This window comes from Ornithorhynchus anatinus, chromosome 2 (assembly GCF_004115215.2).
Source record: "Ornithorhynchus anatinus isolate Pmale09 chromosome 2, mOrnAna1.pri.v4, whole genome shotgun sequence".
In the NCBI taxonomy this organism is placed as follows: Eukaryota; Metazoa; Chordata; class Mammalia; order Monotremata; family Ornithorhynchidae; genus Ornithorhynchus; species Ornithorhynchus anatinus.
In genome coordinates, this window is record NC_041729.1 from 150,428,241 (window position 1) to 150,500,329 (window position 72,089).

General features: G+C 42.5%; 1 long non-coding RNA gene across 1 annotated transcript; it reads left to right on the forward strand.

Annotated features, from left to right (window-relative positions):
• Positions 1-4,231: 4,231 nt before the first annotated feature.
• On the forward strand, positions 4,232-57,481 carry LOC120639064. Its single transcript, XR_005661239.1, has 3 exons — positions 4,232-4,310; positions 33,674-33,816; positions 57,442-57,481. It is a non-coding gene; the product is annotated as an uncharacterized LOC120639064 (long non-coding RNA).
• The last annotated feature ends 14,608 nt before the right edge of the window (positions 57,482-72,089 follow it).

Consider the following 72,089-nt stretch of genomic DNA (forward strand, 5'->3'; position numbering starts at 1 on the left):
AACCTGATTATCTTGTATCTACCCCAGCACTCCTCCTCTCAGGGTAACACCTGGAGAGTTCTCAGTACTTTACCAGTCTCGAGGGAGGGAGGGAGAGTTGGGCAATGGCACACCCTTTCCATTCCTAGCTAGGGCAGTGGCTAGCGAGTGGAAGGCAATCTGCTACAAGTCAAAACTCACATGTGCTGGGCAGCAGCTGGGCAGGGGATAGTATCAAGGGGGAAGACTCAAGTTTACTGCATGGAAGGAGGCAGTGGTAAACCACTTCCATATTTTTACCCAGAAAACTCCAAGGATCCACTACCTGAAGGATTGCAGATGGAGGTGGGGCATTCTAGGAGAAACGTGTCCATGGCATTGCTATGGGTCAAAGATGACTTGACGGCATAAGACAAGACCCAAGCACTCAGTACAGTGCTTGGCACCCAGTGAGTGCTTAACAAACACCATTAAAAAAAACCCCAGATACCAGGACTCCAGATACCCCAAACTGTGCTCTTTAATCCATTGATCAGTGGTATTTATTGAGCACCTACTGTGTGCAGAGCACTGTATTTAGCTCTTTCGACTGGACGCAGAGCAGGGCTTTACTTTTCAATCGGTTTTAAAAATCAACCCTCTAAGCCAAGTCATGGAGCTGATCATTAACATTCCACAAAAATATTAGCAGCTGTTCTAACTTCAAGGTGAGAAAACTGAAAATCCTACTGCAGAAAATGCTCACTGTTAGACTCCCGCCTCACTGAGGTGCCTGAGGGGGAGCAATGTAATTATGGTGGTGGTCTCACTGATGGCCCGGATAGGCAAGCCATTTTCCCTGCAAAGTTATCTTTACAATGTCAGCTCCCTATGTGATCTGTATCTCCCCAATTCCTTTCCAGAGAGCCGCCAGCAGCATTAACTAAGCAGTAGAGGACAATGAGGGAGAGAGCTCTCCGCTTTGGGGAAAAACTTGTGACACTGTCTATGGAGTTATTTTTTTTTCAGGTTTTTGTGAAATTGATAAAATCTCTCAACTCTCCTGGTTTGTATTACTCTTCCATGGCCCTCAGGCATTGTCAGGTCACCAAACACCTTCCTGTTAGACAGCTTGGATGTGAGATTGAAGAGCCGGCAGCATCCAAAAATCTGTTCCTAAAGATTCTTCTGTCTCGCCACGGTGGGAATGTGCTGCTGTTTCCATGGCGATCACTTCTGGCGACAATGCTGGGCCACGGGCCAGCGGCGGATTTGGAAGCATGGGGCAGCAAAGCTTTCGTTAGAGGTAATGAAGAGCTCTTTGTGCCACTATTTTCTTCCAGTTACTTGCCATTGTCAGTCCCACGTACTCCAAGGAAGTTAAGATGTTGCAGGTGTTATTCAGAACATCCACTTTTCTATCACCTGAGACAGAACGGTTTCTCACGCGCACTCACTCACACACACACACTGTAACAAAATGGGATTTAGTGGCAAAACTCCTATTTAGCCCACCACAGCTACACAAAAGAATCTGTCAAGGACTCAGTCACCTCATTTGTAAAATGGGGATTAAGACTGTGAGCTCCACGTGGGACAACCTGCTTACCTTGTATCTACCCCAGCGCTTAGAACAGTGCTTGGCACATAGCACTTAATAAAGACCACCATTATTATTATAAATTAATCTTTGGGCTGAGTCTTGGCAGTATTGAAATACCCCTTTCAATTAACCAATGGCATTTACTGAGTGCTTATTATGTGCAGAGCACTGTATTAAGCACTTGGGAGAGCACAATACAACAGAATTAGCAGACATGTTCTCTACCCTTAATAAGCGTACAGTCTGGGGACTTATAGTCAAAGACTTTTCAATTAATATTATCATAGTTCATATGTCCATAATCAGTGCTTAGTACGGTGTCTGGCACATAGTAAGCTCTTAACAAATACTTCTATTGTTATTAATTCCTGGAGGTGTTAAAGAGAAGATAAGCTTTTTTAGAGGAAGGAATGCCAACCCAAAGAAAAATACGACAGGCTTTACACTGACAAAATGAAGTGTATGCTTTCTGAAAACCGTTTCCGATTGAAGTTCAATTCCAAATTGTTACGCATATAGTATGTCATAGCTGTTTCACCTACTTATTGGTGCCATGATTGTGGCATGCTGTGGAAGTGCTGCTCATGTCTCTAGTTTAAAGTACCGAGTTTGAGAAGCAAAAGTTGAGTTTGTTTCTTTGTTTATTGCTATTGTTCTTGTCTGTCCGTCTCCCCCGATTAGACTGTAAACACGTCAAAGGGCAGGAATTGTCTCTATCTGTTACTGATTTGTACATTCCAAGCGCTTAGTACAGTGCTCTGCATATAGTAAGCGCTCAATAAATACTACTGAATGAAAGAATGAATGAATGAATGGTTATTTGCTAGGTGCTTGCTATGTGCCAGGCACTGTACTAAGCAATGGGATAGATACAAGATAATGGGGTTGGACCCAGCCCCTTTGCCACATAGGGGTCACAGACTTAATACCCATTTTTCAAATGAAGTAACTGAGGCACAGAGAAGTCAAGTGACTTGCTCTAGGTCACACAGCAGAAAAGTGCTGGAGCTGGGATTAGAATCAGATCTTCTGACTCTCAGGGCCGTGTTATTTCTGTTAGGCCACAGAGCTTCATGGTCATTAATGGAAGACAAGAAAACCAAGCAGAAAGAAAGGGGGGCAAAAGGGGGAGAGGGATAATTTATCTTCAGTGATTTGGTGTAATCAACAAATGGCATTTATTGAGCATTGACTGTGTGCAGACTATTGTACTAACTGCTTAGGTAGAGATTATTCATTCATTCAGTCGTATTTATTGAGCTCTTACTGTGTCCAAAGCACTGTACTAAGCACTTGGGAGAGTACAATAAAACAACAAACAGACACGTTCTTGCCCACAACAAGCTCAGAGTCTACAGGGGAGACAGGAATTAATATAAATAGATAAATAAATAGATACATAAATAAATTATAGATAATACAGATATATTTTATGAAATTCAATAATAGCAGCAGTATGATTTATTGAGTGGTCTCTTGGTGTAAGGCATTATACTAGGTGCTTAATACATAAAGAATAACAAGGTGACATTCTTTTCCCACAAGGAGCTTATACTGCAATGAGAGAGTGTTGCCTAATGGATAGAGCATGGGCCTGGTAGTCAGAAAGACTTGAGTTCTAATCCCAGCTCTGCTGCTTGTCTGCAGTGTGACCTTGGGCAAATCACCTAACTTCTCAGTGACAGCTACCTCATCTGTAAAATGGGGAATAGGAACATGAGCCCCATCTGAGACAAGGATTGTGTCCAATCTGTTTATCTTGTATCTACCCCAGCACTTAGTACAGTGCCTGGAACTTGGTAAGCATTTGACATATACCATTTAAAAAAAAAAAACATAAACTATTTTCTGTTAAGGAGATCATTTATTCCCAACTCCAGAGTACAGGAGTTCCCCCATGCATGCCTAGACACTTTAGAAATCCACTTGTTGGGAAACATTCTTGCAATAATAGCTCACCTGAGAGCCATTAGGGAAGCAGCATGGCCTAGTCGATAGATCACGGGCCTGGGAGTCTGAAGGACCAGGGTTCTAATCCCAGCTCTGCCTCTTGTCTGCCGGGTGACCTTGGGCAAGTTATTTCATTTCTCTGTGCCTCAATTCCATCATCTATAAAATGGGGATTATGACTGTGAGCCCTTGGTGGGACATGGACTGTGTCCAACCTGATTAGTTTGTATCTACCCAAGGACTTGTAGTAAGTGCTTAACAAATATCTGAAAAAACAAAAAACAAAACAAAAAAAAACATAAGAAAGAAGTCTCACTCCCTCGAGGCATAACTAGAGATATTAAAGTGTTAGCAAATATTTTGGAAGAACTGAGAATGAATCTCAGGAAGCATTGAGAGTCCCAGTAGACATCTTAAAAAGGGATCAATACTCACACACCCACACACAGGAAATTTATTCAGAGAAGAAGAGAGATGAACAGAAAAAAAGGGAAAGCTCCAGTTCCCCTATCCCCTTGTCTAAACTTCTCTCCAAATTGTGCAAGGTGATGGAACACATTACATACCCACATGCAGGCCCTTGCCCAGAATCCAAGAAACTGCTTATAGCCAACACTTCCAAGGCACCAAGTGAAGAGAACAATAAGTGGCCCCACCATGCATTTGTATTTAATTCTTTATTTTAACCAATCTAGTTGTAAATATCTCCCTTGTTACAGTGGAAGATACTTGTGGGCAGAAAGCATGCCATTTCTGTATTCTGTACTTCCCAAGGGTCGAATGCAAGGCACCACACCAGGTAAGCTCAGAATAAATGCTGCTAATATAATAATAATAATAATGATAATAATTGTGATATTCATTAAGTGCTTACTTTGCACAAGGCACTGTTTTAAATCATGGGGACAGATACAAGATAATTGGGTTGGGCACTGTTCCTGTCCTACATAGGCCTCACTGTCTTAATCCTCATTTAACAGATGAGGGAACTGAGGCCCAGAGAAGTGAATTGACTTGCACAAGATCACACAGCAGACAAGTGGTGGAGCTAGGATTAGAACCCAGGTCCTTCTGACTCCCAGGCCCGTGCTTTATCCAGATGACACCCAAATCTACAACTCCTCCCCTGTTCTCCCTCCCTCCCTCCAGGCTCATATCTCCTCCTGCCTTCAGGACATCTCCACCTGGATGTCTGCCCACCATCTAAAACTCAACATATCTAAGACAGAGCTTTTTATCTTCCCTCCCAAACCCTGTCCTCTCCCTGACTTTCCCGTCATTGTGGACGGCACTACCATCTTTCCCGTCTCACAAGCCCGCAGCCTTGGTGTCATCCTTGACTCTGCTCTCTTATTTACCCCACACATCCAATCTATCACCAAAACATGACAGTCTCACTTTCACAAAATCGCCAAGATTCGCCCTTTCCTCTCCATTCAAACTGCTACCTTGTTAGTACAACCACTCATCCTAACCCGACTGGATGACTGCATCAGCCTCCTTTCTGATCTCCCAACCTCCTGTCTCTCCCCATTTCCGTCTATACTTCTCTCTGCTGCCCGAATTATCTTTCTACAGAAACACTCAGGGGACGTCAACCCACTCCTCAAAAATCTCCAGTGGTTATCTATCAAAGTTCATATCAAAAAAAACTCCTCACTGTTGGCTTCAAAGCTGTCCATCACCTTGTCCCCTCCTACCTCACCTCCTTTCTCTCCTTCTCCAACCCAGCCCTCACACTCCCGTCCTCTGCCGCCGCTAACCTCATTTCACTGTGCCTCATTCTCACGTGTCCCTCCGTCAATCCCTGGCCCATGTCCTACCTCTGGCCTGGAGTGCCCTTCATCCTCACATCTGCCAAACCACCTCTTTTCCCCCTTCATAGCCTTACTGAGAGCTCACCTCCTCCAGAAGGCCTTCCCAGACTGAGCCCCCATTTTCCTCTGCTCCTTCCCCCCTTCCCATGGCCCTCCCTCTGCTCTACCCACCTCCCCGCCCCCAGCACTTGTGTATATTTGTACATATTTATTAAAACAGCGTGGCTCAGTGGAAAGAGCACTGGCTTGGGAGTCAGAGGTCAAGGGTTCTAATCCCGGCTCCACCACTTGTCTGCTGTGTGACTTTAGGCAAATCACTTAACTTCTCTAGGCCTCAGTTACCTCATCTGTAAAATGGGGATGAAGACTGTGAGCCCCATCAGGGACAGCCTGATAACCTTGTATCTCCCCAGTGCTTAGAATAATCTTTTGCACGTAGTAAAGCGCTTAACAAATACCAACATTATTATCAATAATCTGTATATATCTATAATTCTATTTATCTATTTTTATACTATCAATGCCTGTCTACTTGTTTTCTTTTGTTATTTGTCTTCCCCTTCTATTCAGTCATTCTTATTTATTGAGCGATTGCTGTGTGCAAAGCACTGTATTATGTGCTTGGAAAGTAAAATTTGGTAACAGGTAGAGACAATCCCTACCCAACAGTGGGCTCACAGTCTAGAAGGGGGAACATGGGTAGAACATGGGTATGGAAGTCAGATGACTTGAATTCTAATCCTGGCTCTGCCACTGGTCTGCTGTGTGACCTTGGACAAGTCACCTAACTGCTCTGGGCCTCAGCCACCCCATCTGTAAAATGGGGATTAAGTCCTCCTCCCTCTGTCTTCAACTGTGAGTCCCACGTTGGGCAAGGACTGTGCCCAAAATGATTATCTTGTGTCTACCCCAGCACACAGTACAGTGCCTGGAACACAATAAGTACTTAATGAGTACCATAAAACAAAAAAGCCCAAGAAACTCAGACAGGAGTGAGGTTTGAGAAACCTGCATTTCAACTTGCAAGCCAGATACATGACAAGCACAACAAGTGGTGTGTTCCAAAGCAGAAGGATCTAAGGCATTCCAGACTGCCATGAAACCAAAAACGTCTATGCTTAACTAAAAAATGTTATATAATTCCTGTCCATGCCATTGTGACTCCAGGCATTCTACTTCTTCTTCTACTTCTACTGCTACTCACTTCCTTGAAAAATCCAGCTCCCAGCGTTCCTAGATAGGCAGAAACAGGGAAATGTCTTTAGGTCAATACAGTCTTGGAAGGAGATTATTTAGGAGGCAAGAAATTTCCTTCTGGGAAATGTCATCTCCATAAAGAATATTTCCTATTCAAGATTCCTCTTCCCCTTATTATTTTAACTATGCCTTCAAGTGAGGTTTAAGGGTTTTTTTGTATGTTTTTGTTGGGTTTTTTTAATATGGCATTGTTAAATGCTTTCTGTGTAATTATTATTTTTATGAGTAATAATAATAATAATAATAATGATGGCATTTGTTGAGCACTTATTATGTTCCAGGCATTGGGGTGGATACAAGCAAATCGGGATGGAAACAGTCCCCATCCCATGTTGGGTTCACAGTCTCAATCCTCATTTGACAGATGAGGTAACTGAGCCACAAAGAAGTGAATGACCTGCCCAAGGTCACACATCAGACAAGTGGCAAAGAGAGGATTAAAACCTAGGTCTGGGATTTGAGGGCTTTGTTTCCAAGACAACACATCACAACACCATTCTCTTGTACATTAACATGTCAGGGTATGGAAGAATATAAACATTCCTGTCTTCGGCAGGAGAGGAGCAGCAGTGTGATAGTTTTTTTGGTTTGTTTGTTTTTCGTGGCATTTGTTAAGTGCTTACTATGTGCCAGGCACTGTACTAAGTGCTGGGGTAGAGACAAGCTAAGCAGGTTGGATACAGTCCATGTCCCAACAAATCAGCAAACATGTGGAGGATATGGGATTAGAACCCAGGTCCTCTGAGGCCCAGGTCTGTGCTCTTTCAACTAGGCTTGCTGCTTCTCCCTCTAGGCCATGCTGCTTCTCCTACACATTATAGTTTTTCTTCTACACATTAACCATATTTGGGGGATGTTCCAGCTCACTGTTCTAATCTGATGTTCTCCTACTTCCAACTCCACTCTGTTCTTATTTTCACGTCTGAGCCAAAGGTGAATATGGGATCTTCTCTTTTGGAAAAAAAACCCTGTCCAGATTGTACGTTCCACTAAAAGGTAAAATCTCTGGAGACATTGCAATGTAATGGGATTAAAATGAATTGCTCAGCACTAAACACCCAGTGGTGTCCAGCATGCCCAGAATTACAGCCATGGTGATGCGGATCGAAGAATTTCATTTCAGCTGGCCACTTTTATTTGCTTTGGGGGTGGAAGGTGAATTTATTAGGATACCAAATATATTTGCTATAGAAAGATAATTACATCATTTTGTTCCAATGATCCTGTGGAGCCATGAAGGAAACAGGGGCAAGCAGAAGAGAAAGGAGATGGCACTGATAAAGATAGGCAAAATGAATGCTGAATTTTGTGGATCACAGTTTATTGTGAGCCTGTGGATTACTAAAAATGATTTGCAGGAAATTTCCTTCATTAAAATATAAACATGTGTTGAAATATTCAGTATCTCAGGTTATATCTATAAATTATATGATATCTTTCATATAATTTAATATGTCTAAACCAGAACGTCTCGTATTCCCACCCATACTGCCATCCCTCTGTCTTTTCCTATCACTGTAGACAGCACTACCACCCTCCCTGCCTCACAAGCCCATAACCTTGGTACTACTTTCAGCTCATCTCTCTCATTTGACCCACATATTCAACCTATCATCAAATCCTGTCAGATCAACCTTCATGATATCACTAAAATCTGCCCCCTTCTGCTCTCTCCAAACTGCTACTATGTTGATCCAAGGACATCCCATCCCGCCTTGATTGCTGCATCAGTCTCCTCGCTGACCACCCTACCTCCTGTCTCCCCACTCTAGTGCATACTTCACTCCACTGCCTGGCTCATTTTTCTACAAAAATATTCAATCCCTATATACCCAATCCTCAGAACCTCCAGTGGTTGCCCATCCACCTCTGCATCAAACAGAAACTCCTTACCATAAGCTTTGAAGTACTCAATCACCTTCTCGCTGCTACCTTACCTCCTTGATATTCTATCACAACTCAGACCATACACTTCCTCCTCTAATCCAACCTAATCACTGCAACTTGATCTCATTTATCTCACCAACAACCTCTCACCCTCATCCTGCCTTTGGCCTGGAATGCCCTCCTTTTTCATATCTGACAGAGGATCACTCTCACCTCCATCAGAGCCTTATTAAAAGCACATCTCCTCCAAGAGGTCTTCCCCAAATAAGCCCTCATTTGCTTACTCCCATTCCCTCCTGCATCACCCCTGAACTTGGATTTTCATCCTTTACTCCCCCGCCCTCGGCCCCACAACACTTAACGTACATATCTAAAATATATTTATATATATTAATGTCTGTCTCCCCCTCTAGACTGTAAGCTCACTGTGTGCGGGGAATGTGTCTACCAACTGTCATACTATACTCTCCCAAGTTCTCATTACCATGTTCTACATTCAGTTAGCACTCAATAAATACAATTTATTGATTGTCATTTTCACTTAAAGTCCATCATGAAACATTTAGATATCTGCAATTCATTTTATTTTAGAGTCTGTCCACCCTGCTAGATTGTAAACTCCTCGAGGGCAGAGTTAATGTCATCTATACTGCTTCCAGGTTGGGGGTGGGGATGCTTAGTAAGGTATTTGGCGTATGAAGGTGCTCAATAAATACTATTGATCAATTAATGGATTAAGCCAAAGGAATAGTCCAGTAGATTAGAATTCTGGGACTGTCATGAACTCTTGTGCCTGAAAATCTTCTGAATCTCAAACCCCACTTTTTAAATGTATTTGTTAAGCGCTTTCTCTGCGCTAGGCACTGTACTAAGCACTGGGATAGATCCATGCTTATCAGGTTGGACACAGTCCATGTCCCTGTGGGGCTCACAGTCTTAATTCTCTTAAGAGGTAAGGTAATTGAAACACAGAGAAGTTAAGTGACTTGCCCAGGGTCACACAGCAGACAAGAGGATGGAGTCAGGATTAGAACTCATGTCCTTCTGACTCCCAGGCCCGTCGTCTAGGCAAATCTGTAACTCCAGGGCAATATGGGGAGTCTCCAAACTCATTGATGTTCCTCATTTTCCTTCTATTTGCAGAGCATGAAATCCAAATGATGATGATGCTGGTATTTGTTAAGCGCTTTTTATGTGTCGAGCACTGTTCTAAGCGCTGGGGTAGATACAAGTTCATCATGTTATCCCACTTGGGGCTCACAATCTTAATCCTCATATTACAGGTGAGGTATCTAAGGCACAGAGAAGTTAAGTGACTTGCCCAGAGTCACACAGCTGATAAGCGGCGGAGCCGGGATTAGAACCTATGACCTCTGATCCCCAGCCCATGCTCTTTCCACTAAGCCACGTAAACTGCAGCTGCTGAGGCCCACTAAAAGTTAGACCACAGACTAAAAGTTAGATTATATGAGGCCCAGAAAGCACGGCTAGAGAAATCGTCCTTGCGGAACTGGGGCCTACACGTGGGCATTGGAAAATCTGAGCCTCACTCCCCAGCGAATCTTAGAATGAACCTCAGCAAGAGCAACAACTGTCAGAAGTGTTGAATGAGGTGTTGAAATAATATTCACACTATAATGGGTAATTGCAGTAAATGCCTTGAGGTGTACAAATATTTACTGAACTGCAGTAAATAGTGTAGTATATTGGCTTAAATGAAATTGGAGAGGTCACTTGGGTTGGGTTTTTTCTAGCTTTCGTCCCCAGTGTCTTTGGGGTTCTGTTAAAGTTCATGTAACTAACAGCATGTTGGAGTGGATAGACATTTAGGTCAATTTAAGGTCAAAACTCTGCTCAAGAAGAAGGCATATGACAGCCATAAATCTAAGATAATTTTATACAGCGTGTTGGGTAGCTAAAATCACAGAGAATTTGAAAACAACCTAAATCATCTCAGCTCTTTCTACCTAGTTCAGGTTTTTTTAATTTCTTTCAGAACTGGTCTTAATGCTAGTAGTAGTAGCATTATTAATCACAGGAATAATAATTGTAGAATGTGTCAAGTGCTTACTGCGTGCCAAGCATTGTACTAAGGGCTGGGCTAGAGAGAGGATTATCAGGTGGGCCACAATCCCACCCACCCCGCACGCTCCGCTCCTCTGCCGCCCACCTCCTCACCATCCCCCACTCTCGCCTATCCCGCCGTCGACCACTGGGCCACATCCTCCCGTGGTCCTCGAATGCCCTCCCTCCTCCCTCTGCCAAACTAATTCTCTTCCCCTCATCAAAACCCTACTAAGAGCTCACCTCCTCCAAGAGGCCTTCCCAGCCTGAGCTCCCCCTTTTCCCTCGTCTCCCTCTGCTCCCCATCTACCTCCCCTCCACCTCCCCTCAGCTAAGCCCTCTTTTCCCCCCTTTCCCTCTGCTCCTCCCCCTCTCCTTTCCCCTCCCCGCAGCACTGTACTCGTCTGCTCAACTGTACATATTTTCATCACCCTATTTATTTTGTTAATGAGATATACATCACTTTGATTCTATTATTTTCTTAATGAGATGTACATCACCTTGATTCTATTTATTTGCTATTGTTTTAATGGGGTGTTCATCCCCTTGATTCTATTTATTGCTATTGTTTTTGTCTGTCTTCCCCGATTGGACTGTAAGCCCGTCAAAGCGCAGGGACTGTCTCTACCTGTTACCGATTTGTACATTCCAAGCGCTTAGTACAGTGCTCGGCACATAGTAAGCACTCAATAAATACGAATGAATGAATGAATGAATGAATGAATGAATGAATGAATGAATGAATGAACGAACGAACATAGGGCTCACGGTCTTAGTCCCCATTTGATAGATGAGCGTGGTTTAGTGGAAAGGGCACGGGTTTGGAAGTCAAAGGTCGTGTCTTCTAATCCGGGCTCCGCCACTTGTCAGCTGAGTGACTTTGGACAAGTCACTTCACTTCTTCTCTGTGCCTCAGTGACCTCATCTCTCAAATGGGTATTAAAATTGTGAGCCCCACGTGGGACAACCTGATTATCTTGTACCTATCCCAGTGTTTAGAACAGTGCTTGGCACATAGTAAGCACTTAACAAATACCATTATTAGTATTAGTATTATTATTAGAGGCACAGAAAAGTTAAGCAGCTTCCCCAAGTTCTCACCGAACAGAAGCGGTGGGGCGGGGATTAGAGCCCAGTTTTTCCTATTTTAGGCCTGTGCTCTTTCCACTAGGTTATGCAGCTTTATTTACTGAGCACCTACTGTGAATAGAGGGCTATATTAAGTGCTTGGGAGAGAACTCTTGAGTTAATAGACATGAGAGTATTTTTTGGGTGCTTACTTATTATTATTATCATTACTAAGCATCATGTATTGTGCTAACTGATCAGGGAAATTAACAGAAGCACAAGACATATGGGAAGCAGCATGACATAGTGGATAGAGTCTGGGAGCCAGAAGGTCATGAGTTCTGATTCTGGCTCCATCACTTGTCTCCTGTGTGTCCTTGGGCAAATTACTTCACTTCTCTGTGCCTCAGCTCATCTGTAAAATGGCAATTGAGACTGTGAACCCCACGTGCGACAGAGACTGTGTCCAACCTGATTTGCTTGTATCTATCCCAGTGCTTAGTACAGTGCTTAGCACATAGTACATGCTTAACAAATGCCATAATTATTATTATTACCATTAAGACACGTTCCCTGACCATAAAGAGCTTCCACTCTCACACCTTTCTGTCTTCTGGGCTTCTCTCTTCCCCATCTGTTTTTGCACTCCTGACTTTTTTCTGTTTCCAGATTTCTCCACACATCCATCCATCCACATGCATTGGCATGTAAGCTTATACACACAGACTTCCTTCCCCCTCTCACTTGACTAATACATAAGGCAAATTAAAACTGTGAACCTTCTCTGTTGATCACTGAAGGAACTCATTCGTTCAACAAATCTAAACTGTAGTGATATTAATTTACAACTCCTCTTCTATTTTTAATCTCTTGTCTCATTTTAAGGAAAATCGGCATATTTTAAATTTATCCAATTTTTAACTTCTTTCTTATCCAAGGCCGCCCCCTCTCCTTAACTAAGAGAAGCAGTGTGGCTTAGTGGAAGGAACTCGGGATTGGGAATCACAGGTGGTATATTCTAATCCTGACTCTACCACTTACCAGCTGTGTGACTTTGGGCAAGTCACTTAACTTCTCTGCACCTCAATGACCTCATCTGTAAAATGGGGATTAAGACTGTGAGCCCCAAGTGAGACCACCTGATTACCTTGTATCTACCCCAGCATTTAGAACAGTGCTTGGCACATAGTAAGCACTTAACAAATACCATCATTATTATTATTATTATTATTATTATTAACAACTGACGAGGCATTGGTTGGCATGAGAGGGGAAGGGGAAAGGTTGGGGTTAAGATTGGAAGGACAGCCAGGGGGAAGGCCAAGTTGAGGTTAGACAGAAAGTTGGCCTGGATGTGGTCTGTCCAATTCACCCCAAATTTCTCAGCCTCCCCTCAGTTCCTTTCCTACCCCTTTCCAAAGTTCCTTTGGATAAACTCTCACTCCAACCTTTCTGCCACTCTTCCTTGTAAGTGGCAGGATGGATGTAGATTTCTCAGAAACCCTTGGAACATTATTAATAATAATAATCTCTTAAGCACATTCTGTGTCCAGCACCTTTCCAAGCTCTGGAGAAGACACAGGATGACCGAGTTCAGACACAGTCCCCGTTCCACACAGGCCTCTCAGGCTAAGTAAGAGTGAGAAGAGGTATTGAATTCCTATTTTACAGATGGTGTAACTGAGACACAGGGAAGTTGGGAGATTTGCCCAAGGTCACAAAGCAGGCACAGGGCACAGTTAAAATTCTAACCCAAGTCCTCCACTTCCCAGGCTCATGTTATTTCCACAAAGCCATGCTGCTCCTCTGAAGTTCCATACTGGATTAGTAGTTGCTTAGCAAACTATGTTTGCATAAACTCCAGTGACAGTGTTCTTCCACTAGAAATGGCATTTACTTCCATGGTGTTTTGCTATAATTTTTATTGGATGAACATCTATTTATTGCCTTCTGGAAGCATTCATTAGTATCTTAAGAGAAAAGGACAGTCCCGGTGATTGTCTCTTATGAGATATAAGGATGTGTAGAATATTCTTCAACAGTGAGGGAGAATAGCAATGCACATATAATGAGGCATATTACCACACCCAGATAGTTAGTTGTTATATGAATTTCAGTAAATTGTTTAACTTGGCTCTTTTCACCCATTTTCAGTCTTCATTATCACACCGCTCTGTCCTATTAAGTGATATATAACTTCATTGGTAAGTGTCTGAATTGGTTTAACAGTAGATAAATCAAATCTTTCCTTGCCCTTGCCCCACCTACCTAAGTAAAAAAAAAATCCATCTTCTCAAGGAGGGGAGGAAGTGAATTGCTTTCGTGCCTCAAAATAACAAAAAATGAATTTTTCTTCAACTATCTCATTTTGACTCTTGAGTGACATTTGAGAAATATCACACTACACCAAGAATTAGCGAAAGAGGAATCTCAAATATCTAATACGCTCCAAAATATATTTTTCTAAGTGTGATTTTGTTAACTCCTGATTGTACACGAACATCCATTTGGAAGCTAAATTGTTGCAAAAATGTACAACTTTTGGCACTTTTATCAATTGAAAAGGTATCAGTTCTTAAATTGGTTCAACTGTTTAACAGACAGCACTCCTTGATTAATCGATTAATCAGTGGTATTCATTGAGTGTTGCACTTGACAGGGTATAATGCAAAAGATTCTGTATAGACAGGATTGCTGCCCTCAAATAGCTTACAGTCTAGTAGGGAGACAGATTTTAAAATAAATCACAGATAAGCTTGAGCACAGGCTTGGGAGTCAGAGGTCATGGGTTCGAATCCCAGCTCTGCCACTTGGCAGCTGTGTGACTGCAGGCAAGTCACTTAACTGCTCTGTGCCTCAGTTCCCTCATCTGTAAAATGGGGATTAAGACTATGAGCCTCACGTGGGACAACCTGATTGCCCTGTATCTACTCCAGCACTTAGAACAATGCTCTGCACATAGTAAGCGCTTAACAAATACCAACATTATTATTGGAGCCATCTATATCTTTTTTTTTTTTGTCTAACAAATGAAGTGTAAAAATTCCCAAATCTACCTGGGGAAGAATAAAAGATGGAACAGGAAATTACGTCTCTTCTCTCACTTCCCAAAATGTAAGCCTTTTCTATCTGAGCCTCTGATCTGTCTTTTATGGGTATTTATAATAATAATGATGGTATTTGTTAAACGCTTACTATGTGCCAGACACTGTACTAAGCACTGGGGTGGATACAAGCAAATCAAGTTCGACACCTTCCCTGTCCAATGAGGGGCTCACAGTCTCAATCCCCATTTCACAGATGAGGCAACTGAGGCACAGAGAAGTGAAGTGACTTGCCCAAGGACACACAGCAGAAAAGTGGCTGAGTCAGAGTTAGAACTCATGACCTTCTGACTCCCAAACCCGTGCTCTATTATGCCATGCTGCTTCCCCACCTCCTCCCCTGAGATGCACACCAAGCATGAGTTTGTTTTTTCTATGCACTTGCTAGCACTGGGAAGAAAAGAGGATGGAAGAAGACTCTGGGATGAAACAAAGCATTAAAAGTCAGTAGTTAGAAACGCAAATGAAGATTCACCTTGGGAGTCTTTTAAACCTGTGGCAGGTACAGTGGTGCAAGGCAGGTAATAGGCAGGGACCATTAAAGAGACCAGGCATTTAAGAAAATTCCTCTCCTGTTTTTTAAAAGTACCATAAAGAGGGAACCCTTTAAAGCACTCCTCTTCATCCTTGGTTCTCCTTGCCGTCCTTCTTACTTATTCCATTTACCTCACTATCCCCATCACATCACAAATAACTGACTATAATAATCAATGGATCACCCTCCAGACTGTAAGCTCACTGTGGGGGAGGAATGTGTCTGTTATATTGTTGTGTTATACCATCTCAAGCACTTAGTACAGTGCTCTGCACGCAGTAAGCACTCAGTAAATATGATTGATTGAGCTCTTTCTGTGTGCAGAACTCTATACTAAGCACTTGAGAGAGTACAACATAACAGAGGTGGTAGACACTCTCCCTTGCCCACACTGAGTTTAAAGTCAAAAGGGGGAGACAGACATTGATAATAACTAAATTATAGATACGTATATAATTTATACATGGGCATGAGGCGGGGGGTGAATAAAGCTCCCTAATCCAAGAGCACGGGCAATGCAGAAGCGAGGGGGAGAAGACGAAATGAAGGCTTAGTCAGGAAAGGGCTCTTGAAAGAGATGTGCTTTCAATAAGACTTTGAAGAAGGGGAGAGTAATCGTCTGTTGGATGTGAAGAGGGAGGGCGTTCCAGGCCAGAGGCAGGCCATGGGTGAGGGTTCGGCGCAGATATAAAAGATATCCAGGTACAATGAGTAGGTTGGCCTTGGAGAAGAGAAGTGTGCGAGTGGCTGAGTTGCAACAGGTTGAAACCAAAGGCAGAACATACCCACAGCTCTCTGCAATCTGGAGCAATTAGGATTTGCTCATCTCACACAAGGAAGGGCAGCAGATCAACTAAAATGCTAAGTAGGGTCAGGACCGGAGGCCCAGCTATTAAACTGAAAGAAAAGTTGAGGGAAAATTTTAACACGGGACACGGCCTGATCTAGTGGAAAGAGCATGGGCCTGAGAGTCAGAAGCCCTGAGTTCTAATCCTAGCTCTGCTGCTTGCATGCTGTGTGTGACCTTGGATCAGATCGAAGATAAACATTTAAATGGATCTCTCTCTCTCTCACACACACGTACACATACACACACTCACATACACACAAACTCCCATTCTCTTTCTCTCTCACACAAACATCCAACTTTCTCTTATTTCACTACTGCTCTTTCTCTCACCCACTCTCTACCTCACTCTTCCCTCTCTTACCCTCTCACATACAGTCTCTCTCTTTTTGTTGCTTCTCTCTCATCTCTCATAGATATGAGAAAAGAATTACACTGACACTGGGGCAGGGCACTCCCACCAATTCCAACCGGGGTCATCTCCCAGCCAGTTAGAGGCTTGGATATGAGAACAGGGAGAGTTGGAGAAATGGGGAGAGCTTTATTAATCTGTAGCTGCATTAGTATATATATGCTTATATATATACTTATACTTATGTGCTTATATATATACTTATGCCTATATATTTCATCATATGAATACATATAGGTAAATAAAAGAGTTCCCATCTTCCTGGTTCCCCTGTCCAAACTCCAGTGGAACGCCCTCCCACCCAGAGGAGTATGACAATAGGAGAAATGTTGCTTGTTGTGGGGGGACGGGGGTCCCACTCCTGCCCACCGCAGCCACTGCAGCCCCAGACATAGAGGGGAGACACAGGCCAGCAGTCAAAACTGGTGATGCACACAAAAAGTTTGCCTCTAATAGCAGCAGGGAATGGTTACAATAGCAGAGCAAAATGCAGCAGGACAAAGGAGTCTTTCTCGGCCTCCATCCCCTTTCTCTGGGTCTGTCTTCCCTGAGTCTTGTCCTCTGAAGTGCGCCCTTTTATTTTTCTTTTTTTGTTGATGTTTGTCACACCCTCTGTCGTTTTAACAATCCCCATTATGAATCACAAGTCCAAATGACCAAAGATTTTTAAGTAATAGTACTTCAGCGAAAAGCATTCGCACAACGGCATCGAGAGCTCACTACATACTCTATGTAGTAAGGAGAATCTGAGAAAACTGAATTCCTTATTCCTTAGACATTTCAAAGGAATCTTAGAGCAGCACATGTTCTAAGCAATTTAGCCTGTGATCCCAAAGGATTCAAAAATATAATCATGGAAAGAGTGCTGTTCCAGAATGAAGGCTTGACAAGTAGTGAAAAGGAAATAAATGGATTACAACAAGCATACTAAAAAGAAAAGTAATGTTAAGTGAATTCCCCAAGAACTGGGTGATAAGGGAATAAATATTTGTCTATTTTTCCCCCTGCCTTTGTTTTTATTTCCAAAAAGCATGTTCCACATTAAGATAAAATTGAATAGAATTATTTGTAAGTCATTTCTAGAAGAGCTTAATGTGTTATGCCACATCTTTTCAGGCTTCTGATGGATTTGGGTGCTGGTAGATATTTTCTTCTCCTACCCTGATAATCCTGTTTAAATAACCTGTGTTCTTAATGAGTAAATGATTTAATTAACACAAAAGCATTTAACAATTAGCTGTCCTTATCTGTCTCAGGACCTTTGAACTCAATTACCTATATTGGTCTCCATTAGTTGAGATTATGTTATATGAGGTAAAGTGACTTTAGAAAAAAATTGACCGTTAAGTAACTTGTGGAGGAAGGAGGAACTGTATTTATGTGTTAGATCAGGAATGAAAATCACTGGTTAAGGACTGTAGTGTTTTTAAACATTTTAATCGTGATTGAAACCTAAAAACTATTTTGCTGGACACAAGTGCTTGGGGATAGCAGGCTGCATGATCCAGTGACAGTTCTGCAGGTAAAATGGAGACACTGAAGTTGTCTGTGTTCAATACGCTGAGATGGCTGTGAACAAGAACACAGTTTGTCTTGAGAGTCTAGGAATTCAACAATTTGGACAGATAAGTTCCAATCAACCAACCAATGTCATCTAGTGAGTACCTACTGAGTGCTCAGCACTGCACTTGGAGGAGCATAACCAAAGATATGTCCCTCCTCATATTCATTCAGTTGTATTTATTGAGCGCTTACTGTGTGCAGAGCACTGTACTAAGCCCTTAGAAAATTCAATTCAGCAACCAATAGAGACAATCCCCACCCAACAGCAGGCTCACAGTCTATATGACAGATAATTACTTTCCCCCTAGCTTCAAGGCCTCACTGAAGGCACATCTCCGAGAGGCCTTCCTTGACTGAGCCCTCCTTTCCTCTTCTCCCTTCTGCATCGCTTTTACTTGCTTCCTTTGTTCCTCCCCTTTCCCAGCCCCCAAGGCTTACTTACACATCTTTAATTTGTTTATTTTTTTATTTATATTTATGTCTGTCTCCCCCTCTAGACTGTGAACTCATTGTGGCCAGGGAATGTCTATTGCTATATTGTATTGTTGTTGACTAAGGTGGAAAGGGTAGGTGGGAGAAGTGGGTTTAGAGGGAAAAATGCAATTTTCAAGTGGGTAGGGAATGTATCACTTCTTCATTTTGTACTTCCCAAGCCCTTGAACCCAGGGGGCATTCACTGACTGCTAAAATAACTTCCCCTTCCCTAGATCTGAAATTAGCCATTGGGACTGCTGGAATCCTCTCTAGGAAAGTGGGGATATGGTAGAGTTGCTCAAGAAAGTCACCTCCCCACATATCCAAATTCTATCATGTTTGGGTCTGGGCTGGACACAGCAGCCAACAACCTAGCAACTTTATTTTACATTTCTGATTGGAAGCCACCAGTTATGTCACCATAAATTCCTGAATATGCTGGGGCCTGGGCTCTTGACTCTGCCTCTCTGGTCCCTCGAACAGTGCTTTTTCCTGGTCCCAAGGCCACAGCCAGAATGAAAATAGCTATTAGAGGATCAAATAATTAGTTGAGGATCTCATTTGCTCTTATCTCACGAGCACTTGACTGGCATTCAGTAAACTTGTTTGTTGTTGAGAGGGAGGAAAGAGCAGAAAAGTTGACAAAGGAGCAGAGGATTGAAGTGGGTAGAGGGGAGGAAGAGAAGAAAGCAACAAGTCCTTATTGTTGTCATTAACCAACTCTACGGAGCTCCAAAACTTCCTGTCTCCATTCCCCTCCAAACTACCCAGAAACCACCCAGGTGAGGCCTTCTTCTCTTTGAGAATCACTGAATTAGAGAGAGGTTATTATGCTGAAGGCAGAACCAGTGTTAAGGAGATTGTATTTTGCAAATTCTTTGTGGCCTGAAGTTAATTTCTTCTAGAACCCATGTATATTACCATGCTCTACTAGAGAGTGACTTCTTCGGAACTGTTTTTGCAGCTCTTTTACCCTTCTGCTAATTGTAAATGCTTGTTCACGTTTGCAAGGAAGATTAGCACCATTATTCCCAGGAAACCAACACTTTCTTGACTAATTCTTCCCAAGAATCAATTATATAGAGGTTTACATTTGTAAATTTTTTTAATTGATTTTTCTCTGGCCAAGGAGAAGAAGCATGACCTAGTGGATAGAGCACGGGCCTGGGAGTCAGAAGAACCTGGGTTCTAATCCTGGCTCTGCCACGTATCTGCTGTGTGACGCTGGGCAAGTCAGTTCACTTCCCTATGCCTCACTTACCTCGTCTCTAAAATAAGGATTAAGATTGTGAGCCCCATGTGGGACAGGGACTCTGACCAACATATCTACCCTAGTGCTTGGTACTAGGTATCTGAGACATAGTAAGCACTTAACAAATACCAATACCATTTAAAAAAACCAGGAAAAACAGAGCCACATTTACAACAATGACATTTCAAGATTTTCCTGAACTACTTTCAATCGCTCAGTGCCTGGACAAGAAGGAACATAAATGACATCTATTGTACTTTTCCAAATGCTTAGTACAGTGTGTTCTAAACACAGTAAATCCTCAAGAAATACCATTGATCAATAGACTGGTGTCAATCCAAATAATGAATATTATAAATAACCCAAAAAGTTAAATGCAGAAGAATCAGCAATGTAAAACCTTTGATTTATACTCTTCCAGCATGGCCTAGTAGAAAGAGCAAGGCCTAGGAGTCAGAGAACCTGGGTTCTAAGATGCTGTGTGACCTTGGGCAAGTCACTTAACTTCTCTGTGCCTCAGTTTTCCTGTTCTCCCTCCTACTTAGACTGTGAGCCAAATACAGGATGGGGACCATGTCCGAACTAATTGACTTGTATCTACCCCAGCACTTAGAAAAGTGTTTGATGCAAAGTCAGCGCCTAACACATACCATAAAAAAGCACTTAGTACAGTGCCCGGCACATAGTAAACATTCAATAAATGCCACTGAGTGACTGATAGACAAGGAGTGTCTGTTTCCATTTTTTAAATCATTAAAGTCTGTTGTCTGTGTGTATTTGTGTGCATGTGTGTTTCCATGTGTGAATTTAGTTGTATGTAAAATTAATACTTGAATGTCCATCTTAATATGAAAATGCAAACTGCAATCATCTGAGACCACTGAGTGAGCTATGAATGCTTTAAATCCTTATGTATTCTACAGTAATGCTGCAAAAAGGTCTTTCCAGAATTCATGTTCAAATGTAAAATCAGTTCGAAAATTTTAAAGATCCCCAGGCTCACAGATATGGATATGCACAGGAAATAAAGGAGAGCAATTGAACATGTAAAAATAAACAGTATGCAGAAAAAATTCACTTGATTTGTTTCAAATGAGATTGGTATTTTACCAACCCAGTATATAGAGAGAGAGGAACCCTTCTCTGCTGTTGTCTGACATTTCAGACATTTATGAATGTTTATAGTTCTCGGGGAGTCACCTTTTGTTTGGTAGATAGCAAAGTTTGCACAGCAAGCTGAGGGTGTCATTAAACATTTGCCTGAAGATCTGAGTGTTAGCATCAATGACAGGGCTTCCTAAACATGTCACATTTCCTCTGGCTGTCATGAAGAATTATAGCTACTGTGACTCACACTTTAATAGCAGCTATTTGTGATATTTTAACCTAATGCACAGCCTCAGAGGAGAAACAACAGACACAATAAAGCATCTGCCGGTGACTCGCTGGAAGGAAGGGATTTAGAGTATTATCAGGATTCCAAATTAAAGGGAAAAGGTTCTTGTGTCAAACACAAATGCCTCTATGTTTGGTAACTTCACTGTAATTTATGTCTTTATTATCTCTATGTAACATGTAAAAAAAATCTTATGTTTTAGGACCTTCCTTCCTATCCCTTGCCCACTAAAAAAAAACCAAAAGCGAAGGGAGAAAGGAAAAGAAATAGTCAGTTTTCTAAGAATTTTTTTAAACTGGTAAAATTCTAAAAAAAAATCCTAAAAGATGTTTCCAAAATATCAAGATCTTCTTATGTTTGTGGTATTTAGGCAGGATTGGCAGGTTGCTTCAATAGAAACCCAGAATCCAAATCATATTAGGCATTTGCAATCCATTTTTAAGCCCAGTCCTGATGCTCATGAGAGAGTGGAGAACCAAGCACCAGTGTGTAAAGAGAAATCTACAAAATAAGATGAGCCATATCATTTCGTGCTAATTTAACAACTCATCCCTACTGGTGTGAGGATGAAGCCAAGAACTGATCTGTAACCCAAACACAAACAAATCTGACGGCCAGAAACTGGCTAATGCAGCATCCCACTGCACAGAAGCTTTCAAACTGTTTTAAGCCATGATGAATACATTGTTTTGGAAAGAGATAAACCATTTGCAGTATTAAGTCTACAAATATATTTCCTTCCCCCCTGCCAAAAAAAACAAAACAGACAAACAAAAAAAAACTGTGTTAGGTTTAAGCCTGGATGGAAAAACTGAACAGATGAATTTATTTAATCAGTTTGTTCTTTCTGTAGACTTAATTTCAAATGTTTTTCAGGGAAAAGTGCAGTCCTTTAAGGTCTCATGGACAAAACATCAGTCATTCTGCAAAAAAATTGGAGGATATGATGCTTTCTGCCCATTATTTGCATCATTTTCTCCTCAAAGAGATGTATTTCCAAGATATATTCAAGTAATTAAAATAATGGAATGTAGTACTATCAATCGATCAATCCCTGGAATTTACCGAGTGCTTATTGTTGAGAGTACTGTAGTAAGCATTTGAGAAAATATGAAGACATGATCCCTGCCCAAAAGGAGTTTACAATCTAATGGTAGAGACAGATGTTAAAATAATTACAAGTAGATAAGCAGCAAAGTATAAGAATGTGTACCTAAGTCCTGTGAGGGTGAGGTATATCAAAGTGCTTAGGGAATATGGACTTAAGGGCATAATAATAAGATAATAATAACAATTGTAGTAATATTAATTAAACATAAGTAATATTCTAAAGCACTGTCCTAAATTCTGGGATAGAAGCAAGATAAAATCAGACATGGTCCTTGTCCCAGTCAATTAATTGTATTCATTGAGCACTTACTGGTACAGAGCAATGGCACTAAATACTTAGGGAGAGTATAATATGATGGAGCAGATTTAGATGTTCCCTGCCCACAAGGAACTTACAATCTAGAGAGGGAGACCAACATTAAAATTACAAATATGTATGTAATTACAGTGGGGCTGAGGGTGAAAGTGAATAATACAGGGCTTAATACAGTGCTCGGCATACAGTAAGCACTCAATAAATACGACTGAATATCAAGTGCTTAAAGGGTACAAATCCAAGCGCAAGGACAGTGCAAGGGAGAGGGAGTAAGGGAAATGAGGGATTAGTTGGGAAAGGCCTCTTGAAGGAGATGCGATTTTCATAAGCCTTTGAAGGTTAGGAGAATGATGATCTATTGGATATTAAAGGGGAGGGAGGTCCAGACCAGATGAAGGATGAGGGCAGAGGGTCGACGACAAGAGAGACGAGATGGAGGTAAGTGAGTAAATTGGTGTTAGACGAGAGAAATGAGCATGCTGGGTTGTAGTAGGAAATCATTGAGGTAAAGTAGCAGGGGGTGAGCTGATTGAATGCTTTAAAGCCAAGGGTAAGGAGTTTCTGGTTGATGTGAATGTGGATAGGTAACCCACAGGGTTTCCTATTCCAGTACTATGCATTTCTCACAGAGGTCGCTCAATGAGAGCTTTTACTACTAATTTAGCTTCAGACTTCACACCACCACTACCGAAACTGCCTAGAGATGAGTGATCATGCCTTAAAAGTAAGCTCGCATCTGAATAAGCATTAAAGAAAATATATTTTGAGAATCTACACATAAATATATACCCAATTGGCTTTGTATTTTATACATGAGTGAATGCATGTACAAAAGTTCAGTTGTCAAGGAAACAGACCATGAACGACACCTGAGATCAATGAGCAAGGCTGACACCAAGTTCTTCCCTTCAGCAGTGAGAGGCAGCAGGGTGAGTTGGTTGAAAAATCATAATAAGAATTTTGGTATTTCTTAAGCCCTTACAGTGTGCCAAGCTAAGCACTGAGATAAATAAAATATTGACAGATCTAAACCAAACCATTCCATGTGGAGCTTACCATCTAAATGGTGGGGAAACAGGTTTTTCCAAAATTTGTTGAAACTCAGGAGGGTACTGCAAGAAGGTTGGTATATATCTATATCTATATACATTATAATATGCATGGGTCTGTGACTGATTTTGGAGGTCTATAGATATATACACCTCCAAAATCAGTCACAGACCCATGCATATTAACAAAAATGCCATTTATTAATTAGGATTCATATTCCCTCTGTGATGAAAAATAAGGAAAAAAATTTTCCCATTAGCCGTGGGTGAGAGATTATTGGTATCCTACCCCCTTGTTAAAGGAGAAGACTGTGGGAATTAGAGTTAGTGGGAGTTAGTGGGAAAACTCTAGACTGTGATCTGAGGAAAGTAAAGCATCTCTATCATGTTAATTAAACAGTGATATTTATTGGGCACTTACAGTGTGCAGGGCACTGTACTAAGCACTTAGCATTCTACCACACCCTTACCCCATTAATTTGGAGAGGTTTTCAGTTTACGGGGAGAAGCTAGGAAGAAGCTGCAGGACAATTAGGAGTCTCATTATGGACAAAACCGGGACTCTAGTCATGTGGCCCACACACATCCAGTCCATCACCAAAACCTGCTGGTCTCATCTTCACAACTTCATCAAATTCACCCTTTCCTCTCCATCCAAACTGCTACTTTGCTGGTACAATCTCTCATAATATCCCGACTAGATTATTGCATTAGCCTCTTCTCTGATCTCCCATCCTTCTGTCTCTCCCCACTTCAAGTCTGTACTTCACTCTGCTGCCCGGATCATCTTTCTACTGAAATGCACTGGGCATGTCACTCCTCTCCTCAAAAACCTCCAGTGGTTGCCTATCAACCTTCGCATAAAGCAAAAACTCCTCACTCTTGGCTTCAAAGCTCTCCATCACTTGGCCCCCTCCTACTTCACCTCCCTTCTCTCCTTCTACATCCCACCCTGTGCACTCTGCTCCTCTGCCTCTAACCTCCTTACGGTGCCTCATTCTCGCCTGTCCCACCAACGACCCCTGGTCCATGTCCTACCACTGACCTGGAACGTCCTCCCTCCTCACATCCGCCAATAGAAAGCAGTGTGGCTCAGTGGAAGAGCCCAGGCTTTGGAGTCAGAGGTCATGAGTTTGAATCCCGGCTCTGCCACTTGTCAGCTGTGTGACTGTAGGCAAGTCACTTAACTTCTCTGTGCCTCAGTTACCTCATCTGTAAAATGGGGATTAAGACTGTGAGCCCCATGTGGGACAATTCCCTTGTGTCTACCCCAGCGCTTAGAACAGTGCTCTGCACATAGTAAGCACTTAACAAATACCAACATTATTATTATTATTAAACTAACTCTCATTCCCTCTTCAAAGCCCTACTGAGAGCTCACCTCCTCAAGGAGGCCTTCCCAGATTAAGGCCTCCCTTTCCCTCTGCCCCTCCTCCCCTCCCCATTCCCCCTACTCTCTCCCTCTGCTCTACCCTCTTCCGCTCCCCACAGCACTTGTATATATTTGTATATACATATATACAATTTATTACTCTATTTATTAATGATGTGTATATATCTATGATTCTATTTATCTATTTTGATGGTATTGATGCCTGACTACTTGTTTTGTTTTGCTGTCTGCCCCCTCCCCCCGCCCCCCGTTTAGACTGGGAGCCCGTTGCTGGTCAGGGATTGGCTCTATCTGTTGCCAAATTGTACATTCCAAGCGCTTAGTACAGTGCTCTGCACACAGTGAGCTCACAATTGATTGAATGAATGAATGAGGAATTGAACTATCTGCTTCCTGTTATCCTGGTTTTGGGGTTTTTTTATGGTGCTTATTAAGCACTTGCTACATTGGACATAGTCTATGTCCGACATGGGGCTCACAGTTTTCATTCCCTTTTTACAGATGAGGTAATAGGCACAGAGAAGTGAAATGACTTTTCCAACGAGCCAGAAGTGGAATTATAACCCAAGTCCTTCTGACTCCCAGGCCCATGGTCTTTACACTAGGCCATGCTGCTTCTGATTTTAATGCTTGGGCTTCTTCCCTCTCCCCAGTACAATACTGTGAAGCTCCTGCTTCAAGTGCCTGTTGTCAAATATGCATCATTTCTAGATTCCTATCATTCTAATGCTTTCAGTCTCTCATTTTTCTACAAAAACGTTCAGTCCACCTTTCCCCATTCCTAAAGAACCTCCAGGGTTTCCCATCCACTCTTCACATTGAACAGAAACTCCTTCCCATCCGCTTTAAAGCTTTCAATCACTTTGCCTCCTCCTACCTCACTTCACTGCTCTCCTATTACAACCCAGCCCACACACTTTGCTTCTCTAATGCCAACCTACTTATACATACTTCGATCTTCTATGTCTCACTGCAACATCTTGCCTACCTCCTGCCTCTGACCTTGAATGTCCTCTTTCTTTATATTCAATAGACTTTTACCTTCCCCATCTCCAAAGCCTTATTGAAAGCCCACTTACTCCAACTGGCCTTCCTCAACTAAGCCCGTATTCTCCTTTTCAGTTCACTTCAATTCAATTCAATCGTATTTATTGAGCACTTACTGTGTGCAGAGAACTGTACTAACCACTTGGAAGAGCCCAATACCACAATAAACAGACACATTCCTTGCTTGTAATGAGCTTATAGTTTAGAGGCGGGGGGAGAAAGACAGTAATATAAATGAAGAAATTACAGATATGTACAAACTTCTGTGGTGCTGAGAGAGGCAAGAACAAAGGGGGCAAGTAAGGGTGACACAGAAGGGAGTGGGAGAAAAGGAAAGGGAAGGCTTAGTTAGGGAAGGTATCCTGGAAGAGATGTGCCTTCAATAAGGCCTTGAGAGTAATTGTCTGTCGGATTTGAGGAGGAAGGGGGTTCCAGGCCAGAGGCAGGATGTGGACAAGGGGTCAACAGTGAGATAGGTGAGACTGAGGCACAGTGGTTAGCAGAGAAGCAAAGTGTATGGGCTGGGTTGCAGTAGCAGAGTAGCTAGGTGAGGTAGGAGGGGGCAAAGTGATTGAGAACTTTAAAGCCAATGGGGAGGAGTTTTTGTTTGATGCAAAGATGGATAGACAACCAGGGGACTTTTTTGAGGAATGAGGTGACGTGTCCTGAATGATTTTGTAGAAGAATGATTTTTTTTTCCACTTCCTTCTGCGTCTCCTTTATTTGTTCCCTTTATTCACCCCTCCCTCAGTCCAATAGCTCTTAAGTACAAATCTGTAATTTATTTACATCAATGTCTGTTTCCACTCTAGTCTGTGACCTCGTTGTTGGCAGGGAATGTGTTTGCCAACCCTCTTATTCTGTACTATCCAAAGTACTTAGTACAGTGCACTGCACACAGTAAGCGCTCATTAAATATGATTGATTGATGATCTCATCTTCCTCTCCTCAATTTACCATGCTCTCTCACACACACATTCATTCACAACACTCTCTTGCCCCTCCATACCCCTACACACACACCCAACACGCACACACATATTCATACTTCACAGTAGCATGGTATAGTGAATAGAGCACGGGCCTGGGATTCAAAAGGTCATGGGTTCTAAACCCAGCTCTGCCATTTGTCTGCTGTGTGACCCTGGGCAAGTCACTTTACTTCTCTGGGCCTCAGTTACCTCATCTGGAAAATGGGGATTTAGATTATGAGCTCCATGTGGGACAGGGACTGTGTCCTCCCTGATTAGCTTATATCCACCTCAATGCTTAGAACAATGCCTGACACATAGTAAGCGCTTAACAAATGCCCTTATTTATTTACTTTATGTTTTTAAAAGAGTTGTCTGACTCTGATGATGAGGGCAGCTATATTCCTCTCTCCTAACTAGGCCGTTCCTGTGACCATCTTTGTTCATAAATATAGCATTTAGAGACCATAACTCCCATAAGAACCGGGGCTTAGTGGAAAGAGCACGGGCTTGGGAGCCAGAGGTCGTGGGTTCTAATTCCGGCTCTGCCGCTTGTCAGCTGTGTGACTTTGGGCAAATCACTTAACTTCATCTGTAAAATGGGGATTAAGACTGTAAGCCCCACGTGGGACGACCTGATAAACCTTGTGTCTATTCCAGAGTTTAGTACAGTGCTTGGCACATAGTAAGCACCTAACACATACCATCATTATTATTATTATTATAAGCCAATGGTCCTCTAAGTCCCCTTAACCAAGAGGTCTGGGCTGCGTTAGCCTGAAATAGGAATTTTTTATGGTATTTGTTAAGCACTTAATATGTGCCAGACACTGTACTAGTTGGGATAGATAAAAGATTGGACCTCACGGTCTTAATTCTCAGTTTACAATGAGGTAACTGAGTTACAAAGAAGTTAAGTAACTTTCCCAAGGTCACACAGCAGACTTTGATGGGTTGCCTGTGCTCAACAGGAGACCAGATAATTGGGAAATTCTAGGAAGGCACTAGTCTGGAATGCTCCCCTAACGAGCCAGATTCTAGAAACACATAGGTAATAAGTGGTATTACTTGGACTGGTTATACAAAGTGCTCAGTAAATACCACTCAATAAATTGCTCAATAAATGTCATTGATTCCATTTTATCAATCCCCTGGACAAACAGTGTAGAGACTCTGGTTGGTAAAAAAGGAGGAATATTTCAAGACGGCATCAACAATTACACTCTGAATGTATCATATTTTATTATGGCCCCAGGAGCCAGAAGTATGTTATATATCTGCTCTCTCCTCTGATCAGTTAGCTAGTCAAACATAGAAGCTTTTTCATTTATGACCAGTTTCCAGAGCCGTGTAAAAATGTTACAGTGTAAGTCCATCTCACTGGAGACAGAGAAATATACTGGTTCTGTTAGACATGTAATGCTTCTAGTCAGATCTTGCCATAGAAATAAAGCTGCAGTAAAGATGCAGCTATAGGAAGAAGAATGATGTGCTTTCTAAAACAATAACCTACTAGAAGGACTGGAGAGTCAGAAGACCTAGGTTCTAATCTTGACTCTCCCCGTTGTCTGCTGTGTGACCTTGGGCAAGTCACTTAACTCTTGGAAGCCTCCTTTGGACATCGGTAAAAGGGGGAGTAAATCTTAGTCCCTCTTACTTAGACTGTGAAGCGCATGTGGGACAGGGATATAGTCCAACTTGATTATCTTCTATCTTAACCAAGTGCTTTATACAGTACTTGGAACATAGTAATTGCTTAACAAGTACCATTATACAGAGAAGCAGTGTGGCATAGTGGATGGAGCACGGGCCTGGGTGTCAGAAGGTCATGCGTTCTAATCCTGGCTCTGCCACTTACTGCTATGAGACCTTGGACAAGTCATTTCACTTCTCTGGGTCTCAGTTACCTCATCAGTTAAATGGGGATTGAGACTGTGAGCCCCATGTGGGACAGGGACTGTGTTCAACCCGATTTGCTTGGATCCACTCCAAAGCTCAGTACAGTGCCTGGCACATATTAAGTGCTTAACAAATATCACAATTATTGTTGTTGTTTTTACTATTGTTATAGTTCTGTTTAGAAACAGAAAACATTCACTTCCCACCTGAAATTTTCTTCAGTTTTGCTGCTGTCGTGCCTGTTACCTGGATGATCAAACAGTGCTCAATGATGCCAGATGCAGGCCTTTTCTCTAATGCTTTATTGGTTAATATTTTAGAGTGGTAGGTTTTCTTGTGCTGCACTGCATAAATAACAACAAAGAAAAACAATCTCCTCTACCATTTCATTCCACCCTCAATCATTTAGAGAGGCGTTATTCAGCTTCCTATCTATATCCTCGTAGAATCTTTCTTTGCCTTCCATCACGGTGGGGACACATACACTGATGATTATGACATAACGCTTCTGTTTTAGAGATAGGCAAAAGGTTATTATACGCTCAGTAATGCTTCTGGGCATATTTGGAAGGCTTGAGATAAGCGAATGTCTGATTTTGAAGCCTACGGCTTTAAGCCTCCATTCAGAAGAGGAAAAATCTTTTCAGAAAAGGAATATCTGACACCTATTTCTGATAGCTGTCCTTCATCCTCATATCTAAATTCACTCAGGTCTGTGATATCAACTCCATATCTGGGTAGCTCAAATCCAACCCATATCATTCTTCTTACTGACAGCACTTATTGTCACAAAATGTGCTGATACTCCATGTTGCAACAGTGATTTTTAACCTCTTCTTTTAAAATCACTTACTCTCCCTGTCTTCTCCCCTATCACTGTCTTCAATCTCTCACACTCAGATGGTTCCTCCCCCACTGCATTCATATGTGTTCAATTTTCATCTCTACTAAAATTCCTTCTCCTGATTCTACAGTCCCTTCCAACTATTGCCACATCTCCCTCCTCCAATTCAATCAATTAATCAGTGGTGCTTAGTGAGCATTTACTGTATGCTGAGCAAGGTACTAGGCACTTGGGAGATTATGGTACAACCAAATTAGGGACATGGTCCCTACCTGTAATGAGCTTACAGAATAATAAGAAGAAGAAGAATAACAATAACCGTGGTACTCATTAAGTGCTTATCACACACTGGGTGCTGTACTAAGCACTAGGGTGGATACAAGCAAATCAGGATGGGTGCAGTCCCTGTGATTCATTCATTCATTCAGTCATATTTATTGAGCACTTATTGTGTGCAGAGCACTGTACTAAGCACTTGGGAAAGTACAATTCATCAATAAATGGTGACATTTCCTGCCCACAATGAGCTTACAGACTAGAGGGATGAGCTTACAGTCCCACGTGGGGCTCACAGTCTCAACCCCCATTTTACAGACAAGGAAAGTGCGGCATAGAGAAATGAACTGATTTGCCCAAGGTCACACAGCAGACAAGAAGAAGAGCCGGGGTTAGAACCCGTGACCAAAGTCCCGTACAAATGCCAATTTCCGTACAAACCCCTTGACTGGAATATATAGACTGTCTTCACTTTCTCTCTGCCAGTTCTTTTCTGGACTCATGCCAATCAGGGTTTTGACAGCTTCATTCTGGAGACTTTTCAAGGTCATTAATTGACTTCCTCATGTTAAATCCACTCTGGTCCAAATTCATGTTAAATTTTAAGACTGCCTCCTTACCAGCCTCTTTGTCTCCGTCCTCTCCGTCCTCTCCGTCCTCTCCTCCCCTTCAATCTATGCTAAACTCGGCTACACAGATTATCTTAAAATGTTGCTCAGCATAATTTTCCACTCCTCAAAAGCTTCTAATGTTTTCCAGTTTACTTCCACATCAAGCAAAAACTCCCCATAACTTGCTTCAAGGCTCTCCATCTACTCTGTCCATATTAAATATTGGCTTACTTCAGCTGTTACTTCCCAGCTCACACTTTTCATTCCTCCACAACTCACTGCATAACTGAGCCTCATTCTTGACTTTTCCACCTCCTTTCCTCACTGGCACTGTAATTGTCCAAGACTCATTAATTACACATGACAGATCCTACTTTGTGTTCACTTTTAATTTGGATTTCAGATGCTATCCTATTCATCATCTGCAAGGAGATCCTGCAAGGGCACACAATGTCCTGTAATTCTTGCCTCCTACGTGTTTATCTACGATACTTTTTTCAATCAGAAGAATCTCTCAAGAGCTCCTCTTTAAAGGACTTGCCATCCAAAGAAGGGAAAAACAGCTAGTATATTTCCTAGGGTCTATAGGCTTCCTGCTTGAAGTCACAGTATCCTTGAAGATACCTTCAATTTGGGACTATAGCTGGTAATGATAGATCATAAGCTTCCCCTCTAGACTGCAAGGTCTTTGTGGGCAGGGAATGTGTCTACTAATGCTTTTGTTTTGTACTAATAATAATAATGATAATAACAATATTAATGGTATTTGTTAAGCTATTACCATGTGCTAGGCAATGTACTAAGGACTAAGGGGTGGATACAAGCAAATCGGGTTGGACACAGTCCCTGTCCCATGTGGGGCTCACAGTCTCAATCCTCATTTTATAGATGAGGAAAGTGAGGCACAGAGAATAATAATAATAATAATGTTGATATTTGTTAAGCGCTTACTATGTGCAGAGCACTTTTCTAAGCGCTGGGGTAGACACAGGGGAATCAGGTTGTCCCACGTGGGGCTCCCAGTCTTAATCCCCATTTTACAGATGAGGTAACTGAGGCGCAGAGAGGTTAAGTGACTTGCCCACAGTCACAAAGCTGACAAGTGGCAGAGCCAGGATTCGAACCCATGACCTCTGACTCCAAAGCCCATGCTCTTTCCACTGAGCCACGCTGCTTCTCCATAAGTGAAGTGACTTGCCCAAGGTCACACGGCAGGCAAGTGGTGAAGTCAGAATTAGAACCCATGACCCTTTGACTCCCAGGCTCATGTTCTACCCACAGAACCACACTTCCAAGCACTTAGTACAGTAATCTGCACATAGCAACTGTTCAATAAACCTAGCTGGCACACTTTGCTACTCTGGTGTTAACCTTTACACTGTGCCTCGATCTCATCAGTTTCACCACTGACCCCCAGCCCACATCCAACCTCTGGCCTGGAACACCCTACCCCCTCAAATCCACCAATTACTCTCTACCCCTTCAAAGCCTTACTGAAGGCACATCTCCTCCAAGAGGCCTTCCCAGATAAGCCCCACTTTTCCTCATCTCCCACTCCCTTCTGCATCACCCTGACTTGCTCCCCCCCCCACCGCCCAATAGCACATATGTATATTTGTAATTTTATTCATTTATATTGATGTCTGTTTAGTTGTATTGATGTTTGTCTCCCCCATTCTAGACTGTGAGCTCGTTGTGGGCAGGGATTGTCTCTCTTTACTGCTGTATTGCACTTCCCCAAGCATTTAGTACTGTGCTCTGCACACAGTAAGCACTCTATAAATATAATTGAATGAATGAATACCTTTGATGGATTAATTGAATAAGAGTGAGGATGGCATGAAGAATAAAACCTCACAATCACAAACTTCCATTTGAACCCATGGGTTTGGCTTCTTTTCCCAAACTTTTAAATAAAGAAGAGAATTGACTGGTTTGTATTCCATCCCCTCTTCCCACCCTACAAGCATTTGCTGAAATAACCAGAAGGTATGTCGGAAGAGGGACATGGAAGAGCAATTAGCCTAGATCATCCACAGAGAAGACCATCAGCTTTAGAATGGTCTCCCACTAAGAATATCATGTGATCTTCGGTCCAGGACCTGTGTGAAGGAATTGATCATAGTGATAGTGGTTCAAGCAATACTACTTACATTATTATGTTCCCCCAGAAGTCCAATAAATGAGTAAGTGGGCAGGGATTCAGGACACTGCAAAGTACAAAAGGATTTTATGTGCAGGATCCTTATACAGGCGAAGTGACCATATCATTGTGTCGATACTTTGGCCCACCTGGTAGTTGCCTTGATAAAAATCATAATAATAATAATAGTGGTACTTGTTAAGCACTTACTATGTGCCGAGCACTGTTCTAAGCACTGGGGTAGATTCAAGTTGGTCAGATTGGATACAGTCCCTGCCCCACATAGGGCTCATGCTCTTAATCCCCATTTTACGGCTAAGGTAACTGAGACCCAGAGAAGTGAAGTGTCTTGCCCAAGGTCACAGAGCTGACGTGTGTCAGAGCTGGGATTAGAACCCATGACTTTCTGACTCCCAGACCCGTGCTCTCACCACTAAGCCATGCTGCTTCTCAACTGCTGCAACTGGTCACTGCTGCGGTCCTCATCGCCCACGCTAAACGCAACTATATTTCCACATTCCTGCTGGACCTGTCCACTTCATGGATACAAGTTAGGTGGTTCTCCTAACTCAGAAATCTTCAACACTGGTGGCATAGCCTCAGCATGATTTCTCCAAATTATTATCAGACTGTAACCTTTTCCTCTAGACAGTAAGCTCTTCCTCTAGACCATAAGCTCCTCGTGAGCAGGGAACATGCCTACCAACTCCCTTCATTCCACATTCTCAAACACTTAGTACCTGGCTCTGTACGCAGGAAGCACTCAATAAAAACCATTCATTGATTATTATTATTATTATTGATCATAATATTTATTCCTCCTTCAGTGTTTGCAGGAAGGGACTGAAGTATGAATGGCATGCCAAGACCCTGGACATGACCAGTGACTCTGTAAGCTGTAGGAGAACTCAAGCTGAACAGGATTTCCTGAAGAGATCTGTCTGGGAAGAACTGAAGCAGAGGCATCTGGGTGAGCAATCCACTACTTTTCTTTCACCCGTTCTCTGTATCCCGAGCACAATTACTTAATCAAACAATGGCATTTTTAAGACTTACTGCATGCAGAGCACTGTGCAAAAAGCTTGTTGAGAGTACAATGAAATAGATTTGGCAGAACAGATCCCTGCTTCCAGCATGCTTCCACACTGTTTCTTGATCCCAAGCTCTTTCCGGATTCACCAAGCCGTACACTTTTCAACAGCCTGACACTAGAGCTACGGAACTTCAGAATAATTGAGAGGTGGCTTGAAATTGCAAAAGTCTCCATAATAATAATAATAATAATAGAATTTGTTTCATGCTTACTATGTGTCCAGCACTGTTCTAAGCACTGGGGTAAATACAAGGTAATCAGGTTGTCCTATGTGGAGCTCACAGTCTTAATCCCTGTTTTACAGATGAGGTAACTAAAGCACAGAGAAGTTAAGTGGCTTGTCCAAGACCACACAGAAGACAAGTGGCAGAGAAAGGATTAGAAACCACATCCTCTGATTTACAACCTTTCACCTGCCCACAGAGTTATCAGATATGTTCCCCTCCCCAGAAGAGAATGAGGCATACAAAGAATGGGGGTACACCGTGAAGAAAATCAGCACTTTTTTTGATGAGATTTGCAGACTGTCATGCCAAGCTAGCATGAAACTACAGATGCATTAGAAAGTCAATAGAGCAATACGACCAACAGTTATAAGACTTTACACCTGAATAGTAAGAGCTATCTAGCCTACGTTTGGCTGGAATGGGAGAATATACAATATCACCATCTTTTGCAGCACAAACAAAATTTATTTTCTAACATTTTTTTCCCATGGACTTTGTTCAGTGAATAATGAGAAATAAAAATGGAACAAAAGAGGTAGGAAAAAAAGAAACAGCAAGCAACCCTGGTGAAATGAATGAAGTTGGGCATATGTAGGCATACGATGAAATAGAAGAAAACCATACTCTGATCGGTAATTCTACCAAAGTTCTAATTCCATAATGAAAGCCTCACCATGGAAAAGCTAGGGTTTTTCTTCTAAGTTTCCCACACATTACAGTCAATCCTCTATGGCAAAAAGATGTATCTCAATTAAATTGCACTTCTTCGTGTTGAAAGATGGCCCAGTTCTATGCTGGTGATTTCTTCAAAAGGTGTAAAGATGCCTTGCTTTGAAACAAGTCACGGTACCCAAATGAAACAATTTTCTGTCATCAATCCCAAACTGAAATAATTCTTGCTGATGCCAAACTTGATGATGGATGGACTTCTCAAGGCTCTGTGACTAGGTTGATTTGGAATCATCCCCAAAAGTACAGATGCTTATCAGAAACTTAGCTGAACAAGCCAAACCTCCCGAGCCGTCAAAATGAAGCTGGAACTCTCTCAAGAACAGACTCTCTCCAGAGACTGTTGGCTCTCTACTTTGGGATCTTGGCAGGAAGTCTGGTGTGGAAGGATCCTTTGTCATAATTTTTGCATGCGTAGACACACACAATCAGGCACACAAACACACCCGTTTACTGAAAACTAGCCATTTGAGCCCTTCAGAAGCTTAATAAGTCAGGTTTTGGGTTGCTGCTAAAACAAGAGTAAATTCCAGAACAGCTGGAATTTGAAAGGGCAGACGCCATGTAGCTTTTTTGCCACCAGGCTCACCTAGCTCCAGTCAGACATCGGCTGCAATTTCCTAATTAGGGTTATTCTTGTTCCTCCTGAAAAGATTAAAACACCTTCCCTTGCTCTAACTCTAGAGAACAAAAGGCTGGCATTCAGCCGAGAATGCTCGTCTTTTATGCTCAGTTTTAGTTCGTGTCAGAGCATCTGTTAAGGGAATTGAGGACGACTCTTGTCAGGAATAGTTTTCCGTTGCTGACAGCATAAGGCACAGTTCTAACTAATGACCTAGATAGCTTCCATTTCTCCCAATTATACCGTGCTTCCGATGCAATCCTGAATTTAGTGGTTGAGCAAACCTTCCTTAAAGTCCCTGGTGATGTGTTTTGATGATAGTGAAAGATGTTAAGTGTTACTACATGGGTAAAATCGAGGGCACTCCTCAAAAGCACAGGCACCGAGGCTGATTTCATTATATGCAGTGAAGGCAGAAGGAAGAAGTTTCTGTGGATTTTCTTCCATTGTCAGTTTCCTCTCTGCTTCACTAGAGTATGTGACTGCACTGGGGTGAAGGAAATGCTAAAGCGAGAACAATTCCTCTTCAGATATTTGCTGCACTATTCAATTCTCTCAAGGCTTTTCTAGCAGCGGCGAGAACACTCTACACTTCCAAGAGCAAGGTGTCTTTATAAGCACTGCTGGCACCATGGAAAAGAAGTCCAGAGTAGCATAAACCAATTCTGATTCTGGAAGAATCCACATAGTTTTCATTCAGCATGGCCTAGTGGAAAGAGCATGGACTTGGGAGTCAGAGGACATGGATTCTAATCTCAGCTCTGCCGCTTGTCTGCTGTGTGACGTTGGAAAAGCCACTTAACTTCTCTCTGCCTCAGTGACCTCATCTGTAAAATGGGGATTAAGACCGGCGTGGCTCAGTGGAAAGAGCACGGGCTTGGGAGTCAGAAGTCATGGGTTCGAATCCCAGCTCTGCCACTTGTCAACTGTGTGACTGCAGGCAAGTCACAACTTCTCTGGGCCTCAGTTACCTCATCTGTAAAATGGGGATGAAGACTGTGAGCTCCACGTGGGACAACTTGATTACCTGTATCTACCCTAGCGCTTAGGACAGTCCTCTGCACATAGTAAGTGCTTAACAAATACAAACATTATTATGTTAGACAACCTAATTACCTTATATCTACCCCAGCACTTAGAACAGTACCGGGCACATAGTAAGTGCTTAACAAATGTCATAAGTATTACTCATTCATTCAATTGTATTTATTGAGCACTTACTGTGTGCAGAGCACTGTACCAAGTGATTAGGAGAGTATAATACAACACTGAACAGACACATTCCCTGCCCACAATAGACTAGTTTTATGGCAGAGACCATATGTGACAGTATTTTCAGCCAAATATAGTTTGCCTTGCCAGTGAAGAAGTAGCCCATTGTGGGCAGGGATTATCTCTATTGCTAAATTGTACTTTCCAAGTGCTTAGTACAGTGCTCTGCACACAGTAAGCGCTCAATAAATACAATTGAATGAATGAATAAAAGAGTGGGAGATTCATTCCTTATATATGAGTAATTCTTGAAATACTGCTGTTCTTGAAGGAATTTCCTTTAGTCTCCAAATCAGTTCAGTGTGTAAGGAAAACATTCTAAATTTCCTATGTTGTACCCCCATAGGCAGATATTAATCCCATATCTCTTGAGAAGCAGCGTGGCTCAGTGGAAAGAGCATGGATTTAGGAATCAGAGGTCACGGGTTCTAATCCCAGCTCCGCCACCTATCAGCTGTGTAACTTTAAGTCATTTGACCTCTCGGTGCCTCAGTTACCTCATCTGTAAAATGGGGATTAAGACTCACGTGGGACCTCATTACCCTGAATCTACCCCAGCGCTTAGAACAATGCTCAGCACATAGTAAGCACTTAACAAATACCAACATTATTATTACTATTATTATTATTCCAAGGAGCCTTTGACTAATCTCTGATCTCTCCACTCTATTATACCTTCCTCCTATATTGTCTATTAGTCCTTACCCTCTAAGGACTTTGATACTCACCCTACTCCAACCCCATAGCATTTATGTCCATATCTTTATACTCTGTTTCTTCCCCTCCCATAATTTACTTTAATGTCTGTCTCCTCCCCTAAATGGTAAGCTTCTCGAGGACAAGGATCTTGTCTACAAACTCTGTTGTATGCTCCCAAGATCTTAGTTTAGTGCTCTGCACATAGCAAGAAGCAGCATGGCCTAGTGGATAGCGCACAGGCAGGGGAATCACAAAGACCTGGGTTCCAATTCCGGCCCCGCCACAGGTCTGCTGTGTGACCTTGGGTAAGTCATATAACTTCTCAGTGCCTCAGTTACCTCATCTGTAAAATGGAGATTAAGAGTGTGATAGGGACTGTGTCCAACCTGATCAACTTGTATCTACCCCAGTGCTTAGAACAATGTTTGGCACATAGTAAGTGCTTAACGATTACCATAATTAACAAAGAAGTGCTTAGTAAATACCACTGATTGATTGATGGCAGAGGGATAGAAAAGAACACAACTTCAATAGATATTAAGTTCTTCTAATGAAGAAGGACAGGGTGGATGATGGTGTTGTCCACTGTGATGGAAAAGTCACAGGGAGGAAAGGGTTTGGGTGGAAAGGGAAGGAGTTCTGTTCTGAAGGTATTAAATGCAATGACACTACCTACCTGATAAAACCCAAAAACATACAGTCAAGCAGGGAATTCCTGGCTTCCCTCAAATATCTACTGGAAAGAGCAAGAGCTTGGGAGTCAGAGGTCATGGGCTTGAAACCCGGCTCCGCCACTTGTCAGCTGTGTGACTGTGGGCAAGTCACTTGACAACCTGATCACCCTGTATCTCCCCCAGCGCTTAGAACAGTGCTCTGCACATAGTAAGCGCTTAACAAATACCAACATTAACTTCTCTGTGCCTCAGTTAACTCATCTGTAAAATGAGGATTAAGACTGTGAGCCTCACATGGGACAAACTGATTACCCTGTATCTACCCTTAGAGAAGCAGCGTGGCTCAGTGGAAAGAGCCCGGGCTTTGGAGTCAGAGGTCATGGGTTCGAATCCTGGCTCTGCCACTTGTCAGCTGTGTGACTTTGGGCAAGTCACTTAACTTCTCTGTGCCTCAGTTACCTCATCTGTAAAATGGGGATTAAGACTGTGAGCCCCACGTGGGACAACCTGATTCCCCTGTGTCTACCCCAGCGCTTAGAACAGTGCTCGGCACAAAGTAAGCGCTTAACAAATACCAACATTATTATTACCCCAGCACTTCGAATAGTGCTTTGCACATAGTAAGCACTTAACAAATACCAACATTATTATTATTACTAAAGAAAGGATCCCAGCTGCCATGTTAATTGTTTAGCTAAAGATCCTAGTTCTTGCTGCTGGTTTCCTATTTTTGTATTATACTCTCCCAAGTGCTTAGTACAGTGCTCTGCACACAGTAGAAATAAATTAATAACATATAATTATATAACAATTAATAATTAATTAATAATATGATAATTATGGCATTTGTTAAGGGCTTACAATGTGCCAAGCACTGTTCTAAGCACTGGGGTACATACAAGGTAATCAGGTTGTCTCACGTGGGGTGCCCGGTCTTAATCCCCATTTTACAGATGAGGTCACTGAGGCTCAGAGAAGTTAAGTGGCTTGCCCAAGGTCACACAGCAGACAAGCGGCGGAGCTGGGATTAGAACCCATGTCCTCTGACTCTCAAGCCTGTGCTCTTTCTGTTAAGCCATGCTGAATGAAAACTATGTGGATTCTTCCAGAATCTGCATTAGTTTATGCTACTCTAGACTTCTTTTCTATCCTTGGGTCTATCACTCCCCAAATCTGTCCTTTGCCCTTGGATCCCAACCCACCTACAACATAGCTGTGCATAAACCAAGCTATTTGAGCCCTGAATGACTCAAGCTATATTTCCAAGGCTTATCCTGGAATTTATTTTAATGCCTGTCTTCCCCACTCTATTGAATGCTTTTTGAGAATAGAGACCAGAAGCAGCGTGGCTCAGTGGAAAGAGCACGGGCTTGGGAGTCAGAGGTCATGGGTTTGAATTCCGGCTCTGCCACTTGTCAGCTGGGTGACTGTGGGCAAGTCACTTCACTCTCTGGGCCTCAGTTCCCTTATCTGTAAAATGAGGATGAAGACTGTGAGCCTCACGTGGGACAACCTGATTACCCTGTATCTACCTCTAAGAAGCAGCGTGGCTCAGTGGAAAGAGCACGGGCTTTGGAGTCAGGGCTCATGAGTTCGAATCCCAGCTCTGCCACTTGTCGGCTGTGTGACTATAGGCAAGTCACTTAACTTCTCTGTGCCTCAGTTCCCTCATCTGTAAAATGGGGATTAAGACTGTGAGCCCCATGTGGGACAACCTGATTCCCCTATGTCTACCCCAGCGCTTAGAACAGTGCTTGGCACATAGTAAGCGCTTAACAAATACCAACATTATTATTATTATTACCTCAGCGCTTAGAACAGTGCTCTGCACATAGTAAGCACATGTTATTTATTATTATTATTTTCCCATGTGCTCAGTACAGTGCTCTGCATAGACAAAGCCACAGTAAAGCCTACTGATTGAACGATTGACTGTTTGTCACATGGTATTTAATTTGTATCCTTCCTTTCCAGGAAGAAGCAAGTTAACTAATCATACCGGGCCCTTCCATTGCTCCTCAGTTTGCAGTGGGGCTGTGCTATTTCACATGCCCTAAAAACTTTTAAATCACCATTTACCTACTCGCATTCCTGAATGAAGAGTTTCTCAAACTCGTGTATTTCCCACAAAGTTAGTCGTATCTCAGAAAGTACGTGCCAGTCCGTCCCCAATATTGTCATCGTGTGGAAATAGCCGGGTAGTGGAAATGATGTCTCTGGGTAGTTAATCATTTGTGCAAGTGCAAGGTGTGGGATGTGAGATAGGACTCACGTGCTCCAGGCAACCAGGAGACAGTGAGAGAATGTACATGCTGAGAGTTATTAATTTGCCTTGAGTACACAGCGGATGAGCAGCGTGGTCTAGCTAATTAAACCGTCTCTCTAAGATGGATTCCAAATAGGCTTTACTTTAGCATTAAAATCAGCTTAACCCTACCTTTTCAAGAGGTACGTTGAGATAATTTATCCAATCAAAGGAAAGTGAAGATAAAGATACAGATTACACATTGCACTTGCTTTTTAGAGCAGGGTGACACAAATAAAATAAAAATATTGATGTATTCTTTAATCACTGTCTCATTATGTTTAAATGCCAGTGCCCAGAACAACAAAGGATGAAAAATGCCTCTGGATTCAAAATGCAACATAGTTGTGTCATGAAGAGAGTTAAATCATCTTCTTTTTATCATTAATAGTCATTCACACATATGCATAATCACATAGACTGTTTTGTACCAGCAGTTTAGACCAAAGATTCCAATAGTGCTAGAGGGAAATTGCTCATCTCCCAGCTTGTTCTATGTCCTTAGGGGATTGGATAGTGGATAGAGCATGGACCTGGGAGTCAGAAGGACATGGGTTCTAATCTTGCCTCTGCCTCTTGTCTTCTGTATGAGCTTGGGCAAGTCACTTCATGTCTCTGAGCCTCTGTTACCTCATATGTGAAATGGGGATTGAGACTGTGAGGTCCTAAGTGGAACAGGGACTGTTTCCAACTTGATTTCCTTGACCACCCTCAATGCTTTGTACAGTGCCTAGCACATAGTAAGTGCTTAACAAATACCACAATTATTATTATTATTATTACCCTTGTCAACTATGCCCTAAATCCATACTCCCTAAGCATTTTGATACTCATCCTACCTCCTCTCCCTCAACACTTGTCATGTCTTAATGGCTAGAGCACAGGCCTGGAAATCAGAATGACCTGGGTTCTAATCCCACCTCCGCCACATTCATTCTTTCATTCAATCGTTCTTATTGAGCACTTACTGTGTGCAGAGTACTGTACTAAGCACTTGGAAAGTACAATACATCAATAAAGATAGATAATCCCTGCCCACTACAGTCTAGAGCGGGGGAGGCAGATACCAATACAAGTAAAGAAGCATCAACATAAATAAATAGAATGATAGAGAGAGAGAGAGAGAGAGAGAGAGAGAGATACATAGATAGATAGCTATAGATAGATAGATAGATAGAGATATAGATAGAGATAGATAGATAGAGATAGATATAGATAGATAGATATAGATAGATAGATAGATAGATAGATAGATAGATAGATAGATAGATAGATAGAGGTGCTGTGGGGCAGGGAGGGGGGATGATCAAAGGGAGCAAGTCGTGGTGACACAGAAGGGAGTGGGAGTTTAGTCCCACTAAACTGCTTTAGAGAAGCAGCGTGGCGCAGTGGAAAGAGCATGGGCTTTTGGGAGTGGGAGTCAGGGCTCATGAGTTCAAATCCCAGCTCTGCCACTTGTCAGCTGTGTGACTGTGGGCAAGTCACTTAACTTCTCTGTGCCTCAGTTCCCTCATCTGTAAAACGGGGATTAAGACTGTGAGCCCCACGTGGGACAACCTGATTCCCCTGTGTCTACCCCAGCGCTTAGAACAGTGCTCTGCACATAGTAAGCGCTTAACAAATACCAACATTATTATTATTTATTATTAGTCTGGGAAACCCTCTTGGAGGAGTAGTGCCTTCAGCAGGGTTTTGAAGAGGGGAAGAGTAATTGTACGGTAAATTTGAGGAGGGAGGGCGTTGCAAGCCAGAGGTAAGAGATGGGCCAGGGATCGGCGGTGAGACAGGTGAAATCGAGGCATAGTGAGAAGGTTAGGACTAGAGGAGTGCAGGGTGCAGGCTGGGATGTAGAAGAAGAGAAGTGAGGTAAGGTAAGAAGGGGCAAGGTGATCTAGGGCTTTAAAGCCAAGGGCACGGTGATCTAGTGCTTTAAAGCCAATGGTGAGGAGTTTTTGAGGAACGGGTGACATGTTCCGAACATTTCTGTAGAAAGATGATCTGGGCAGCGGAGTGAAGTATGGACTAGAGTGGGGAGAGGCAGAAAGTTGGGTGGTCAGAAAAAAGGCTGAAGCAATAATCTAGGTGGGGTAGGAAGAGTGATTGTATTAATGTAGTAGCAGTTTGGATGGAAAGGAAAGGGCGGATTTTAGAGATGTTGTGAAGATGAGGCCGACAGGATCTGGGGACGGATTGGATATGTGGGGTGAATGAGAGAGCGGAGTCAAGGATGACATCAAGTTTGCGAGCTTATGAGAAAGGAAGGATGGTTGTACTGTCTACAGTGACGGGAACGTGAGGGAGAGGACAGGGTCTGGGTGGGAAGATAAGGAGCTCTGTCTTGGATGTGTTGAGTTTGAGATGTTGGGAGGATATCTAATTAGAGATGTCTTGAAGGCAGGAGGAGATGTGAGTCTGGAGGGAAGGAGAGAGATCAGGGGAGGAGATGTAGATTAGAAGCAAAAAGCTTGGGGAGCATCTTAGCGTAGTGGATAGACCACAGTCCTGGGAGTTAGAAGGTCATTGGTTCTAATCCCATCTCCGCCACTTGCCTGCTGTGTGACCTTGAGCAAGTCTCCTCACTTAACCGGGCCTCAGTCACCTCATCTGGAAAACGGGGATTGAGACTATGAGCCCCACATGGGACAGGGACTGTGTCCAGCCCAATTTGCTTCTGTCCACCCCAGAGCTTAGTACGGTGCCTGACACGGAGTAAGCACTTAATAAATACCATAATTATTACTATTATCCTCTGACTCCCAAGCCCATGCTCTTGTCATTAAGCCATGCTGCTTCACACTGTTGTGTTTTCATATCGTGAGTAATCTTTCCTCATGTTCCTCATGCCAATCTACGAGTCTCCCCCTTTGCAGATTGTGAGTCTGCATTCAAAACTTATTTATGCTTTAATGTATTTGTAACATAAATGGTACTTTCTTCAGTGCTTAATAAAATGTAATGCACAGAGTAGGCATTCAGTGAATATAATAGAATGGGTAAAGTGAATAAAGCAGAGGCTAACATTCAAGTCTAGTTCCCCATGTTTATATCTAAATATGCAGATACAAAACTGTCTTGATCGTTCAAAAAGGATTTACATAGAAACGTGGATAATAAATCCAATCGAGGTTGCTAGAGGGAAAATTTAGAGTATTAGAAGTTACAACAAAGTAACCTGAAGGTGGATGTCAAAGAGGGCACTTATTCTTTGACTTCAGATTTCCTTTGGTGTGACTCTCAACGACAGGATACTAACCTGGAGGAAATACTGATCTGGTTCAATATAATGGATCCTATGTTTTACATCCTGAACTATCATTTTAACTAACTCAAAAATATTTTAGAATATTTTCCACTTTTCATTCCTTCACTACTGCCCTCAAGTTCATAGGGCACTTGATGAGGCAAAAAGAAGTACATCTAGAAATAATAATTTAGCCAGGTCCTTGAGTGATAAAAACTAACAATGAATTACAAAGCTAACAACAATTAGAAAATTGGGATCTATTTTTATCTGTCTTTATGACACTCTTTCATATGTAATAAACCGGGTTTTAAGGTCTTGAAATAGGCAATAAAATTAATACTTACAAAACTGACTAAGGATAGGTAGAGTGCCATTAATTAAGAAATAATCCCTTTGAAATCGGTCATTACCAGCAGTTTTTTGCTATGGGCCATTAACACTGTAACTAGCAAGTCATTAATAGTGGAAATAACCAATTCTGAGGGGATTATTGCTAGAATAAACTATATTTAATGATTGTAAAGCTTTGTAAAATTTTGCTCACTTTTATTTTGAAGTTTAAATAATAGATGAAGATGGGCATCTTAAATTTCTGGAAAACTACCAGTTCACATTAGAGTCCTTAATAGATATATTCATTCATTGTCAGTATTATTAATTGAGTGCTTACAGTGCAGAGCACTGTACTAAGTGCTTGGAGAGTAGAATTCAGCAAAAGATAGAGACAATCCCTACCCAACAACAGGCTCACATATTGTAATATATAATACATATATATAGAGATGTAAGCATCTTGAAATCAACATGAAAATTATGAGATGTGAATTCTAGAAAACTTGGTGTGCCAAATATGCAACATAGATTTACCGCACACCATTTTCCATACATAAAGTTGAGCAAACAGGGCATGTAAATCTTGAGGCTTCCACCTCCATCCCCTTGTTCACGGTATTCCCCTGTCTTGGAACAGATTACAGCTTTCTCCACATTTAAATCCCTCCCAAAAGCCCACCTCCTCCAGAAAATTTTCTGCATTGAATTTCCCGGCCTTTCAAGCCATGTAGTAGGTAATAATAATCATATTTATTAAGTGTTTACTCCATCCTAATCCTCCTCAACCTCACTACTGATTGCACCCTTCTTCCTGAAACATTATCTAAACTTGGCTTCACTGATACTGTCCTCTCCTAGTTGCCCTCCTCCTATCTCTCTAGCTACTCTTTCTGAGGCTCCTTCTCTGCCTCTCACCCTTTAACCATGGAGATCCTCAAGGTCCCTTCTATTCTCCATCTACACTCACTCCCTTGGAGAACTCATTTACTCCCATGGTTTCAACTTTCATCTCTACACAGATGACCTCTCTTTTTTTGCAGTCTCCCATATTCTACTAACTTCAGGAAAAGCTCTGCTTGGATGTCACGCTGACACCTCAAACTTGGAATGTCCAAATCAAAACTCCTCATCTTCCCACCCAAGCCCTGTCTTCCCCTAAACTTTCCTTCCTTCAGACATCGCCACCAATCTCCCTCTCTGACAAGCTCATAACCTTGGCATCATCCTTGACTCAAATTTCTCATTCAACACATATATCAACCCACATATTCAATCTGTCACCAAATTGTTGGTTCTATCTTCACGACAACACTAAAATCTGCCATTTCCTTGCCATCCAAACTACTACTATGCTGATCAAAGCACTACTGCCTCAACCTCTTCACTAACCTCCCTGTCTTCTGTCTCTCCCCTCAACAGTTCATACTTCATCTACTGCCAAGGTCATTTTTCTAAAAAAAGTTCAGTCTATATCTCCCTACTCCTCAAGAACTTCCAGTGGTTGCCCATCCACCTTTGCATCAAACAGAAATGCCAGAAATACTAGGGAAGCAGCATGGCATAATGGAAAGAGCACAGGCTTGGGAGTCAGATGACATGGGTTCTAATTTCGGCTCTGCCACTTGTCTGCTGTGTGACCTTGGGCAAGTCAATTCACTTCTCTGGGCCTCAGTTACCTCATCTTTCAAATGGGGATTAAGACTGTGAGCTCCACGTGGGACAACCTGACTACCTTATATCTACCCCAGCAATTAGAACAGTGCCTGGCACATAGTAAGCACTTTTATTATTATTATTATTATTATTATTAAACAGAAATGCCTTATCATTGGCATTAAAGCACTCAATCAACTTGCCTACTCCTGCTTTACCTTACTGATTTCCAATGACAACCCAGCTCACTCACTTCACTCCTCTAATGCCACCCTACTCACTCTCATCTATTTTGCCACTAATTCCTTGCCCACATCCTCCCTCTGGCCTGGAACTCCCCATTTCCATACGGCAAACCACAACTCTACCAACCTTCAAATCTTTACTAAAATCATATCTCCTCCAAGAGACTTTCTCCAACTAAACCCTCATTTCTCCTACACCCTCTCTTTTCGGAGTCACCCTTGAACTTGGATCTGTACTCTATAATACTGAATATTCACTCCACCCTCAGCTCCACAGCATTTTTGTATATACCCCCTTTAGACTGTAAACTCCCTGTGGGCAATGAATGTGTCTACCAACTCTGTTGTATTGTACTCTCCCAAGAGCTTAATTCAGTGCCCTGCACAAAGGAAATTCTCAATAAATAGCACTGATGGATTGTTGACTGTACTAAGCACCGGGAAAGTATACAGAGATGGAAAGACACAGTTATCCATTCTGTTATCTCTAGCAGGTACTAAGATTTACACCTTCTTTAACATTAACGTATATGGCTCTGTTCAATTCGGTAATTTTGACAATGTTGTAAATATTCTTGCTTCTCTTCCCTATTTGAGGGTCACCTCTTCATGGGTCACAAACGTGACACTTCATTTCCTGTATTTCCAAGCCCCATATACAGTAGTTATTGTAGTACTGTATAATAGTAGTAGAGTACAGTACTACTATATATAAGCTGCATGTGAAGGAGCACGGCATAGTGAATAGAGCCCAGTCCTGAGAGTCAGAAAATCATGGGTTCTTATGATTTTGCCACTTGTCTGCTGTGTGATCTTGGGCAAATCACTTCACTACTCTGTGCCTCAGCTATCTCAACCGTAAAATGGGGATAAAGACTGTGAGTCCCATGTGGGACAGAGACTGTGTCCAACCCCATTTGCTTGTATCCACCCGAATGCTTAGTTCAGTGCCTGATACATAGTAAGTGCTAAACAAATACCACAATTACTATTATTTTGTGGGAGTGGGGACAGACATTGCAACTCATGGGTTCTAGAATTGTGACTATTTGTCGTGAGTGTTCTTTCAATATTTTAGCTGATGATTTTGCTTCCCAAGAAGGTTTGATTAGTGACTGGAGATGGGAGGGGGGGAATGGGCAGAGCATGTGACACTCCACACTCACTTGTAAATTTGTACTCAGTAAGACCAATTTTCCCAGAGTCCCAAGAGAGCTGGCTGCAGAGGAAAGACATTTCTTCACATAGGTGGCACATGATTTGGGGGAGCCTTTTGAGTCTTCGTTGAGCAATCCCAGGCTTATTCTTTGGCTTCCTAGTTTTATTTCTGGGGATGAGGGGAAGAAATGAAGAAATGGGAAGCAAATTTGCTGAGGGTTCTCTTCCCCCAAGAAATGGGAGTGCAGAGAGAGGCAGAGGGTCCATTTCACTCATCTGCAATATTGGGCCAAAATACACAAGTCCTGCATGTACTGAAATGCAAGTGCTGAAATGACTTCTTCCCCACTGCTTTCAAACATGCCCGTGTCTCCCCTTTCCTAAAAAAACCGTCCTTGACCTCAGGGTGTTTACCGCTCTGGTTATCACCCCACCTCCCTCCTACAATTGCTCTCCAAACTCCTCTATTCTATTCCTCCAATTCTATCCTTGACCCCCTCCAATCTGGCTTTCATCCCATTCATGTCACAGAACCTGTCCCTGTCAAAGGTCACCAATAATCTCCTTTGCAAACCCCACAGCCTCTGCTCCATCCTAATCCTCCACAACCTCACAGCAGTCTTCAACACTGTCGACAACTGCCTTCTCCTAAAATCATTATCTAACCTAGACTTCACTGACACTGTCTTCTCCTGGCTCTCCTCCTATCTCTCTGACCCTTCATTCTCAGTCTTCTTCATGTGCTTCTCCTCTCCCTTCCAACCCTTAACTATGGGGGTCCCTCAAGGTTCACTTCTGCATCCCCTTCTATTCTCCATCTACACCCACTCCCTTGGAGAACTCATTCACTCACACAGCTTCAACTACCACCCCTATTTAAATGAATCCCAAATCCACATCTCCAGCCCTGATCTCTCTCCCTCTCTGCAATCTCACATTTTCTCCTGCCTTCAAGACATCTCTACTGGGATGTCCTCCCATTGCCTCAAACTTAATATGTCTAAAACAGAATTTTTAATGTTTCCACCCAAACCTTGTCCTTCCCCGACTTTCTCATCAATATAGATGGCACCACAATCTGTCCTGTCTCACAAGCCTGTAACCTGGCTGTTATCCTTGATTCCTCTCTCTCATTCAACCCACATAGTCAATCCATCCTAAGTCCTATCGCTTCTACCTTCATAACTGCTAAAATCCACCCTTTCCTCTCCATCCAAACTGCTATCGTGTTAATCCAATCACTTATCCTATCCTACCTTGTTAACTGTATCAACTTCCTTACTGAGCTCCCTGCCTCATTCAGTCAACCGTATTCATTAAGCACTTATTGTGCGCACAGCACTGTACTGTACACTGTACTGCCTTCTGTCTCTCCCCATTCCAGTCCATACTTCACTCTGCTGTCCAGATCATATTTCTACAAAAACAATGAGATGATGTTTCCCCCACTCCTCAAGAAACTCCAGTGGTTGCCCATCCACCTCCACATCAAACACAAATTCCTCACGATTGTCTTTAAAGCATGAATCACCTTGTCCCCTCCTACCTCACCTCACTACTCTCCTAGTACAGCCCAGTCCACACACTTCCCTCCTCTAATGCTAACCTTCTCATGAAACATCGATCTCAACTATCTGAGGTGACCTCTCACCCATGTCTTTCTTCTGGCATGGAACACCCTCCCTCCTCATATCCGACACTTGTTCTCTGCCCCTTCAAAGCCTATTGAAAGCACATCTCCTCCAGGAGGCCTTCCCTAAGACCCCTTTCCTCTTCTCCCACTCCCGTCTGTGATGTCCTGTCTTGCTGCCTTTATTCACCCTCCCTCCCAGCCCCACAGCACTTACGTACATATCTGCAATTTATTCACTTAGATTAATTCCTACCTTCTCCTCTAGACTGTGAGCTTGCTGTGGGCAGGGAATGTGTCTGTTTACTGTTATAGTGTACTCTTCCAAATGCTTAGTACAGTAATTCTGCACACAGAAAATGCTCAATAAATATGGTTGAGTGACTGACTCAGCTACCTCATCTGTAAAATGGGGATTAAGACTGTGAGCCCCATCTGGGACATGGCCTGTCTCCAACATGATTGTCTTGTATCTACCCTGCAGAAGCAGCGTGGCTCAGTGGAAAGAGCACGGGCTTTGGAGTCAGGGCTCATGAGTTCGAATCCCAGCTCTGCCACTTGTCAGCTGTGTGACTGTGGGCAAGTCACTTAACTTCTCTGTGCCTCAGTTCTCTCATCTGTAAAATGGGGATTAAGACTGTGAGCCCCACGTGGGACAACCTGATTCCCCTGTGTCTACCCCAGCACTTAGAACAGTGCTTGGCACATAGTAAGCGCTTAACAAATGCCAACATTATTATTATTATTATTACCCCAGCGCTTAATCCAGAGGTTGGCACATATTAAGTGCTTAACAAATAGCATAAAACATAGGAATAGAGTTCTTTAGTTATGTGATGGTCTCATATAACTTCCGATTTGAAAGATTCTAACGTGTTCTCAGTTGGCGTGAGAAGAAGGGAGGTCCCTGTAGCAAGAATTCCAGGGGATTGTCTTTATGACTTTAGTAAGCTCCTTATGGTCAGGGAACAAGTTTTGGATGTCCGTTGGACTTTCCCAAGTGCTAAGTACAGTGCATTGCACTCTATGAACACTCAATAAATTCATTCATTCGATAATGTTTATTGAGCAATTACTGTGTGCAGAGCACTCTACTAAGCACTTGGGAGACTGCAATATAACAATAAACAGACATATTCCCTGCCAACAATGAGCTTAACATTCTAGAGAGGGAGGGAGACATTATAAATAAATTACAGATGTTTATAAGTGCTGTGGGGCTGGGAGAGGGGATGAATAAAGGGAGCCAGTCAGGGCGATGCAGAAGGAAGAGGGAGAAGAGAAAAGGAGGGTTTAATTAAGGAAACATCACTGCTTTATCTTCATATCTTCCTTGCCTAAACTTCCAATCTCCCTGTGGTGGCATTGGGCCTTTGAGGTGAGTGTTGGGGTTGAGTTTCTGAGTCAGTCATGCATAGAGTAATCTATTCTGAAAAACTGTCTCCTTGTAGATAATCACTAGATTTTTTTCTTTTGAAATATACTTTAACTAAAGCAGGAAGAATTATAAATTTGAAAGTTAAAAAGCAAAGACCATTAACAAAGATCCCTTACCTAATTAAATGAAATTGGTATTTTAATATTGTTTTATTATGCTAATTTTAGAATATCATAGAATTAGAATTAGAATATCATAGCCACTCTTTTAACTTCCTTTGTTTGGCCCCTGATAGACCTTTTAGCAGAATATTACCCTTTCTATTTGCCAATAAAACTCAAGACAAAAAAATCTTTCCCCCTTAGAAAACATAGCTATGTCCTATCAGTTCATTTTCCCTTGCAAATTTTCTTTCTTAGGAAAATTCTTTTTTTGAAGCTTCCATTTATCTTTTATCTTAAAGTGGGGATTTGCCACTGTAGGGAATATTTATTTTCACTAATGTAGTTTTCCAGTTAAGATACTTCTTATGTTTCTACTTACAAACCTTTATATGTGGACAAACACAAATCATGTTCAGGAATCATGTCTTTGTAATAAGTTTTTGAGGTGTAGTCTCTTTCCAGCTGCAGTTTCTAACTGGTTTTTCCCACATTTCATTTCACCTTGTAGAAGTACACTGACTTTATTTCTAAGTTTTTCTGCTCAAAATATATCTATGGATTCTTTCTCTGAATGCGGTTTACAGGAATACTAACGAAAGCAGAATATCTTCCTTAATTATAGACAGTTTGAACAACTTCCTTTGTCATAGGAGAAAGGCTATTGTTCTGAGGTTCTAAGACAGTACAGACCCATTAAATGAATGGCTTATTCCATCATGCTACAACTGTACCACCATCCCTTGCTATTTCTTGCAAGTTTTAAAATTGAAACAATAATGAGTGACACTCTTTTAATATCAGCTCCCACCAAAAATGATAAATTAGAGTCAAATTACAAAAGTTAATTGCACCAGGTGTAGAGACTGTGCACATAATGGTCAGGAAAATAGCTTCTCTTTCCATATCTGCAGTATTCTGTTTTCTTCCACATACAAAATATGCATTAAATAATTAGAACCCGGTGGCTCTTCCAACTAGCATCTGCTTCCATAGTAATTTAAATTCATCAGAAGCTATTTAATAAAACATTCCCAGAAACTCTTACTTACTTCCTCAGGAATGCAAATAATAGAAGCATCAATGCATTGATACATTGATGGCATCTTACATTTCAAATTGTTAGATGCATACCTCATGCCTCACTTTCTCCAGTGGAAGTGATGTAAATTCACAGTTTCTAAGGCAACAGAGAAAGTTGGTTTAATAAATTTCTTCAAAGATAGGATTTTTCCATCCAAACAGAGCATTTCATTTGATGACATACATTTTATATTTCTATTTTTCCATTTCAGGCTGTTACTTTGGACTTGGGGCTGAAGTGTGTGCTCTAAGATATTTATGGAAAATATATGGAAAATAACATTGACAATGCCATAGTGTGAACTATTAACTCTGTTTATTAAGTAGAGGGTTTCAATCCACAAAAATATTCCCAAGACTTCTCCAGAACAAGATGAATCTTTGGGAATATGTTAATGGAACTTTTCTGTTCTTATCCACAAACTTAAATCTGTTTCTACCCCAGTTCAGAGAGTCCCGAAGTTTTCCCATGAGAAGAGAAAGAAAAAGAACTCAAAATATTTTTCTTTTAGATTTAGAAGACAGAATTTGATCACTGTTTAAGCATGTACAGAGGTGGAGAGTGAAGAGTTAACACAAGTTGTACCCAGGAAACAAACAAAAGGGGATTGATTTCAATCAATAAATCTGCTGTATTTATTGAGTGCTTACTGTGTGCAGAGGCCAGTACTAAGTGATTGGGACAGCGCAACAGAATTGGTAGACATAATCCCTGCCCACAAGGAGCTTCAGACCTCCAGGGTAGATTGGCTTTAAATTAAATTGTGGATATATTCACAAATACTGTGGGGCTGAAAGTGGGGTGAATATCAAGTACTTAAAGGGTACAAATTCATTCAATAGTATTTATTGAGCGCTTACTATGTGCAGAGCACTGTACTAAGCACTTGGAATGTACAAATCGTTAACAGATAGAGACAGTCCCTGCCCTTTGATGGGCTTAAATCCAATTGCACAGGTGATGCAGAAGGGAGAGAGAGTAGGGGAAACCAGGGCTCATCAGGAATGACTGCTTGGAGGAGATGTGAGTTTAACAGGCTTCAAAGGTGGGGAGAGTAGTGGTCTGAGGTATATGAAAGGGGAAGGATTTCCTGGCCAGTGGGAGAATACGGGCAAGGGATCAGTGGCGAGATACATGAGATCGACAGATGGTAATTAAATTGTCATTGGAAGAACAGAGTGCATGGACTGGGTTATAGTAGAAAATCACTGAGGTAAGGTAGGAAAAGATGAACTGCTCAAGTGCTTTAAGGCCAGTGGTTAGGAGTTTCTGCTTGATGTGGAGCTGGATGGGCAACCATTGGAGGTTTTTGAGGGAGATGTGAACTGAACTTTTTTTTAGAAAAATGATTCAGGCAGCAGAGTGAAGTAAGGACTAGAGTGAGAAGAGAGTTGGTGGACACGTTTGCCAGACCTCAGATTTGCCCACTGGATGGGAGGAGGTTTACACTTTTGAAGGAGTGAGGTATTATATAAGGTTCATTCATTCATTCAATAGTATTTATTGAGCGCTTACTATGTGCAGAGCACTGTACTAAGCGCTTGGGATGAACAAGTCGGCAACAGATAGAGACAGTCCCTGCCGTTTGACGGGCTTACAGTCTAATCGGGGGAGACGGACAGACAAGAACAATGGCAATAAACAGCGTCAAGGGGAAGAACATCTCGTAAAAACAATGGCAACTAAATAGAATCAAGGCGATGTACAATTCATTAACAAAATAAATAGGGTAACGAAAATATATACAGTTGAGCGGACGAGTACAGTGCTGTGGGGATGGGAAGGGAGAGGTGGAGGAGCAGAGGGAAAAGGGAAAATGAGGCTTTAGCTGCGGAGAGGTAAAGGGGGGATGGCAGAGGGAGTGGGGGGAAGAGGAGCTCAGTCTGGGAACGCCTCTTGGAGGAGGTGAGTTTTAAGTAGGGTTTTGAAGAGGGAAAGAGAATCAGTTTGGCGGAGGTGAGGAGGGAGGGCGTTCCAGGACCGCGGGAGGACGTGACCCAGGGGTCGACGGCGGGATAGGCGAGACCGAGGGACGGTGAGGAGGTGGGCGGCGGAGGAGCGGAGCGTGCGGGGTGGGCGGTAGAAAGAGAGAAGGGAGGAGAGGTAGGAAGGGGCAAGGTGATGGAGAGCCTTGAAGCCTAGAGTGAGGAGTTTTTGTTTGGAGCGGAGGTCGATAGGCAACCACTGGAGTTGTTTAAGAAGGGGAGTGACATGCCCAGATTGTTTCTGCGGGAAGATGAGCCGGGCAGCGGAGTGAAGAATAGACCGGAGTGGGGTGAGAGAGGAGGAAGGGAGGTGAGAGAGGAGGAAGGGAGGTCAGAGAGAAGGCTGACACAGTAGTCTAGCCGGGATATAACGAGAGCCCGTAATAGTAAGGTAGCCGTTTGGGTGGAGAGGAAAGGGCGGATCTTGGCGATATTGTAGAGGTGAAACCGGCAGGTCTTAGTAACTAAGGTAAGTGACTAAGGTAGTCACTTAGTGAGGTCTTAGTAACTAAGACCGGCAGGTCTTAGTAACTAAGGTAAGTGACTAAGGTAGTCACTTAGTGACTAAGGTAAGTCACTCAAGTGCTTCCCATGTTGGTGCTTTTTGCAGCAATTAATCTGTGTCCTTGATGAGGCCCCATTGGTTCATTCATTAATTCGATCATATTTATTAAGCACTTACTGTGTGCAGAGCATGTACTAAGCGCTAGGGAAAGTCCATGCAACAATAAACAGGGACATTCCCTGCCCACAGTGATCTCAGAGTCCGTTGAACTCACGTCAGGCACAGGTGCCTGGGAGACCAGTTAGCTGGATTGTCTTCCCGGCAGTGAGTGAGCCGGTTTCAAATCTTGTTGTCACACGGCCGTTCCTCCTGTCAACGCTTCCTGGAGTAGCCAGATTGTTGGCATGTCAAAACTGGTGTTGGCACCCGGTGTAGGCCCAGGTCCAGCCCACGAGTGGTCCTGGGGGGCTACCCACCCCGGCTGGATTAGGGCACTCAAACCCATGAGGTATAGGCAGGAGTGTGTGGGTGTGAATTGGGGCTAGAAATGAGCAGCATGGCCTAGTAGATGGAGCCTAGGCTTCTGAGAGTCAGAAGGATCTGGGTTTTAATCCCAGTTCCACCACATGTCTGCTGTGACCTGGGCAAGTCACTTTGCTTCTCTGGGTCTCGGTAACCTCATCTGGAAAATGTGGATTAAGACTGTGAGCTCAGTGTGGTAAACTCACCCTCTAGACTGTAAACTCGTTGTGGGCAGGGAATGTGTCTGTTTACTCTTTTATTATTTATTTCTATCAATGTCTGTCTCTTCTGCTTTAGATGTAACGTTGCTGGGGGCAGGGAAGTGTCTGTTTATTGCATTGTACTCTCCCAAGTGCTTAGTACAGTGCTTTGCACAGAGTAAGCACTTAATAAATAAGTGAATGAATGAATGAAGTTGACTAGGAAGGCAACTTTTCAGCAAAAATTCAACCAGGTTTATAGTATTCAAAGACACTAGAGCAAGTGAAATCATCTAGGAAATATATCTGAATCTGTTATTTTACTTTCCATAGAATAAAATATGCTCTGAAATGCAGGTATCTAACAAATAATGAGCTTTTCTTCCAGATAAAATATTTAAATTACTGGAAAGGCACAAAATGTGATTTTTATTCCTACACATGCATGATTTACCAACCAACAGACTTTATTTCCATGTAGGCAACCTGAGGTCTATTAATAGTAAATACTATGGAAAATATGGAGCTTCCTGCATTGACAAGGAGAATTATTAGCTAATATCATCTCTACCTCAAGCAGAATCTCTTCGTCACTGGAATCAAGGCAATCGGCCCTACTCGCCCCATTACCTATCTCACTTTCCCTCCCTCTCACCTCACCTACCATCGACCCCTCTCTTACACTTCCCCCTCCCTACCTGGAACTCTCTTCCCCTATATAGCTGACAGGCCAGCATTTTCCCCATCTTCACAGCCCTACTGAATTATATCTCCTCCAGGAAGCCTTCCCTGATAAAGCTCTGGTCTCTCAACCCTGTCTTCCCTCCCTGCTACCTCACCCAGACACTGAGTCCCATTCCTAAGCATTTTAGGTTGTCCCCTTCCTTATCCTCAGAGAATTTGGGTAGATATTCTCATTCTTGTTTGCTTCTCTTACCGGTATTTATTTTAATGTCTGTCTCCCTGTTAGACTGAAAGCTCCTGGAGGGTAGGGATTGACTCTATCAAGTGTATTATTCTTCCCAAGCACTTTATACAGTGCTCAGCACAAAGTAAGTGCTTAATAGATACCACTGACTGATGAAATACCAGATTATATGATGGCAATTTTGCTTATTAAATACAAAATTTTGTTGGTGTAGAAACTGTCAGATTTTCCTCTTTAGGTGACAAGCTTAAAACCTTTTTTCATCTTTTCATTCAGTTCTCTTTTAAATAGCTAGGACGGTCAGCTGTGTCTTTGACCCTGGCTTGAGTTCAGAAAAGAAATCCTGTAAGTAACAACCAAGGAGCAGGCATTCCTCAGGTTTAAAACATAACTGGTGTATAAAAACTGTGTCAAGTCAGAAGTCAGAACCAATATTCTCATAGAAACAATGAGAAATTCGTTCCTGAGTTGAGGTTGGATACCTATTTTTATAAAGATATGCAAAATGTTGTACTCAATCAGGTATAGATGTGTAATACAGCTATAGTAATGTACTTATATTGAATCAAAGAAGTTCCACACTAGACATGTTGACCCTCCCTGGTAACTACCTAGAAGTCAGATAACCTTCTTTCACCCCATCTCCTAGCTTCTTCCTCTCTGTCTTCCCATATTCTTCAAACTTTGTCCCTCTTCTTTCCTCTCTCCATCATGGCTCTTAACTGTAAAATGAAGATTAAATATTTGTTCTCTTTCTTACTTGGACTATGAACACTTCATGGGACGAGGACTGTGTCCAGCCTGATTTTCTCGTTTCCACCCAGTGCTTATTATGCCTTAATAATAATAATGATGGTATTTGTTAAGCACTTACTATGTGCCAAGCACCGTTCTAAACACTGAGATAGATACAAGGTTATCAGGTTGTTCCACATGGGGCTCACAGTCTTAATCCCCATTGTAAAGATGAGGTAACTGAGGCACAGAGAAGTTAAGTGACTTGCCCAAAGTCACACAGTTGACAAGTGGCAGAGCAAAGATTAGAACTCACAACTTCTGACTCCCAAGCCTGTGCTCTTTCCACTAAGCCACTTGCTTGGCTTACTATAATAATGTTGGTATTGTTAAGTGCTTACTATGTGCAGAGCACTGTTCACAGTCTTAATCCCCATTTTACAGATGAAGTAACTGAGGGACCGAGAAGTGAAGTGACTTGCCCACAGTCACATAGCTGACGAGTGGAAGATCTGGGATTCGAACCCATCACCTCTGACTCCCAAGCCCGGGCTCTTTCCACTGAGCCACGCTGCTTCACATACCAGGCAATGCTTACTATGCCTTACTATGGTTTACTATAACAGGATTACTATGCCTCGTATATAGAAGCACTTAACAAATACCACTAGGCTGGAATTTCTTTGAGAGCAGGGATAGTTTCTTCTAACTTTATTATAAATTCTCTCAGGGTTCAGATCTAAGTGCTTAGCAATGCAAAAGGGAGGGAGTAGGGAAAATGAAGGCTTAGTCGGGCAAGACCTCTTGGAGGAGATGTGATTTTAAGAATGTTTTGAAGGTGGGGAGAGTGGTAGAATGGAGATTTGAAGGGAGAGGGAGGATGTTGGCAAGGGGTCTGCAGCGAGATAGACAAGATCAAGGTCCAGTGAGTAGGCTGGCTCTAGAGGAGTGAAATGTGCAGACAGGGTTGGAGTAGAAACCTAATGCCATCTTTGGACTGGAAGCCTATCACTCCTTCTGAGCCAAAGAAAGAAAAACAGAAAAGATACCCAGAAGAAACCACATAAACTAAAAGACAGAAAAGGCTCAGTTAAACCCTGCTGCCCTCCCTAGGCCAGACCTGGGTCTGGCTCTGTAGTAACCACGGCCCATTAGTAACCAGGCCTACCCTCAGAATCCAACCACTCATCTACTCTACTCATCTACTTGGCAGGAACCAGTCAACTAGCCCTTGGGAATACCAACATCAGGTAATTTAATTGCATTTCATCTTCGGCAAAGTTGTCTTCAAATTGAGAACAGCTCTATTCACGTTATAAATTATGAGAAGAAAAAAACTGGTTAATTGGAAGTTTGTTTTTTCCCTAGTCCCCTGTATTGAATGAATCCAATGTTACTGTATTTTTTTTCCTCTCTCAGCTTTGTTGCGTTAGGTTAATTTTACTTGCCAGTGTCCCATTTACATCTTTTTCCTGACAATTTTGAAGATTTAATATGGTGTTAATGTTCCTGAGACTGGCATTTCCCTGCCCTGAAATAGCGAAAAAGGCAGTGAGTTTATTATCATTTTTATTAGTAGTGCCTCTCAATAGATGAAGCATTACACCTGTGTTTATTTATTTATTTAATATGAAATCCTAGTAAGCAAATGCCCGACAGCTTTGATTTTGACGTTTTCTTTAAAATTTCAAGGGATCTTTTTGCCCTGAAATGTGGTAACTTTAGTAGATGTCTCATAATCTATCCAAACCCTCTTCCAACCCAAATGCCCTGTCCTCCCCAAGAACTACCCCTCACTATAGATAACACTACCATCCTCCTAATCTCATAAGCCTGTAACCTTAGCGTTACCCTCAACTCATCTCTCTCGCTCAACCCACATATTCAGCCTGTCACCAAATCCTGTTGGTTTTATCTCCATATCACCTCTAGAATCCACCCCTTTCCCTCCATCCAAACTATTACTAGCACTTGTACCGTTTCTTTTTTTTATGTCATTTGTTAAGTGCTTACTATGTGTCCACTCTTTCTAAGTGCTGGGATAGATAAAAGTGAATTAGGTTGGCCATAGTCTCTGACTTGCATGGAGTTCACAGTATAAGGAGGAAAAACTAAGGCATGGAGAAGTAAAGTGAGTTGCCCAAGCAAGAATTTAGAAGAGTCAGAATTAGAACCCAGGTCCTCTGACTCCCAGGCCATGCTATTTCTGCTAGACCAGCAGAAGCAGCGTAGCTCAGTGGAAAGAGCCCGGGCTTTGGAGTCAGAGATCATGGGTTCAAATCCCAGCTCGGCCACTTATCAGCTGTGTGACTTTGGGCAAGTCACTTCACTTCTCTGGGGCCCAGAGAAGTGAAGTGACTTGCCCAAAGTCACACAGCTGACAAGTGGCTGAGCCGAGAGCTGAACCCATGACCTCTGACTCCCAAGCCCGGGCTCTTTCCACTGAGCCACACTTCTTCTCTGCATTAAGTAGTGATTAAGTCATGATTAAGATTGGGATTAAGACATGATTAAGTCATGACTGAGTCGTGATTAAGACTGTGAGCCCCATGCAGGACAGGGACTGTGTCAAACCCAAGTTGCTTGTATCCACCTCAGCGCTTAATACAGTGTCTGGCACACAGTAAGTGCTCAATGAATACCACAGTTATAATTATTATTATTCAACGCCTTATTAAAATCACATCTCCTCCAAGAGACCTTCCCTGACTAGGCTCTAATTTTCTCTACTTGCCTTCCCTTCTGGGTCGTCTATATACTTGAATCTGTAACTTTAAATACTTGAAATTCACCCCATTCCCAGCACATCGCTTATGTGTATATCCCTATACTCTTCCATTTCCCCTTTATGTAATTTATTTTAACATCTGTCTTCCCCTCTACACTATTAACTCTCTGTAGGCAGGGATTGTCTCTATCAAGTCAATTTTATTGTAGTCTCATAATCACTTAGTACAGTGCTCAGCACCTAATAAGCCCTTAATAATATCGCTGACCACAAGACCGTTTGTGATGTTTTTCGTGATTCTTTTTTTAGTGGTGGCTCTGATGGAGAAGCTGCATGGCTTTAGTGGATAGAGTCTGGGCCAGGGAATCAGAGGGTCATGGGTTCGAATTCCATCTCTGTCACATGTCTGCTGTGTAACCTTGGGCTAGTCACTTAACTGCTCTGGGTCTCATTTACCTCAGCTATAAAATGGAGATTAAGAGTGCAAGCTGTATATGGGATAGGGATTATCTCCAACCTGAATAACTTGAATCTACCCCAGTGCTTAGAACAGTACTTGGATCATAGTAAGCACTTAACAAGTACCATAATTATTATTATCTCTCCTTGGCAACTGAGGTGAAATTGAGAGTCCAGTTATACGTAAAGATCCTTCTAGTTTTACATTCATTCTTAATCTCTCATACTCTGTGTGTGTCTTTTTCTATCTCACATGAATTCACTTTAAAGAACTTGCATGTAACTGATGAATAAGTGCTGGTTTGAGTTACTGACTACTTTGAATAATCCAACATTGGATTATGGAGGTTTTACCACAACCTGAGAGTCTGCCATGCAGAGGAATATACTGACAAAGTACAGAGTGATTCATGCATATTGCATTCTTGTGTTCTGTGTTTTTCTTCCTTTATTATTAACCTCATTTTAAAACTTTCCTCCATTCCTTCTAGGAGTCAAGAGACCCAAATTCTAATCCTGGATCTGCCACTTTCCTGTTGTATGAGATTAAGTATCATTTAAGAAGATTTGAGAAGCAGCGTGGCTCAGTGGAAAGAGCGTGGGCTTGGGAGTCAGAGGCCACGGGTTTGAATCCCAGCTCTGCCACTTGTCAGCTGTGTGGCTGTGGGCAAGTCACTTAACTTCTCTGGGCCTCAATTCCCTCATCTGTAAAATGGGGACAGTGAGCCTCACATGGGACAACCTGATTATCCTGTATCTACTCCAGGGCTTAGAACAGTGCTCTGCACATAGTAAGCGCTTAACAAATACCAACATTATTATTTAATTTTTTTTACCTCAGTTAACTTCATCTGGAAAATAGGGATAAAATACCTGCTCCCTCCTAGATTCTGAGCCCCATGTGGCTGTGTCTGATCTTTAATATGTTAGGCACATGTCAGTGCTTTAATATGTTAGGCACATGTCAGAACACTCAGTGAATGTTATCCCTAAGAAATGAGTAAAAATCCTCGGTTTGGTGTAGTCAATGTATCCCTGGACCTCTTTAGCTTTCATATTCTTAGTTTGGGCTGAATACGCTGTTGCAGGTTTTATAGGCCTCTCTTTGGTTCATAATCCTGGGGAATTGCAAGGTGGTGTTGATACATTTCCCATTTTTCTGTGAGTGGTTTCTTGTTTGAGTTATTTTTTGTCAATCGAGACTTGTCTCACCCTCCATTTTAATGGCGGCCTGATAGTATCTCTCAGAATTCCCATTCATGGCTCAAATCAATGCCTGTAGCTGTGGCTCCTGGTTCTAAAAGGGGTGATGTTATCACTGATGACCTTGCTGATTTCTACTTTCCAAGAGTTTGATATTTAGTAGTTTGGGCACAGAGTACTGGACACCAGACTTAAATTGCCCTGAAGAGAAGGATGTTTGTGACATACTCCTAGATAATAATAATAATATTAGTATTTGTTAAGTGCTTACTATGTGCCAAGGGAGAACTCCTTCACTCCCACAGCTACCATCCCTGTGCGGATGATACCCAAATCTACATCTCCTCCCCTGATCTCTCTCCCTCTATCCCGACTTGCATCTCCTACTGCCTTCAAAACATCTCTACTTGGATGTCCTCTCATCACCTCAAACTTAACATATCTAAAACAGAGCTCCTTAACTTCCCACCCAAACCCTGTCCTCTCCTTGACTTTCCCGGCACTGTAGACAGCACCACCATTCTTCCCGTCTCACAAGTCCGTAACTTAGGGTTATCCTTGACTCCTCTCTCTCATTCAATTTATATATTCAATCCTTCACCAAATCCCATCCGTTCCACCTTCACAACATCGGTAAAATTCGCCCTTTCCTCTCCATCCAAACTACTACCATGTTAATACAGTCACTTATCCTAACCTGCCTAGATTACTGTATCAGCCTCCTTGATGACCTCCAAACCTCCTGCCTCTCCCCACTCCAGTCTATACTTCACTCCGCTGCCTGGATCATCTTTCTACAGAATCATTCAGGACATGTCACTCCCCTCATCAAAAATCTGCGGTGGCTGCCTGACCACCTCCATTTCAAACAAAAACTCTTCACCATTGGTTTTTAAGCTCTCCAATCACCTTGCCCCCACCAACCTCATCTCGCTTCTCTCCTTCTGCAACCCAGCCCACACGCTTTGCTACGCTGATGTTAACCTTCTCTCTGTGCCTCAGTCTCACCTTGGCCAACCTCTGCCCCATGCCCTTCTCTAGCCTGGAATGCCCTCCCTCCTCAAATCTGCCACACAATCACTCTACCCCCCTTCAAAGCCTTATTGAAGGTCCATCTCCTCCAAGAGGCCTTCCCAGACTAAACCCCACTTTTCCTCAGCTTCCACTCCCTTGTGCATCACCCTGACTGGCTCCCTTTGCTCTTCTCTGCCATCCCAGACCCATAGCACTTATGGATATATGTGTAATTTTATTTACTGTATTGATGTCTGTTCATTTGTACTGATGTCTGTCTTCCCCGGCCCTAGACTGTGAGCGCATTGTGGGCAGGGATTGTCATTGTTCATTGTTGTATTGTACTTTCCCAGCTTAGTACAGTGCTCCTCACACAGTAAGTGCTCAATAAATACCATTGAATGAATGAATGAATGAATGAATGAATGAATGAATACAAGATAATCAGGTCCCACATGGGCCTCACAGCCTAAGTGGGAGGGAGAACAGATTGGGTATTGAATCCCCATTTTGCAAATGAGAGAACTGAGACACAGATTAGTTAAGTGACTTTACTAAGGTCACACAGAAGACAAGTGGCAGAGCTGGGATTAGAACCCAGGGCCTCTGACGCCCAAGCCTGTGCCCTTCCCACTAGGCCATTCTGCTTCCCATCAGCCAAACTGGCTCCCAAGGGTGGACTGTTCGATCCAATATTTAACCCCAAATAAATACTGCTGTAGCACTATATAGCCTACATCTCCTTTCCCTACCATTTTGAGCACAGTTTTCCCACTGAATTGAATGCAATTATTGCTTTCATCTGGATGTATGAATATTCACAGCTCCTGCACATTAAAAAGATTCAGTGGGTACAAGTCCTAAAGAAGAAAAATGTTATAATATTTTTATGATTATTACTTCTATTGTTGTAATTTTAGTTCGGGTTATTATAATTATTATGATAATTATTTCATATCAATATTTCTTGCTATGTATATTTTGAAACCGAAATAATAACTGTTCAGCTTTCCTTGTAAAAGTGCCAAGGGAGTAGTTGGAAATAATGATGAACAAGTGTTTTTCTTCTATATTAGTACTGCAATGAAAGAGATGGTTACTTATAGAGTAGCTTATACCTCATGGAATAAAGCCTTTCTTCCTTTCCTTAGTCATTTGTTCAAATTTGGGAATAAGATCCTTTTTCAAAAATGGTTGAATGAGGATCAATAAATTCTCCATCCTCAATTCATGGAGATAGTTTAGCATAAGATGCCCTGGTCATGCAACATAGCTTTTCTTATTCATTTCATTAAAGGGATCACACAGCATGGTATCACGTGATAACATGCATAGTGGTTAGAGTACGGGCCTGGGAGTCGGAAGGTCATAGGTTCTAATCCCGATTCCACCGCTAGTCTGCGGTGTGACCTTGGGTAAATCACTTAACTTCTCTATGCCTCAGTTACCTCATCTGTAAAAGGGAGATTGAGACTGCCAGATTGTGACAGGGACTGTGTCCAGCCCCATTTGCTTGTATCCACCCCAGTGCTTAATACAGTGCCTGGTACATAGTAAAATGCTTGACAGACATCACAATTATTACTATTACCCTGTGGGGAAAAAAGAATGATTCATTGATGGTGTCACCAGATATCATTTGAAGGAATTTTCATGTTGGCTAGAAGATTTCAATATTACTAGAGTTTCATGGAGTGCTTTGTATTCCAATCAGTTTCTGGGCTATTCAGAAAGCAAGAACACTTCTGGAATATAAATATTTCCTTAAAGTTTCTGCTAGGTAGGCTAAAACATAGGACTACCTAGTGGCTGAAGAAGCCTTTCTGCTTCCTCTAGGGACAGAATTCATTCAATCATATTTATTTATTTATCAACCATGGGAGTGGAGGTGGAGAACAGCTTGCTGCCTGGCCATTCTCAATTAACCTCTACCGTATTTCCTCATTATTCATTCATTCAATCATATTTATTGAGTGCTTACTGTGTGCAGAGCACTCTACTAACTGCTTGGGAGATTACAATAGAACAATAAGCTTACAGTCTAGAAGGGGAGATGGACATTAATATAAATAAGTTACAGATATGTACATAAGTGCTTTGAGGCTGGGACGGGGGATGAATAAAAGGAGCAAGTCAGAGAGATGCAGAAGGGAGTGGGAGAAGAGGAAAGGAAGGTTTAGTCAGGGAAGGCCTCTTGGAGAAGATATGCCTTCATTCAGGCTTTGAAGAGGGGGGAGAGTAATTGTCTGTCAGATTTGAGGAGGGAAGGCATTCAGGCCAGAGTTAGGATGTGGGCGAGGGGTCAGCGGTGAGTGAGGTAAACAAGATCAAGGTACAGTGAGAAGGTTAGCATTAGAGGTGCGAAGAGTCCCCCTCACCCCTCAAGTATTTAAGTCCTCAGCCCATATTTCCCCTCCACAGAGCTCACATACATACCTTTAAATTTTTTTCACCCCTTTTCCTTTTTCTCTGGTATTTATTAAGTCCTTACTATGTGTCAAACACTGTTCTAAGCACTGAGGCAGATACAAGTTAATTAGGTTAGACGCAGTCCCTTGTCGCACATGGGGCTCGCAATCTAAGTAGAAGGGAGAACAGCAGAACTGAGGCACATTGAAGTTAAGTGACTTGCCCAAGGTCACACAGCAATTGGAAGAGTCAGAATTAGAACCCAGGTCCTCTGACTCCCAGGCCTGTGCTCTTTCCACTAGGCCATGCTGTGTAGTTATCTGAGGTCAATTTTACTGTCATGTCCCCCATTAGATTGTAAGGTCTTTGAGAGCAGGGATTGTGACTATTCACTCTATTGTAATAGTAATAATAATTGTCGCTATTTGTTAAGTGTTTATTAGTGCCAAACACTGTACTAAGCACTAATGTAGATACAAGATAATCAGATAGGACACAGTCATTCATTCATTCAATCATATTCATTGAGCGCTTACTGTGTGCAGAGCACTGTACTAAGCACTTGGAAAGTACAATTCAGCCACAAATGGAGACAATCCCTGCCCAAAACTGCCTCACAGTCTAGAAGTGGGGACACAGACATCAAAACAAGTAGAGAGGAATCGATAGCATCAATATAAATAAATAAAATTATAGGTATATATAGATAAAAGAATAAGTAAAACAGGCATTAATATAGAGTTATAGATACATACATATGTAAACAATTGCTGTTGGGTGGGGAGGGGGTAAAGCAAAAGGAGTGAGTAGGGGCAATGGAGGGAAGGGGAAGCTAAGGAAAAAAGGGGGCTTAGTCTAGGAAGGCCTTCTGGAGGAGGTGAGCCTTCAGTAGGGCTTTGAAGGGGGAAGTGTGATTGTTTGGCTGATTTAAGGAGGGAGGGCATTCCAGGCCAAAGGTAGGACATGGGCCAGGGGTCGACGGCAGGACAGGTGAGAACGAGGCACAGTGAGAAGCTGGGATGTAGGTGAGAAGGGACGTGAAATAGGAGGGGTCAAGGTGATGGAGGGCTTTGAAACCAATAGTGAGGAGTTTTTGCTTGACACAAAGATTGATAGGCAACCACTTCAGCAGAGTGAAGTATAGACTGAAGTGGGGAGAGACAGAAGGTTGGGAGGTCAGAAAGGATGCTGATGCAGTAATCCGGTCGGGATAGGATGAGTGCAGCCCCCTTCCAACCACATAGTACAGTGGTCTGAACAGCATAAATTCTCAATAACTACTATTGCTTGGTTGACTGATCAAAATTCTGGGGTCCAGGGGTTAGGTCTGGTAGTTTCTTTGGGTTTATGTAGTCCACTTCTTTATTCTTTCTGGAAGTGGACTTGATGTAAGCTACGGAGAAGCAGCATTGTTTAATGGAAAGAACACAGACCTGGGAGTCAGAGGACCTGGGTTCTAATCGCAGCTCTACCATTTGCCGACTGTGTGACCTTGGGAAAATCATTTATTCATTCATTCATTAAATAGTATTTATTGAGCGCTTACTATGTGCAGAGCACTGTACTAAGCGCTTGGAATGAACAAGTAGCTTCTCTGTGATTCAGTTTCCTCATCTGTAAAATGGAGGTTCAATACCTCCTCTCCCTCTTACTTAGACTGGGAGTCCTGTGTAGGGCAGGGACTACACAGGGACTGTATCTTGACCTGATTATCTTGTATTTACTCCAGAGCGTAATATTGTGCTTGTCATCTAGTGAGCAGTTAATACCATTATTAAATGTGAATTACATTGTTGCCCCCTATTAATCACTGTATATATATATATATATATATATATATATATACAATATCAATCACTTAATGTTTGAAGATGATGGTACTGATGGTGACTTTGGCAAGCATGCCTGGAAACCCCATGCTTTATAGGCAATGACCATTATCACCCAGGATAGAGAGCCGCCCTGGAACAAAGAGATCTCTCTCTGATGAACTGCCTCAGCTGGCCAAGACCAACGAAAATCATCGAGGACAGAGAGCTGCCCAAGGACACAGATATCTCTCTCTGACGAGTTGCCTCTCCTGGTCCAGACCATAGAACATCACCCGGGACAGAGAGCTGCTCCGAGGACACAGAGATCTCTCCCTGTCAGGCTGACTCACCCAGCCCAGGTCATCAAACATCAGAACCACTACCTACTGTCTCACCCGCTCCCAAAGTGCTGTGGCTGAGAAGCAGCCATTCCTTCAACGTACCTGTCCTGGCAGCCCTGCCTGAACACCTACTAGAGCAGATGTGGGTGTCTGACACCCTGGTGACAGCAAAGGCTTTTTAATATAGCAACAGCTCCCTGCCTTCACATCAACCCAGCCCTTGTTAATTCCTAAACATTCGCCTCTGCGCTCTCAAGGACCAGAATTCAATTCAGCGATTAAACACAGAACCTCTGGATTAACAACCAGATTGCCACCTCACCTATAACCCTTTAACTTCTCTGACCCCAACATGTTCCCACTATTCCCTCCGTCCAATCAGCCCATCCCTCTCCTCCCTTCCCAGCACCCCTCCTTCATCCCCCTCTATCCAACCTTTCCCAACCTTTTGCCCTCACCGTCTTCCTCGCCCCCTCACCCCTTCCCTACTCCACTCCATTGTCCTGTCCCAGCACCATCCCTCATGCCACTCCCCTGTGTGGATTCCCATCCAGGTCACTCCCATCCTACCCCTTCTCACCCCTTGCCTGACCCCTCTCCCTGCACCCACTAACACAGCCTCAACCAAGTGTGGCCTGTCATCCTTCAGACTGTAATCTCACTGTGGACAGGAAATAGGTCTGTTTATTATTGTATCGTATTCTACCAAGTGCTTAGTTTGGTGCTCCACACACAGTAAGCGTGGCTCAGTGGAAAGAGCCTGGGCTTGGGAGTCAGAGGTCATGCGTTCGAATCCCAGCTCTGCCACTTGTCAGCTGTGTGACTGTGGGCAAGTCACTTCACTTCTCTGTGCCTCAGTTCCCTCATCTGTAAAATGGGGATTAACTGTGAGCCTCACGAGGGACAACCTGATTACCCTGTGTCTACCCCAGTGCTTAGAACAGTGCTGTGCACATAGTAAGTGCTTAACAAATACCAATATTATTATTATTATTATTATTATGAATACGATTGAATGTATGAAAGCATCTCTTCATCAATGACCTGTCCCTGACTCAGTCACTTCTCTTCCTCACTATCACTGAAAGCTAGCTCTCTCCAGATGACACTGTCTCCCCAGCCTCTCTTCTGCCAACCTACTCAATCTCAATAAATTTCTCAATGCTGCCACTCGCCCATACCCTGCCACTGGCCTGGAATACCTTCCCTCTTCAAATCTGACAAATGATCACTCTCTCCATCTTCAAAGACTTATTAAAAGCACATCTCCTCTAAAATACCTTCTCCAACTAAACCCTTATTTCCTCTTATCCTGCTCCCTTCTGCCTTGCCCTTCCGTTCAAATTTGCACCCTTTACTTACCCCTCCCTCAGACTCACAGCACTAATGTACACATCCATAATTTATTCATTCCTATTAATGTCTACTGCCCCTCTAGACTGTAAGCTCATCGTGATCAGGGAACGGATCTCCCAACTCTGTTGTGGTCTATCTCCCAATGCTCTGCACACAGTAAACGCTCAATAAATGATTGATTGACTAATCGATTGATTAGCACTGTACTAAGCACTTGGAAAGTACAATTCGGCTAGTGATGGGAAGACTCTTTCACATTGTGAAAGAATGATCCCTTATTGTACTGCTGCTTGCTTTATCATCCCCAGAAGCTTTTGTGTACTGAGGATTTTAACATCACAGTCATCTTGGAACCTGCTCAAAGTGAGCCAAGCAATTCCTGATTCCTCCATGTAAAACCGCTGTCTACTGATTTTCTTCAACTTGAACCACACAACGTGAGCTTGAGCTTAAATTGAATACTGGAGTTTGAATATTAGTGAGAATGTGGACTCTGAAAATATGTCACAGTAGAATTGAATCCTGGTACTGGAAGGTATCTTAAAAGTTCATTTAATCCATCCCTCTGCCAACAGGCAGGACCAGATATAAGACCACCCAGAGAAGAGAGGAGAAGCAGCATGGCCTGGTAGAAAAAGCAGGGTTCCGGGAGTAAGAAAACCTGGGCCAGTCTTGTCTCAACCACTTGCCTGCTGTGTGACTTCGAGTAAGTCACTTAGTATCTCTGTGTCTCCATACCAACTTATTGAATCTATCACTAAATCCTGTCGATAAACATCACTAAAATCTGCCCTTTCCACTCCATCCAAACTGCTACTACGTTAATACAATCGTTCATCCTATTCCACGTAGATTACTATATCTGCCTCCTTGCTGACCTCCCAGTCTCCTGTCTCTCCCCACTCCAATCCATACTTCAGTCTGCTTCATGGATCATTGTTCTTCAAAAACATTCAGGTCATGTCTCCCCACTCCTCAAAAAACTCCAGTGGTTGCCCATCCACCTCCGCATCAAATAGAAACTCCTCCCCATTGGTTTGAAAGCACTAAATAACCTTGCCCCCTCCTACCTCACCTCACTACTCTCCTACTGTAATCCAGCCAGCACACTCACTCCTCTAATGTTAACCTCACTGTGCCTTGATCTCATCTATCTCACCACTGACCCACATTCTGGCCCACATCCTGCCTCTAGACCTGGACTGCCTTCCCTCTTCAAATCTAACACACAATTACTCTACCCTGCTTCAAAGTCTTATTGGAGAAACATCTCTTCCAAGCAGCCTCCCCTAAGGCCTCCTTTCCTCTTCTTCCATGCTCTTCTGTGTTGCCCTAACGTGCTCCCTTTATTCATTCTCCTCTTCTAGCCCCACGACACTTCTGTACATATCTGTAATTTATTTATTTATATTAAAGCCTTTCTTCCCCTCTAGACTGTAAACTCATTGTGGGCAGGGAATTTGTCTGATTATTGTTATATTGTACTCTCCCAATCCCTTAGGACAATGTTCTGAACACAGTAAGCACTCAATAAATACTACTGAATGAATCATCTGTGAAATGGGGATTTAATACCTGTTCTTTTTCTCCTTGAGTCTGTGAGGTCCATGCAGAGCAGAGATTGTTTCTGATCTGGTTGAACTGCATCTACCCCACCACTTAGCATAGTAGTGACTATTTAACTAATACCTTAATTATTATATTCTCTGAGCTACTTTATGTCCTTGGCCAACCTGTTGTCCCTGTAGACATTGCCCAACCTTGGTTCATCATCTGTCCTCCAGAGCACAAGCAGTTGATATTTTAGACTGTGTCCAACCTAATTATTTTGTATCTACCCCAGCACTTAGAACAGTGCTTGGCACATAGTAAGCACTTAAATACCATTAAAGGAAATAAGAGAAAGTGATTTGTAGATCGTAAGTAATTTGAGGACAAGAAACTTGCATCTTTCTCTGGTACTCCTCCAACCCCTTGGAACAATGTTTCGTTCTCAACGGGTGGTCAGGAAATGCCACTGATTGATTATCGAGCTGTAGATCCAACAACTTCAGACTCATCCATCATCCTTGTATGAGAAACTGGTTCTGCTTCAAGCAGCTCTATTTAATAATAATAATAATTATGGTATTTGTTAAGCGCTTACTTTGTGCAGAGCACTGTTCTAAGCAAAGGGGTAGATATAGGGTAATCAGATTGTCCCACATGGGGCTCACATTTCTTAATCCTCATTTTTACAGATGAGGTAACTGAAGCACAGAGAAGTTAAGTGACTTGCCCAAGGTCACACAGCAGACAAGCGGCGGAGCCGGGATTAGAGCCCACGACCTCTGACTCGCAAGCCCGGGCTCTTTCCACTAAGCCACACTGCTTCTCATAATGGTATTTGTTAAGCACTTATTATGTGCTGAGCACTGTTCTAAGCACTGGGGTAGATACAGGGTAATCAGATTGCCCCAACTGGGGCTCACATTTTTTTAATCCCCATTTTTACAGATGAGGTACCTGAGGCACAGAGAAGTTAAGTGACTTACCCAAGGTCACACAACAGACAAGTGGAGGAGCCGGGATTACATCCCATGACCTCTGACTCCAAAGCCCGGCCTCTTTCCACTAAAGCCATGCTGCTTCTCTAGGCTTCACTGACACTGTCCTCTCCTGGTTAATAATAATAATAATAATGGTATTTGTTAAGTGCTTACTATGTGCCAAGCACTATTGTAAACACTGGGGTAGATACAAGGTAATCAGATTGTCCCAGGTAGGGCTCACAGTCTTAATCCCCATTTTACAGATGAGAAAACTGAGGCACAGAGAAGTTAAGTGAATTGCCCAAGATCACGGTGGCAGAGTGGAGATTAGATCCCACTACCTCTGACTCCCAAGCCCATGCTCTTTCCACTAAGCCATATTTCCATCCTGTCTCTACTTCTGTGTTTAGTACAGTGCTCGACACCAAGAGCTTAATAAATAACATGAAATCAACCTGTGTTGGCATTTTTTTTGCTCATCTATTTCCCTTTTAGAGTCAACACTTTGAGGTACTGGAGCAAGAAGCAGAATTTAAACAGTAAATTGGGGCTGCTTGTCCTAGAAATCTCCAGTTTCTGAATGTGTGTGTTTGCATGATCCTAGGCACATGTGGGGATTTAAGGCAATTTTAGAGGCTTTCACCAAGGACATGCCAAATAAAAATGAGAATGCATTTTTTTGGCCTTCAACTGAAAAAGCTAAAGGAATATTGAGAAACTAAAATCCTAAGCGTATGAAAGTATAAACGTGTACACTTACAATAAAAATATGAAAAATGAAGAATTAGATCACATTAGTTAAAAATACCACTATGATGGAAACTAATAACCCATTTTAGTCTTCACTGGCTCTATGAGGTCTTTAAGCCTGGAATGTTTGGGGCGTATTATAATTAATCATCGTTCATCACAAGCTCTGAGAGATACATAACAGATGAGCCATCTTCACCCAAAGTGATTAGGCCGTAAAATCATAATCAGTGTCATTTGCAGAGCTCTGACTGCATGCAGAACACTGTCCTAAGCAAATGAGGCAGTAGGAAATCCTGTTCTCAGAAAATGTAGTAAAATAGGGCTGAGAAGCAGCGTGGCCTAGAGGATAAAGCACAGACTTGGGAATCAGAAGGACCTGCGTTCCAATTCTGGCTCTGGCCTCTTGTCTCCTGTGTGACCTTGGATAAGTCACTTAACTTCTCTGTCCCTCAGTTACCTCATCTGTAAAAAGAGGATCAATACCATGATCTCTATGTGGGACACTCATTTGTTCATTCAGTTCATTCAATCGTATTTACTGACATGTCATGGACATTAATGTGGACATGGAGACATAGAGTGTCTCCAACCTGATTAGCTTGTATCTACCCCAGCGCTTAGTACAGTGCCTGACACACAGTAAGTGTGTCACAAATACCATAAAAAAGGCAGCACACCCTTCCTCTACCAACTTCCTGTCTTTCCCAGACCCAGGGAGTATCAGCAGGGAGGATTAAGTGCCTGACACTGGCACCAAACCAATACCCTGGAGACCGCTTCCACCTACTATCCCTCCCTATTCACCCATTTTTTTGTTTAATGTTATTTATTAAGCACTTACTATGTGTCATGTACTGTTCTAAGCACTGAGGTAGATACAAATTTACCAAGTCGGACACAGTCCCTGTCCCACATGGGGCTCACAGTTTAAATTGGAGGGAAGAGGATTTAATCCCCATTTTACAGATGAGAAAACTGACACTCAGAGTAGTTAAGTGACTTGCCCAAGGTCACACAGCAAGCAATTGGCAGAGCTGGGATTAGAATTTAGGTCCTCTGACTCCCAGGCCCGTGGGAACCTGGGGAAGTAGCCAACTGCAGACCAAGTGAACAATAATCTTTAAAGAACAGGTAAACTAGTATCAGTCCATTGGCTAACTGGAAATTATGACAGATCAATATACAGTTATTTCTTTTACCCTGAAAGTAATAATAATGTTGGTATTTGTTAAGCGCTTACTATGTGCTGAACAGTG